This window comes from Amblyomma americanum, chromosome 1 (assembly GCF_052857255.1).
Source record: "Amblyomma americanum isolate KBUSLIRL-KWMA chromosome 1, ASM5285725v1, whole genome shotgun sequence".
NCBI lineage: Eukaryota > Metazoa > Arthropoda > Arachnida > Ixodida > Ixodidae > Amblyomma > Amblyomma americanum.
Genome location: NC_135497.1, coordinates 126,149,757 through 126,208,383, shown reverse-complemented (window position 1 = coordinate 126,208,383; position 58,627 = coordinate 126,149,757). Strand labels below are relative to the sequence as shown.

The following is a 58,627-nucleotide window of genomic DNA, read 5'->3' as shown; positions in this document are numbered from 1 at the left end:
GTTGCATATATTCTCGCCATTTCCGCGCGTCACCAGAAGTAGGGATGACCCACTGGGAAAGACCGCAGCGGTCGCTCCCGTCAAGATTACTTTGAGCAGTATATATAGCGAGCACAGTCGCTGTATGTCGTCTGTTACGACGGACATGGACATATACCTAACGACCTTTCCTTGAGGCCTTCAATCATTAAGTATACATACTCAACGCAGATGAAAGGCAGAGCACAGAATGAAATTATGCCAGTCACTCGTTGCTTTTGAGCAAAAACAGCGACTGTGCAGCTGACATTTGCTTCAGCAAGGACGCGCCCTTTAGCACTCAACATCTGCGCACAACGACGCAGTAGCAGAGGACTGTATTGATCGCAGTTGAAGCCATCGACGCGAGTTGAGAGGTGCATTCATGCTTGGAGGCCTATATGAACGGTATAGAAGCACGGGGCCTATATCTGCGTACGAGGAAGAATAAGCCCCCCTGCCAGCTTAGTTACCCGCCGGTGACTTTTCAATGTTCGTGGCGGTAGTGTGAGGTGCGTTGACCTAAACTGACCGATTCCCCATACGACTCCTGGCGCAGCGGTGCAGCAGTTAAGCGATGCGCCACTGCCCCTGCTGGTGGCCGTTTCAAACACGTCACGTCACGTGACCTAGGTGGCATGTGGGCCACCTGCTTCTCTGAGGATTTTTCGCTCACGACGCCGGGGATTCGCGTTAATAAAACGCGGAATGAAAATACCTCGACAGCTGTGGCCGAATCTCGCGTTACGCACTGGTAACCGTGGCATGAGGCAGTGCTCAGGCCCTATTTAAAAACAATAGGTATGTGTTATTTCCCGAACTGACAGATGCAAAGCTAACATGTTTACATAAGCTGAGAGACACGCTGACAAGATGGAAACAACGAAATCCCTTCCCCCCCCCCCCCCCCCCCCCCATTGTTCTTTTTATTCAGCTTTACGCTTGCCGACTCAACAATAGAATTCCCCGCTTACTAGCTTCTTGAACAAATTGAGTGTTAATGCCTTACTTCCATGCATACATTGACTCTTTCACGTGTCTTAACTGCTTGTTGTAAGTGTACAAGGCTCATTAAAAATGTTGCAACTAGACTGCTATTTGCCATCGCGGATCATTAAACCTTCAAGGTCTTCCGAGGACCTTATGTATAACCAGTAAATTTACCTGAAACATTTTTATTTATAGTGGGAACGCTGAGACACTTAAGCTGTTCAGAAGTTACCACGTCGCGTGATGAAGCGGCGGAGCATGACAACCGGAATCACACCTTCTCCTGGCCCCTAGCTCGTTGACGAGGTACTTCACCTACTTCCGTTATGAATACGAGATCAGTTTCGTTTTCGTCCAAAAGTAAGTCAGAAGGTCAAGGCGAGGCCTGCTGCATTTTTGGCGGCAGGCTAGCGACTTTCTCAAGGACACCCTTCACCATTCTCAGTTCTTTCCTGTAGGTGCCAAACGACTCGCTTTGTGCAACATGTCGAAATCTTGGCGCGTTGTGCGCACTACTGCCTTGACCGTGGCCCAGAAAGTCAGCGTCACTGAACAGTAGATCGTCTGCACCCTACTCCACAGTACACAATACTTCGAGAAATGTTGCTCGTATGTTTTTATTCACTCTGCGGCCTTTGCAAGTTACCTGTGAAAAAGAATGACGAGAAGGGACGCATTGTGCAAGAGCCCTGGCCCGCTTTTCGGAGGAACAGAGAAGTTTCATTTTATCCGTCACGAGTTGGTCGGTCAGCAGTCTCAATACTGCGAGGCCAGGGGTGTTGGAAATCGTCGCCGAGACACCGAAGGCACATTCCAGCGACAGGAGCCCCGAAATCTCTCAACTCCGCCGAGACATTTACGGAGATTGCGGATGCTGATTATATGTAGTATTGTAATGACTGGTTCTGTATTGCCAAAGACCTTAATTCGAATGCATTTTTTTTTTCAGCGCAAAATAGAACGGTCGTAGCAAAGAGACATATGCAGGACAAACGTTTTGTCCTGGGAGTGTCTCTGCTATGTCCTGTACATTTTGCTCTGAAAAAAAAATGCATTCGAATTTATAGCCCGTCTTTCAACTCTACCAAAGACCTTAACCACGCGATGGCTTCCATGTTAATGCAGCTCCGAGAGCGCTGCCGCTTACTCGCGCCGTTTATCTGTCACGAGCATCCGTTCTCGCAATTCTGCAGACCTCCATGCAGGCATATGAACGCTCCGTCGGAGCGGAAGGAGTGCGCATTAATCCAGTTCACGTCAACGCACCCCGAAAAAAGTGCCCTCTATCCTTGTTGAGAGGTCGTGTGTGTCTAGCTACCTTGTTCTCGCGGTAACCAGGGGCCCAAATACGAAACGATCAAATCACAAACCTGTCATCAACGGGTCCAGTAGCCCCGCTCCTGTTGGTCGATATGTCTGCCAGTTCGTGTCGACCAATTCCTAGGAGCGGGACTCTGTGACAGTCTTAACGCGACATCGTTAAGGGCCCCGTGTCGCAGAAAAGCCGCCGTCGTCATCGGCGTCAGCGAAGAATCCACGAAAAATCGTCAGAGGAGCAACCTATAGGAGGAAGGCGGGCTAACAAGGTCATGTGCCCTTAAGACGTCATCACAACCTGCCCACGGGATTGTGAGCAAACTGCCCACTGTGCCAGCTAAATTAAACACTGGTCACGAGCAGAGGTGGGCATTTGACCTCAAAAATCTGGACCGCACCTCAACCTCAAAAAGAATTTGCCGACCTCACTCAACCTCATCAGTTGAGGTTGAGGTCTCCTTAGATGCCCTCACCTCACTTTTCCTGAGGCCACTGCTGACCTCACTCAACCTCACCTCAACCTCAAATTGTGAGGTTGAGGTTGGCTGCTCGACCTCTGAAAACAAACGAAAAACAAAACAAAAGCGATTAAGGAGTTTTTCAGTTACATTTCTGAGAATCCTGCGAGACAGGAAAGCCAAAATGATGATGATGGTATTAGTTAATAATGTGTGTACAGACACTATTGATGTGCACGCAATAGAAGCTTATAATCTGAGATGAACGCTAAGAGAGTATCCCTTGTTGCGGTGTTTCGGCATAATAAGCGAATTTCCGAGAAGGAACAAGGAACCGTTGACCAAAAGAGAGGTTATTCGGAAGGATAAAAAAGTGAAATTATATTTTCATCTGCTTGCATTACGGAGCGGGAATATACAGAATTAGTGTGAGATTCGAAAGGAGAAGTCCCCGATCAAAAGCTTCGACGGTGTTATATAGGTTTTCATGCTTCGTGCTTTTTTAATCAAATCTGCAGGTGTCCTTGTTAGGAACCACTGAATCACATTCTCTCGCCTGTGCCGACTACTCCAGTTTCTGTTAAGTCAGCTTAATTGTAATGTACAGCAGGAGCTCCTTTAATCGACTGCAAGGCAGGAGCCATGACGTCAGCGCCGTCAATGAGCATGAACACGAAGCAGTCTTGCTTGGGGCCATCCGCGCGTCGACGAATTTATTGCGTGCTTGTTGGACTGAACTCATTTGTTTGCGGCATCAAACAAACCTACCGCGGTTAAACTTGGGTTACGTGCTTTGCGTGCTCCCGGGAGTTTGAGCCGACCGGCTGGCAGCCGGGTGCTGCGCCAGCGGGGCAAGGGGGAGGGAGAGTGGCACGCTGTAACAGTAACATTCCTTCCGGGAAGACCAGAGGGGTGCGTCTTCCTGTAGGCTCGGACTGAACGGACATTACGACACAGCATCGGAAGCTAAGAGGGAACTGTGGCATCCGGTTGTCCAAACAGGTTTTTATAATTGTTTTTTGGGGGGGAAAGGAAATTCGCAGTATCTGTCTCATATATCGTTGGACACTTGAACCTCGCCATAAGGGACGGGTAATGGATGGACTGATAGAAGAAAAGGAGGTGCCGTAGTGGAGGGCTCCGGAATAATTTCGACCACCTGGGGATCTTTAACGTGCACCGACTCTTCCCTTATTCTTTCACTCCCTCCTTTATCCCTTCCCTTACGGCGCGGTTCAGGTGTCCAACGATATATGAGACAGATACTGCGCATTTCCTTTCCACAAAAAGCAATTATAAATTATATAAACCGAACACCAAGCGTCATTGCATGAACACTGCGGTGGTAGCGGCACTCGTCGGAGTAAGACGTGGCAACTGCAGAGTCTCGACCTCAAAATTTAGACCTCACTGAATGACGACCTCACTCAACCTCAAACTCACGCATGAGGTTGAGGTCTGATTTGCTGACCTCACTCACAAAATTTCGAGCCGTCGCCGACCTCACCTCAACCTCACCTCACGATGTGAGGTTGGTCATTTTGAGGTTGAGGTCGACCCTCATGAGGTCAAAACCTCATGAGGTTGCCCACCTCTGGTCCCGAGAGGTTGCTAGCGAAGAGCAACCTGGGTCCCACACGCCCCAGCGGTGGCAGCACCTGTCATCGCGGGGTAGTGGCACATCGGTTAACCGCTGCGCCAGGAGTGGCGTGTGGGCTCCCAGGGATCTATGAATGCTCATCGCGTCATGACCTTAAGGCGGAGCTTGTGTCACTACGGTTTTGAATTGTGATCGTCCCGTAACTCGGCCCCTGGAGTGCACAGCTAGGCACCTTATTAACATACCCACCTAATGAGGGTGTGAAATTTCTCTCCACGACAGGTAACAGCGTTCAGTTCCAGACACCCGCTCTGCTTAACAATGCGCCATAAATACGCACTAAGCCATGTTAAAGAAAACATAGTACCGCCATGGGCACACACAAGTTCGTGAAAAACTTTGCACGCCTACCGGACTGCTTGCGCAGCTTCAGGTGCATAGACATGTTTGGAGCATGCTCGTGCGCTCCGCGTTTGGTAAGAGCTGCAAGACAGCCGCTGTATTCGTGTGCAATTTATTGGACCACATTTCAGGAGCCGATCACCTAAGCACGGCTGGCAAAGAAAGGTGCGGACACAACAGCAGCGCTCTCATCAGCCTGGCAGGCGCCTCAGGGTAAATGGAACGACTTTCGACTGTAAACACCGGCTGCGCCGCAAGGAGGTTGGAGTAACCCAGGGATACAAATCCCGGTTAAAGAACTGCGCCCACAGCCCCAGTTTTCACTCCTGCGGAATGTCGCGCTACCGCCAATGGCTGGGCGCAACAATGGCCACTCAGGGACTGCAAAACCTCGATTTGTTAGCTAAAGCATTGGCGGCGCTCTTGCACAAGCGCCGACACATTTCAGTGCGAGAGCATTACTTCGCTCATTGTGCGAAAACCTCGCCGTCATCAGAAACCCGTGGCAGAAATGCGGCACGCAAATGACGTCACCACCCCTCCTGAAGCAATTAGTGTTCCTGAATACATACAGGAACACTAGAAGCAATAGGCCGCCGGCGTCCCCACCACCACGCACCTCAAAGCGCAAGTGAGGTGTCCACTGACCCATGGAGCCAGCTATGGTCCTTTCCTTTCCTGAAAATCTAAGAAGCCTAACCCTTCCGCTGGTTTTCAGAAAAGGAAAGGAGCACAACTGGCGCAATTTGTAGGTGGACGCCACCGACTACTCACACAGAGATTGAGGTGTCCGCTGACCCCAGTGCGCCAGTTACACTTGGTTTCGCATTTACACATCATAAGAACTGCTTAGATGCCCCCATAAAGTTTGAACACGTAGGACCTAAACCACTCTTTTCAACTTCCTGCGTTTGTATCAACACCTGCCATCCTTCGCGGCATTAACTAACCGACAGTGCCTGTACCTCACGCTGATAAAATTTTGTACTGTTACTGTAGTGCTAATCTATTGGATTCGTGGCGTCATATGCAATGAGATGTCCCCATTGGGCGACTCCTAGTACAAGAACAGATCATACCTCAACAAAAAGGTACAAAAGACGCAGTACGGGACATCGGTAGCACTGCACGTGCCGCGCAGGCAGCGTTACAAGTGTTGCACCGGGTGTGCATTTGTAGCTTTCAGCAGTAAGAACACCGGGGAAGCCTAGAAAAAGAAGAAACGCAGCTCTGAAAACGCATTATTTCGGAGCCCTTTTAAGGGATCGCGTGGTGGCATGCACTCTGAGGCAGGTCAGTGCAATGCAGGCAGGTCAACCAGCACTTGGCTTTATTCGAATTACTGAAACGAGAAGCAACCAAAGGGCACTATATGTAGAGGCTCAACTATAGGAAATGGAAAGAAGTCTGGAGGAGGGGGCTACGGATGGAAGAGCCCAAAGCGAGCAGTTCAGCTTCATCTGGGCTGCTTCGGCGCTTGGCCTCGGCGGGAAAAGTTTGATCGTCAAGGCCAGGCGAAACACGGCGACTGCACTCCAATCTGCCACAGCAAAACTGCGCGCCGGTTTCAACAGAGCCACACACTCGTGCAAAGCACCTCTTGATTTTTATTCATTTTACGAGGCTTGGCGTCCGAAAGCGACCCAGGCTATGAGGCACGCAATAGTGGAGGGCTCCGGAGAATTTCGCCCACATGGGGTTCTTTAATGTGCACTGACATCGCAAAGTACCGCGGCCTCTAGCATTTCGCCTCCATCGAAATGCGACCGCCGCGGCAGGGATCGAACCCGCGTCTTTCGGGTCAGCAGCAGAGCACCTTAACCATTGACCTACCGCAATGCATCTGTGCCAAAATTCTTTCACGGATGCAACTATGTATCCATGGAATAGACGCGAAAGCTCCTACAAGACAGCTTCGGTGGTAGATAACGCAGGCAATCTAACCACCTGCGCAACTACACGTAGCGTCAGGATAGCGGAAGCGGAGGAGGTCGCTGTTGCGCTGGCAGCGGCTGAGGGCTATCGAAAAGACGAATCATTGGTCATCCTAACGGACTCAAGAGACATGCAGAAACTATACGAAAGGTAGAATCTGCAGGGCTGCCTCAGCTATCCTCCGCGAAGCAGTACACCTCAGAAAAACAGCAACCCACAAATTAATCTGGATTCCGGCACACACGGGGATAGAAGGAAACGGAAGGGCAGACAGCTTGGCTCGAGAGACCACGTACCGAGCCGAGCGGCCATGCGCCCTGGGACAGCACTTCCCCGTGGACATCGGATTTTCAGAATACCTAAACTATGAAAGAGGCAGGAGAATTAGATACTCCCCGCCACATAAGGGCCTAACACAACAGGAAGCAGCTAGTTGGCGGAGGCTGCAAACGCAAACATTCTTTAACCTACATATACTTAGCAAGATGTATCCTACACAGTATAGGAACACATGCCCGTGGTGCAGGGCAACCCCCACGCTTTACCATATAACCTGGGAGTGTAAGCAAAACTACACGTTCCACCAACACAAAACCCCGAGTGCGGAGCAGTGGGAGAGCCGGCTCACCAGCTGCGAGCTCGCAGCCCAAAGGGCAAGTGCAGCACGTAAGCGAAGCAGCGCGACTCAGTGGAGCCCTGAACTAGGGGCCCAACCCTGCTTTTGAAAGTCGAGTCTGCAGCGATAAAGACGAAGACCGAACGCTAAACCCTTAATGGACCAAATAAAGTTTCTCTCTCTCTCTCTGTGCCACTGCGGCGACCATGAGAAACGGTTAATTGCGAACAGTCTGTTTACTGTTTTTCGTATCCATCGAAATGGGGTCACTGAACCCGACAACTCATACCAGCAGCCGAATGCATAGCTGCCGAGCCACAGCGGCCAGTCAGACGGATGGGAAACGGGTAGCTGTACGGAAAACAACAAGTTTAGGGCGCGATGAAGCAGCTATCAAAATAAAGGAACAGCATCTCCCGTTTCCAACCATGCATTTTTTTTTTCTAAACGGTAAGGAAGTACGAAATATCGGCTTCCCTTCTGTAACCGTGCAACTGGCAGGTGGGCTCACTGAAAGCGCGAGGCGCCACTGGACACCAAGAAAAAAAATGGTGACGACATACCAACTAATCAAATCTGAGGTAACGTACGGAGATGGCCCGATCATCTCTAAATGCGGGTCACGTCCAAAAATACACACAAAAACGGATATAAAAAATCTTGAAGGCGTCCAGAGGAAAGCACTCCGGTTTATTTACCACGCTTATGGTCGGCAGGTCTCGGTGTCTGATTTGCTCAACAGATCTGGCTTCCCACTCTTGAATCCCGTCGCAAGCAGCACCGACTAAAAATGTTGTTCAATATCATACATAATAAAACAAAACTGAATTTTCAGAGTTACATGCAATACAACACAACACGCCCCACCCGTAACAAACACGAAAGGACTATCTTGATGCCACGATGCCGAACAAAAGCATATTCTTGTTCCTTCTTTCCACGCACCATTTCCGAGTGGAACCGACCTGCCAAGCGATATCACCAACCTGGTATCTTCAGAATCCTTCTTGTCTGCTGTTTCGGCTCATGTATCGCAGTAGCGTGTCTAGTACACAGTGTATTTCGGTTTCCTTGTTTTTATTCTGTTCACTTAGTCTGTTTGACGTCGGATGATTTGCCTGTACTTTTTTTTTTGCTTCCCGTTGGTCTTATTGAATTTTGTCCTCGTACTGTAATCGCCCTTTGTCGCTGTTATTTTGTTGTTACCACTTTGCAATTTTTTTCCTTTGTGCACTCCTGCCTTGACCGCCAAAGGGCAGTCGGCAGTATTTATGAAATAAATAAATAAAGGCACAGGTTAAACAGGAAAAAAAAACCATTCAGCGCTATCAGACTAAACTTGGGTTTTCTCAGCCTACGGCCTGAACTCAGCAGCCAAGGCCTACCACGTTACAACGCAGCACATACTTCCTCTTTCCCAGTGGCCTTAGAGATAGTACCGTTGCATTACCTCGCTCCGCATATGGCAGTTAGCTATATATATAACTGCACCACTTAATTGCTTACTGGTTGTGCATATGGCCAGAGATTCAACGATGCAGTGCCGGGCTAGGGAAAACAGCACAAATGTGTCTGCTATAAAGATGCAATGCAGCCGACAGATTTCTTGATCTTATGCCCATGACTAGAGTCACTTTCAAATCAAACATATCAACCACTCCCCAAGCGTGCCGCAAGAGGTCGCGTAAATTTACCCTCGTGCAAGCTTCAGCCCATGTTTAATTCACCGCAGCAGAACACATCGAAACAGACGGATACAATTAAGAGGCAGAAGCGCATTTCCGCCAAATGTTACGAGTTCATCGAGAGCAGCATGCGGCGGGAGAAGCGTGAAATTTGCAATTCCACAACAAGACTGCCGCACTCTGCGCGCCCCTCGCCTTCTGGCCGCTGCTGCTCTGCCCAGTGCCGTGCTGCGCCGCTCTCGAGCCTCCCCTGGTGACCTTTCCGTGCAGCGTCGTGGCCATGGCGGCGCCTTCAAGCCGTTTCTCGGTGCTCGGGTTTGCATCGCTCGGCCGTCGGTGCCTGCCATGCGCGCACGGGAACAACGACGCGCGGTGACCTTTCAGCGCCGCGCTCAGAGCTTGACGCAACGAGAATCGATCAAGGCTCGCATCATCTGTCAAGCGCGTCTCTAGCCAGGAACCGGACTGAACATTCCACACCGCGAAGGCTCCCGGGAGAGATTGGGCTGCAATCGCGGCCCGCGTGCAGCTTCGAGAGACACGAACGCCTTCGAAGACGTGCCGAGAGTAGCACAAAACATCGCCCCGACTCGCGGGACCCGAAGCGCTTGGGCGTCCCTGGTGCCTTCTCTGCGTGCTTCATCTTTCGCACCAAACACAAACCGCAACCACCTTGGCACGATGCTGGCGCCTAAGGGCTCTGGACACGATCATACTTTCGGAATCAATGCAGTGCCACAGAAGTGGCTCATGGCGATCAGTGCAAACTTTAAAGGGACACTGAGGTCTAATTGAAGTTCACCTAGATTGTTAAGTACATACCGCGCTCTAATGGCAAAGTTCTGACTACAAAAAGACCACTCATCAAAAATGGAGCTTTTGGAAGCTGAAAAAGACAGAACAATGTACTGGAGTCGCTATCACCGGCCGATATCGCAAAATGCTTGCGTCGTTGGCTTTTTTTTTTCTTCTGGCGCAGATTCCAGAGGTTTTCAGCACTACTAACCAGAGGCTACGCTGCACTGCCATTCACTTCAAAACGGCGGCAGCCCGTTCTTATCAGCACCGCTAACGCTGGCACATGCTGGTATGTATTGGTTTGCAAGCGATAAAATCTAATGGCAGAATCTGGATGGTTATTTACACGCCCGGCACAATCCGGATTGCGCGTAGGGGCTAACCACTGTCAGGAAATGGATCTTCTCGACCACTACCATAGCACTGCGCAGCAAGTCACGAGAACGTGCGTATCGATGCGTTCGCAGTTTCTCAACGGACCGCAGGCAGCCTATAGCTCGTCTGCGCACTTGACGCCTGGCGAACGCACCAGCACTCCAGAATGCCGTCAAACATTTCCCTCCGTATAAGCCGCAGAATGTTTCCGGACGCGATTCCAGCGTTTGGACTACCGCAGCCTGAAGCCAGCGCTCGCTCAACACGTTACCGAAACTAAGCTCGCCAGTTTAGCAAGATAATAGCGCTTGTAATCTGTCTCACTGTCCGGGTGGTAACCCAGGGCGGCAGCAAGATCATGGCTGCCGCCGTCACCGCCGCCGCGGTTATCTGCGCGCCGCGTCGGCCGGGCGTACAGCTGGCCACGGAGCGGATTCCCGCGCTCGCCGTCATCCATCACGTCGTCAGCCGGCGCGCACGCAACGGCCGCCGCCCGGGTGACCAGCGTGCCCTTGGCGCTGCGCGCACCTGCGACGCGCAGCCGCCGGGAATCGCGGAGACGACCCTTTGTTTCGCTACCCTATCCTCAGTTGTCGACCGCTTCGGAGAACGACCACAATCCGGCATTGTTGTCCGAGGGGAACGCACGTCACTCGCTGCCAGCGGCCTACGCGAAAGCCCACATGATTTATGGAAATCCGGAGAAACGCACAATGTTGATCGATGTCTCACGAACGGCGTCCACATAACTACCCGGCATGCAGGAACCATGCAGATATCAATGAGCTGCACAGAGCAATGTGCACTTGGCACAGTGCTTCCAGCATTAGGTGCAGCATCAACCAAGAACACATGTACAAAAAATCACAAACATTCAATGGCTTTACTCCACTTGAAAAGCGCAAACATCATTCAATACAATGTTTTATTAGACACAGTTAAATAACGTATAGTATAGCAACAATACATACTACTTTCAACTACTAGTGGGATTATGTAAAATGAAAGGTGATCACACAGATCAAACCTGTCAAAGCCTTGCAAGATATTGCAAAAAAAAAAAAAATCACACCAATAACTACTTTGAGAGCACACATTCCAACTGGAATCTGAAGTAGCGTAAATGAAGTAAATTTCTGTACACAGAGGGTAATACATCATAATAAGTACAGAGCATTTGCCACAAGCAATAAGGGTAACAAACTACAATGCCACCTAACACTGTCCTGCCACAACAGTGGCAGAGCACAACACAGGTGTGGCATTTGAAATCCCAGGTAAAAAGCAGAAATGTCCATGTAGAAGCATCACACTGCAACTAGTCGAAGAGAAGCACACCAAAAACCTACATTTCGCCTACACAGGAAACACTAAGGTCATACCTGCCAAGTAAGTGTGGCTGCCTATAGTTTGGGCAATGAAAAGAATATTGACTGTGGTGAATGGACACCCATGGGGCCAGCCTTTGCCACACTGGGATGCTGGTATGCAGGCTGCAAGCCAACAGCGCGTTTATGTACACTCTGCACATGGTGGTTTCCAAAATTTGTCCTGGCATGTAAGGCACGGAATGTATCCAAGTGGTTTTTGGGATTACGGGGGAGACTAATTTTCCAGCACTAGTGGACAACTCCGTTTTTGTTTTGGCACCTGCTACACAGAGCATATTTTGCACCTTTAAGTGTGTGTGCGTGCAGAAGATCAGCTTAACCAGGAAAGCATTAAACCTGATGACAGACAGGTAAATAAAACATCACCAAAATAGAACTGTTGTGGAGTGACACTACACCACTTCGTACTTCCTGATAGCTTTGGCCAAGCAGCAACCAAAGACAATGCCAACAACCTGTAAAAAAAAAAAAGCATTCATCAGTCCTGTAATGCTGACTTAGCATTTATGGAGGAGTCTCAGAACTCTCTTCAAACAGTGGAAGCACTGCCCCACACAAAACAGTGAATGAGCCACATTAAAATAGCTACAAGAATACTGCATTAAGAAAACCTCCCATATGTGATTAACGATTTCAAAAGAGCTTGGTCGAATAATTCAAGCGAAGGGCACAAGCGAAACCAGCACATACTGCTAGCAGAAACAACCAATATAAACCTAAGGTCTCTAACTTTCTGCAACGAAAAATTTTAAATTCCGTTTTAAATTGAGAACAAAGAGCCCGCAAAATTCCATAGAAGAAATCAAACAATCCTTCAGAATGCACCTCGCATTATACTCCGAAGCAAGGTATGGATATAGAGCAATATTTTTTTTCTCTGCTCCCCAAGCTTTTCAAGGTAGCTTAAAGCAACCCCCGCAATTAGGCCTGAGATCCACTAGAAGAAGCTAGTTTTTTCAAGGCCTTGGAGCGAAGCGTGCAAGTGCAAAGGAGAAGGTGACTATGGATACGAAAATAAGGTGGTTGGTTTATGGGGGTTTAACGTGCCAAAGCGCCCCAACTTCAACCACCTGGGGTTCTTTAACGTGCACTGACATCGCACAGCACATGGGCCTCTAGAATTTCTCCTCCATCAAAATTCGACCGTCGCAGCCGGAATCGAACCCGCGTCGTTCGGGTCAGCAGCCGAGCGCCATAACCACTCAGCCACTGCAGCGGCTGGAAATGGTTTATGGGGGTTTAACGTCCCAAAGCGACTCAGGCTATGAGGGACGCCGCAGTGAAGGGCACCGGAAATTTCGACCACCTGGGGTTCTTTAACATGCAAAGATATCGCACAGTACACGGGCCTCTAGAATTTCGCCTCCATCGAAATTCGACCGCCGCGGCCGGGATCGAACCCGCGTCTTTCGGGCCAGCAGCCGAGCACCATAGCCACTGAGCCACCGCGGCGGCCTGCAGCGACTGGAAATAAGGTGGTGCAAGTCTTTATGAGAAGGTGCTGAAAGAGTTGAATAGAGTAGGGAAAGCAAAGGAGGGCAAACTGGCACAGGATTACGCAGCCCGAAACACTGAGCAGCAGTGGCTCAGTGCAGTGACTGTGGAAGGCTGTAAATGTATCAGAGGCTTGGCTTTGTCAATTGTGACTCGTTCATCTGAAGCATTGCTTCTTAAATGTCGATGTATTTGCTGCTTCTGTATATAATGTGCCAACTATGTTTTTTACAGGGCCCTCTGCTATATCTGACCTGAACAGTCTTCTGAATGTTCTAAATATTTCTTTTGAAGTTCAGAGCTCAACTCTCCCTTTGCATAACATTACTGCAAATAAGGTACCAGTCATTTTTCAGTCACACTGTTGCTTCTGCTAGTGTCCGTAACAACAACAGCATTAGAAGAGGATGTGGTTGCTGACAATTTCACAAACCGATTCAATTCCAGGGGAAGCTAGTGGCCTTATACCACAACCAAACGTGGTGGTATAGGATTTATGTCATGCAGGAGCATTTTCAACCTCACAGAAACCAGTACATCCCTAAATTAGTATTAGTATGCTGTAGCCCACAGTGCACTTCAGCTCACTTGTACCAACCAAAAATTGTAGTTTTATACTATGCTACAACTCTAGACTGAAGCAATAAATGCCCCTCAATGGAGGCACTACAACCAATGGCATTGACCTAATGTCATGGCATCATGGCCAATCACTTTGCACCTGCTAGCTACTTGTGATGCCGCAATATACTAAGAGACAGTTTTTCTTGGTAATGAAGGGAAGACTACAGGTGCGGAGCATCCATAACTCATTCCCCCAAATAGTTCGGCCACACGACAATAGGCCTTCCAGCCTAGTGTGCTGCTCCCCCCGCAGTAACTTCATTCAGTCGCTCAAGCAGCTGGCCCCATCTATTCAGGCTTCTTGTTTGGTTTTGGTTTGGTTTTATGGGGGCTTAACGTTCCAAAGCCACTCTGGCTATGAGGGACGGCGTAGTGAAGGGCTCCGGAAATTTCGACCACCTGGGGTTCATTTACGTGCACTGACATCGCACAGCACACGGGCCTCTAGAATTTCGCCTCCATCGAAATTCGACCACCGCGGCCGGGATGGAACCTGCCTCTTTCGGGCCGGCACCCGAGCGCCATAACCACTCGGCCACCGCGGCGGCCCTGAGGCTTCTTGTAACTAGACTTGCCTAGCCAAGCTGTAATCAAGAAAACTTTTTCCTTGGCTTCAGACATTGAAAGTTGGCAGTTGTGCGAGAAATGTGCCTTAAAGGGACTATGCAATGAGTACAAAGTCGCTTGTAAATGTTTTCAATGCTTATAAATGATGCTAGGAAGCATTCACACCAAGTATGAGTCTTCGGAGCTGAGCCGGCAATTTATTATGAATTTTTAAAAACCGTGCTTTTTAAAATCCACGGGCCGACTGGTGTGCTCGTAGTGACCGATTTTGTAACTAAAATAGTGAAAAAAGACGTCACTGTACCCATGACGTCACCAGGCCATTCACTGGAGCCACGGCAGCCACGACGTCACGGGCACACTTCCGGTAACCGTGAAAATCGTCTGCTCGTGCCGCTGCGCGACCCTCTCGGGCGAGCGCGAGCCAGGTTATGGCCTTCGTGCGTATGGTTTCAATTTTCCTCTGCTGCCTCCTTCTGTCGGGAGTTCCAGAGCCACTCGCAGTGGCTCGCTGAGTCGCTACTGTCGTCGCTGGCGTTCAGCCGGTACAGCATGAACGCATAGGGCTCGATGCCCATCGCGGCCGTAAGAACAAGCAATCTCGCCTCGAGGTCCGGGTCCATTACTGCTAACTACGACAGACGACAAGCAAAGAAACCCGACGTGCGCCGCAATCACACCGCCGACACTGCTGCTGGGTGCTAGGAGCGACAAACGGAAGTTGCAAAAGGAACGTCAGCGGATGACGTATTCATGGGCGGGACCCAGTCCCAGAGCTGCTTTCTTTATTTTTGTCTGGTGCTCTGCGTGTACGAGTTGAGGGGGGAGAGGAGGAGCGTAGTTTTTAGCTTAAAAAATCTTGCGTTGGGGTGACTAGTGGTAAAAGGCCTATCTGTCGTCTGCTTTACGTAATCTCAATTAATTTATTGCATAGTCCCTTTAAAGGTGCACTGAAGCACCTTCAAAGGAGAGCACATCAATTTGCTCTATCAATGCATTCTCTCGTCATGAACACCTGAGCCAAATAATCTGTATATACTTGCGTAATGAACCCACTTTTTTTCCAGAAATGTTGACATCCGTTTGAGAGGAGGGTTCATTAAGCGGGAAAAAAGGTTAACAGATTTTCAATTCAATAAAGTTTCAACAGAAAAGTTTCACCAGTCAGTGAGCACATCAATGTGAAGAGACTGAATCACGGTGGAAGAAAAGAACTGATGATTGCCTAGCTCTGTTAGGCCAGGATATATGTAGCAAAAGAGCAGCGGCATCTGGTTGAGAAGTTAATACATGAAAGGCGCGCATTCACTACATGCGCAGTCGTGGCAGAGTGGTAGCGTCTCCACCTCAAATGCCAAAGGCCCTGGTTAGATTCCCAGCCTCGACACAGGTTTTTTTTATTCAGTGAGTGTGCGGGTGTTTCAGTGGCTCCCGCCCCGACCACGTGACCAGTCACGTGGTGTTGTGCGACCACAGTTGGAACGCGAGCACGGCGAAACTGCGAGTTAGTGGCCAATGTAGCTTTAACTACAAAAGGTGGTCCGATGGCGGCGTGAGGCTCAGCCAGTTAGTGAGACTTACACACGACACAGCCACAAGGGGCGGCACCAGTACAGGGGGCCTTATTTGTCCCTTGTTTTGCTGCTGCTTCTATGGGTGAGCCTGGCACAGACACTTGATTTTGATACATGCTTAACACTTGCCTGCTCGAAATGACTGAGTGGTTGGGGGGAAGTCCGTTTATATTTTTGCCCACATTCTGCCTATAATTCGACCCAGGGCCACACGGGTAACTGCGTAAATGATGGCGTTAGCAGATGCCTTCTCAGTACATGGCTGCATTTGCCCAACTATGAAGTTTAGGAGAAACATTAATTTAATACAGTCGAGCCCACATATAATGGCCCCACTTAAGACGAACTTTCGCTTATAACGTACAAGACTTGCGCGACAGTCAAAATATATTGTTTCAATGGCACAAAATCACACGCATAACGAACGTCATTAAGCCCTGCTGATAGGTTACAGCATACGGGCGGCGTAAACCCGACGCCGTAATGCGAGATAACCTGCCTCCGACCCCTTTGTGCGCCCGGCACACGGTATGTTTTCCCGAGCCTCATCGCAGGCGAACTGCCCACCCTGTTTCGTGCCGCTCTGAAGCGAGCTACCCTTTCCCCGGCGACGCGCCTTCCAAGATCGCCCTCCCGACCCTCCTCGAAACTCCGCTTCCTTCTCACTCTCTTGCAAATCCGCGCGTGACCTCCGTGATCAACCGCGCCACCGCCGGTGCCGATCGCGGAGGCCACGCTCCGTGAAGCAGGCCTTCCGTGGGAGCCAAGAGGTGGCTGCACTGATGCTCACGAACGCCCCTCATTGGTCTCTCAGTTGGTGCTGTGCATCTGTATCTTTAGCTTGATTGGCTTGATTGACGCCTGTATGCGTTGCACGTCTACCCTATTGCGCACTTTTGTCACTCTTGTTGCGGTGCAGACGTTTCGTTGGCTTCGTTCAAATCTCTGGCCCTGGTTGCCCTGGTTGTAATTCGGGATGGCGGACGGAAACACCGTGCCCATTTCCATTGCATTCAGCGGAAGAGATGAAGAAAGCGGCGTGGGCGGAGGTGACTGACACTGGCGAGCGGAACTGCTTCCGCAAGGCCGGCTTCATCGACACAGTGTCTGATGACCAGCCCGGCGGCGATTTGTGGCAGCGTGTCGTCGACTCCGACATGGGGGTAATGACATTGGTTGGAATGATTTTATTTCTGTCGATGACGACGCCGACACCATGGAACCGTGCACGGACGAGGGCATCGTTTCTGATGTGCGGGACGAGAGTGACGCGGAGGAATCTGATGAGGATGAAACTTCGGAGCCAGCACTCATAAGCGCGCCTGTAGCAATGGGCTACATAGACAGCCTCAGACAACTTGTCTATGCCAAGGGCCTCGACGAAGATCACGCTTCTGCTTTGAATAAACTGGAAACCTCCCTCATCGTATCTGCGCTGCAAAAACAGACATCCATCACGGACTTTTTCGCAAAGAAAAAATTTTGTGTTTTGACAAGCAACTACCTTTAAAGCTGTGGTCCACTTACTACGAACTTTGGGATATAACAAACGGACGCCGCATGATGCTGATGTTTGTTATAAGTGGGCTCGACTAGTATTTAATGAAAACGCCCAAGTGAGCACTATGTAACATGCACCCAGAAGGGTGCAAGAGCACCAGATCAATAAAACCCTACACAGCTGCCAACATGTGCAAGTTGTGCTCTGCTCCAGCAAGCTGTTAGCACAAGTTATAGGGAGCAATGATCGATTTCTGAATAGTATACATGATGTAATAACCGGAGCAGGTTACGGATCTCATTTAAGGAAACATATTGAAACTAAACTTCGAACAGAGAAAAGAAGCAAAACAAAGAAACACTGGATAAAACAGCGCAATGGAAGACGAGACAAGAGAAGGACAAGGTGTCTGTCCGCTGCTGCCTAGCAGACGGCGCGTCTCTCTGCGGTCTGAAAAGGAAGTATCTGGACAGTGAATGGTATGAAAGCTTTTACTTGACCACAATTAGGCAGTTGAAGAAAACAGGTTAGGGTGTCTGAATGCTGACAGAGGTCATTTCTGCGCGTGTACTGCTGCTCCATAGCAACGCCAGCAGAATATACGCAGAGGATAGCCCCCTGAACACGTGCTGCCCCTAGCAGCAGTGTTCACTTTAGATCGCACTAAGTGGCCTCCCCCTCGTCACAGTGTGGCCGTGCCATCGGAGCACCTTTCTTCCACCATGGACTGAATACATGCACAAAGGTAGGATGTGCAATGAGCAACGTGTGGACAAGTGTTTTTGTCTAACCCCCAAATAAACATTTGTTTCATTACAGTGACTTAACTTGCCCAGTGTAGCACAACACTACTACTGCTGCAACATTTACATTGCTGGCGAGACAGCTCTGTTAATTGAAACTCTACACAACCAAATGTTGGTGTTTAAAGGATCGCAGCAACTGTAGAAAAATGATAAAGGAAAGTCACCACTTTCTATACGAATAAGACAGGCACCATCCTGCCTGTCAACTACAGTAGCAAACAGATTTTTCAGACTAATAATATGGACTTGTGCGATATTTCAGACTTCACTGAGGAACCGTCAGGCAGCTCGTAGGAACCTGTACATTTTAAAAACTGATGGAGTCCGAAAGCTAATATTTTGGACAAAAATAGGTGCCAACAATACTGTGAAGATCACTTTTCAATTGAAAGTTTTTTTTGTTTTTTTACCTAACATAGATGCAAGCAGGCATCTCTGTACCAACCAACCCGTTCCCCACTGCCATGAAAGGGTTCAAATGGATTGGATTCAGAACGGATTGGATCTTTGATTCAAACAGATTCAGCAGGCAATGACAGGAGTGAATCGGACAGACTGGCTTATATAGGCTTGGCCACTGGTTCTGAATTGTTGCCATTCGAGATGCGCCATTCAAGAATGCCATTGAATTGTTGCCATTCTCAATTGTTGCCATTTGCGATTTTATCGAATGGCATGCTCTGCATTGCCACTGAGATGGCCAACAAAGAGCGCGCTATCACAATGAAAACGTGACAACGGGACAGCTGCAGCGTCCACCGCGGCTAGGACGACGCCACCTGCGGTGCGGGGCAACAGATGCGGGAGGAGGGATGGGAGGAGGGGCTGTGCACTCGGAGGCGCTTGAGTCTTCCCATGGGTTACCTCTCAGTTTTCGCGAGCATTGTTAGCCATGCAAACTCACTGTTCTTGCTTCACGCGACGTGTGCATTCGTTTGCGGAAGACCAGCAGCTGCGTCACACTGTCTGGTATATTGACACGAGATGGTGCAGACATGAAAGCGTGACTGTGGCTCAGATACAGTCCAATATCACTTGCAAGCAAGATATGGGGAGCAGCAAATTTCTCTACTTTTGAAGTCTGTTTTTTGCAGAAAAGTTTTCTTTAAAGTTCACGGATTTTTGGACTGTTCGATTATTGGGACCATTTTCCAGGTCCCATTCAGTCCGAAAAATTGGTCAGAGACTGTACTGAACGAATCAGAGGGCATGGATGACAATGGATAATTTTAGCCAGCTGTAGTAAGGTTGAGGTAACCAGCACGGTCTACCAAGCAGCGCAAGGTACTGCTTATAATGGGTAACTGCAGTACACACCGCAATGCATCAGGGCTTGAAATAAAGCAGGTGTAGTTCTGAAAAGGTTTTACTGAAAGCATAGATAGCAGCTAGAGCTTGCAACACTGGTCGGCCGCACCACTGCATTACATTTTGTAGGCAAAAAATCTAACAAGCCTTATTTGTTGCCTTGACGAAACAGTGGTTCACAACTACAAGGGAGTTTTCACACAATATTTCATGGCAAGACACCTCATTAGCCAGCATGTGGTGGAATGCAACAGAAGGATGCACAAGTCTTGGCCACATCGAGCTGCTTGCACTGACAGGCTGTAAATGTACGGTATTTTAAAATTAAATTCAAATACAAAACCACACTTAAGTGTAACCAACTGCCTTCAACCAGATATTCATTCTGCTCAGCAAGAAGTGCGGGACAATGTTCCGGTTCTCGGAAAGAATGAACCCCAGTTCCGCACAGAATAAAAAATTCAGAATTTACAGAGCCTAAGAAGGAGTAGATGCTCTTGTGCATTCATAAAGGATTATTAACAACCAGTGAAAAATGGGTCCTATTCTACACTATGCAGAATGTCCTAAACACACACAGTGCACAAACATCACGCATGCTTTCCTAAAGAGAGTGCCATTTTGCATGCATCACTGATTTGATTGTATCCAAATATGGTACAGTAAAAACTCGTTAATTCGAACTTCACGGGACCGGGAAAAAAGTTTGAATTATCGAATGGCCTCGAAAAACTAACAAGAACCATTTGCATTACGATATATGTACCGTATTTACTCGCGTAACGAACCCACTCGCATAATGAACCCACCCACCCCCGATTTTTGCCTACGAATTTGAAAAAAAAAAAGCGCCAGGCATTAACACTTCCCTCCATTTCGCACAGTCACGGTCCACAAAGCATTTCTTGGCAGTGCGCCAAGATGCAGGGCAGCGATAACATCACAGTGTGTTTACCTTTTGACCTTAGCTCTAGCAAGAGGGAGAAGAGAACTTTGCAGAGTGCCAGCGCTTGTCTGGTTGTGCAAGCCTCGTTTTCCGTACGTTTGCTTTAAGGGCGACACACATGGAGCGAACTTGCGCTGCAGATTTTGAGCGGCGCGGTGGAACGCCGACGCACGCACCGCAAGGGTGCCACACCACGAGTGGCAGAAAACGGCCAGCTGGCGCCAGGATTTAGAAACGGCGCGTTTCCATATGCTTAGTAAAATGCTGAACAGAACAGCTGTGCATTTACAAATAAGCTATTATTTATTCAATGACGACAAAGAGGACAAATTATTCTTAGTGACCCCTTTCTGAACCAAAACAGTTAACCTGTTTGAATCTCCCGCGCTTCCTGACGTCAACCGACGCGTAGTGGCTAAGACTAGCAGCTTTGAAAATCCAGAAGCATTCTGAAAATCTGGAGCGTTTCATCGCTAAAATTTTGTGCTGCAGCCATCTTCAGACAAAGCGAAAGCTTCGTGCGACTTTTGTTTGCCATGAACGTAAGGCACAGTGTAGTGGCAACAATGAGTTCGTGGTGAAGCGACAGGCCGCTTTGGCAGACGCGGCCATGTTGTAGAAGCGGGCGGAAGTCAGACGCGGTCGCGCCGATTGGTCCGCGCTGACAGCCCACGTCGGCTGCTTCCAGCCAGCAGCTGACTGAACGTTGGCAACATTGGCTGTCCGCCGGGCGATGCTAACACCCGGCGTCATGATCGCGGCTGAACGCGTGCTTCCGTTGACTGATGAGCGGAAGAATGGACGATACTCGCAAAGAAAAAAAAAAGTTTTTCGCACGCGATTTGTAGTGCCCACCTGAAGTCTGCCTTTTATGGGCGTTGGCTGAGACCGCGCCGACAGTACTTATCCGTATTTCCGAATTAACAGGGCTCGAATTAACGAGTATTTAGTTGCGAGTTTCGGAGGCTGCGCAGAAATGAGGGTAGGCAGCAACCACCGCGGCTGCCAACCCCTATCCGCCGCCGCGCCGGTGATGGCATCTTTTAGGCTTTACCCACTCTTCCACAGTTTTATCTGGTTCAATCTTCTGTCCCCGTTTAGGTCATGCGCAGCCTCTAACTATGCGGAGGTGCTTTTTTTTTTTTTTGGCCACGTGCTGTGTGCCAAGCTGCCCAGACACGGCGGCACGTAGTTCTAATTATCTGTAGCGGAACCAACTTGCTTTTGAATTAATGGGCTCTTTTATACACAGATCTCTATGGAGCTTGGCCGAACCAAGTAGTGTAGTTCGAATTATCCGAGAATTCAAATTATCGAGTTTCAATTAGCGAGCTTTCACTGTACCTACATTTGAAGTTACCACATGGCTATAACAAAAAAATTAGCCAAAGGACAAACCACACTGTAATATCTGGTAGTCACTAGCAAGCATAAAAGCTTCACTTTACGAAGACTATTCCCAGAGCTGCATCATATCTGAAGTGTTTCAAGGAGAACTGCAAAAAAAAAGCCACAGGAGAGCAAAACACACACAACCTCCTATGTCTTGCTTGCACTTGTCCATTTCTCTCCTATGACTGGTCAGTTTTCCTCAGTTTCTTTATAAATGATCACTCACCAATTGGTCCAACTAAATTGTTTTCATGGAAGTTCCACCTTAAGTTTGGAGGTTACACACCAGAAATTCTGAAGGCGATTACCCAGTTCTTACCTCAATAAAGCAAATGATAATGCCAGTCACCCCAACGTAGACAATCTTTTCATTGAACTTGTCCAGAAGCACGTCAACGCAATTCTGAAAAAAAGATTTCATCGTAAGAAAATGCCCACAAATTGTCAGTGCTACTTAGTTGCAGCAAAAAAAAAAATAACTACAAGCCATGTTTTCAATTAAACTGTTGTTCAAAGTTTATCTTTCCCTGTAACTATGAAATAATGAGAATGCACCTTGCAGCTAGCTGCATCTTTACTATCAGTGCCTAATTTCATATTTGAATATCCCCCTTCACTCAGCAGGCACCTGACTGTAGGACAATATATCTCTGATGCTAGGGGATCACATTAAAAAAATCAAAAGCAATAAGAGCATAGCAAAACTCCTTGGCTCCATGTTTACATGGCACTCCGGTTGCACCAGGTGGTGGAACAAAACCTCAATGAAGTAGCCAATGTAAAAAAATTTTATATTTCCTCTCAAAGTTACCGTAAAAACCGGAATATAGGTCGAACTTTTTTTCAAAAAACCATGGTGAAAAGTCGACCCCCGTCTTATATACCGGTCATTGGCGGAAAAAATACGGAAGTCTAGCAACAATGGGTGGCTGAAGTCAACAGCCTCCATCACCATTGCCATCAGCAGCAGTGCCGCCATTTTGCGTTTCAGTAGATGCAAAGCGGAAGCTAACGGCAATTTACCGTCGCCTTCAAGAAAAACACGATTGAGTACGAGGAAGCTCACGGGAACCTGGCGGCACAGCGCGAATTTGGAGTATCCGAAAAGAGCATTCAGTACTGGCGGAGGCAGAAGCTGCGTATTACAACTTGCAGCAACCAGAAGAAAACATTTCGTGGGCAGATTGTAGTGTATCGAGAATAGGAAGGAAACGTTGAGCTGCGAGCAAGATCGCTGCCTGTGACTGCCGAATGCATCCGCGTGAAAGCGGCAGAGATCGCGCGTGCTTCTAGACTCACGAGGGCGCAATTCAAAGGCTCGCCATCCTGGTTGCGGCGATTCATGAAGAGGAGGGCTTTGCTCTACGGCGCCGTACTTGCCTGTGCCAGAAACAAACACGCGGGCCGATTGGTGCGCGATATTGTTAAAAAATTTGCCGTGTGTACATACAAGCAGCATTTAAATGAAATTAAATACTGTCACCATTGTGCAACCTCTCGAGTCGCATTTGTTTCAAAGTAAGGATGTCTTTCGGTACTTCTCCCATTGAAAAAGATCTTTTTCATTTTTAGAATTGGTTAGTTAGGGGGTCGACCTATATTCCGGTCCGACCTATAGTCCGGTTTTTACGGTACTACAAGACCCTGAATATTCAGAGTTTGTTCTGAATTAATATATGACTACTTGGCTCAGGAAACAACTTTTAGAGAAAGTAAAAAAAATCTATGTGAACAGCATAGGAATTAGCAACTTCTTTCATGAAATGCAAAATGGCATTATCCCTGGCTCACAGTTTGGACACAGTAATCAAGAATACCTGACAAGTATATGCTTTCATGATGCTTAAGATATCCACCTAAACATGGCAACGCTATGTCTTCACTACAAGCTATGTCACATTGGAGGCCTCGAAATTAATTTCAACCACACAGGATTTTTTAACAGGCCTCAAAATTAGTACACGAGAGTATGTTTTGCCATGCAACAAAATGTGCCTGCCACAGCCAGGAACTGCACTCGCAACCTAGTGCTTATAGCCACAAAGCACAGCTGCTTGGCAAGCACTGCAGGTGTGCATGCCTGGCAAAACTACAGCCACTGTGGTTTTATGTTCCTTCAAGCTGAGCTCTTCACAGTGATCAGAAAACATTGTGGAATGTCAGTAAAGTCGAGAAATCGCGCTGCAGTCCGCTCTAAAATGTAGAGCATCCCACTTTAGTACAGAATATAAAGTTCAATTTCACAATGGGAATAGAACCCAAAGTAGAAAATGCTAACAGAAAACCTCTTCAAGTACTACTAAGTTACCACCAAAAAGACATATGGGCATGGAAAGCCTCCGATAACACCTTGCACAGCAAAAACAAAAAATGGCAACAGTCGCAGTCACATTTCTGTACAACCCTTTAGTAGCACATACAGGTACCACAGCCTTGCAATGACTACAACTATCATATAAAAGAGAATTTCTTTTCACTGGATATAAGCACAGCAGCCAGTGTTCGTGTTTAACCTTTGAACATGGGCCTGTTAAAACACACAAAGGGCACATCGAAAAACTTGCTTCTGATTGATGTATCAAATGTTTGGCAAAATATTGCCAAACTGCTCATTTCATTGCTCATTTCATTGCTCATTTCATTGCTCATTTCATTGCTCATTTCATTGCTCATTTCATTGCTCATTGAAATATTGCTCATTTCAACATTTCCTCACGACTCACATTACAAGGGCAAAAGATTTGTTAGTTCATCTGCTGTTGCAACGTCATCGCTGGAAGCACAAAATGGCAGCACTGAACACAGGTCATACCCAAAGCTGGCTTCATGACGTTTGAACTTGTGCATCAAGCAAAAGCCGCAGCAAGACAAGCAACCAGTTTCGTAGCCAGCTAATCCAGCCTTTTTCAGCTAAAATGGAACAATGTATAAGGAGCACCCTAGATGTATAAAATGTGGTTACCCCCTCCTGGAGGTAACCGCAGTTCTCGAAAAAGCACTAAGCACGAGCACGCTCTGTAGTCTTTTCCACTGAATCCTAAAATGTATATTTAATATCAGTTCAGTGTAATACTTAGCGTGATGGAATGTACAGGTGTTCAGTTTCGAACAAGCACCTATGCATTTACTGCCATGGCCCATGCAATGATAGTAAATGACACTGTACAATCATTAGGCTTGAATGCAGGAATTCCCGCAATTCTCTAGCTGCAGGTCACAACTGCCAATGAGGTGATTGTCCATGGTGAAATTGCACCCTTATTGCAGACCATGCTCAAAGTTTCCTCAAAAACTTCGGTTCACACCAAAACAATTATTACTAAGCATTATAAAAAAACTTCTGCAAATGCATGTGCACTGCAGTCAGCTTGTTCGCATGCTCGGTTAGGTGGTAAACACTGCAGATGAGATGGAGCTGGCAGTAATATGTGGCTGCTCCAGTATGGAATCTTTGGCTCATCCTTCAGCAAATATTTCAGCTTTTGAACACTGCCATACTGTTTTGAGATCAACACTGCAAGAACCAGACATGACTACCATTCTATGCATTTAATTGCATTTTATGGAATGGTAGGCAAAGCATGACAAAGCTTACCACTAGACATGCTGCCAGTTGAGTTTATGATTTGATCTTGAACACAACAAAAAATGGAAGCAGACATACTGGCCTAGTAATTTGAGCATCCACCTTACATGCAGGAGGTGCGGGGTTCGATCACCAGTGCCACCGGGTACCCACCGGTGATACAATTGGTTCAAGCTTTCCCCTGCCTGGTGCTCGGCTTCTTTAGGGTGAAATGCTTAGCAAATGGGTCTCTGAACCCACCTTGTGCAAATGAAAACTACCTTGTGCCATGGCGCTCTTTGGCTACAGATGCCCTTGCACCATAAAAATTTATCATCATTATCATCATGCAAACCACTACTGCTTGAGCGGTCAGACAGTTAAAAAATAAAGACAAAGTTGAGGATTCACTGCTCATTAATGCTGCTTTTAAAATCTAGCTGCTTTAAAGTTGAGGAAAACTGGTAGGAGGCCACTTTTCCAGAAAAAAACTGAGTACCAGAAACAAAAATCCGTTGCCTGCCTTAGGAAAGATGTTTTACTCTAAACAAACTGTTAAAACAGGTGAAGAAGAAGATTTATTCTTATTTTTTTCAAAATTAAACATACATCTGATGCCAGCAGTCATAACTTTAGTTCATCGCAAGTCAAATTGGTTTTGCTGTTATACAGCTAACGAGGAGCTGTGCCATGAACCAAAATAATTATGATACCATCAACTGTCATTGGGCAATACTGGAAGGATCAAAAGCAATGGTTTTCGTGTGGGCATCCTTTCAGAAAAAAATGCAGCAGTAAGGAAACAAATTGTAAGATTTTGCTCGTGGTTCAATACAGTCAGATATATAAAAAATAAATGCGTAATATTCCAATAAAAATTCTGTACAGGGATAAGATTAGGATTTCTTACGCAAGGAGGAATGGCAAAAAGTGAGCGTAGAGAAAAACAAAGAAAATTAAATAACTACAAATGCCAGAAACCAATGTCCAGGATGGTTAAATTCCACCATATTTGTAACTCTGCTCTTAACAGGCACGTATCCAAGGGGGGGCCTCACAACCAAAGCCCTTGAGCCGTATACTTCTGACGGGGGATGTACATGATTGGTTCGTAATGAAAGCCTACCAATTCAGTGTTGGTAACAGCTATTCATGCACTTTTATCAAGCAAAATAGTCCACCCTTGTTTACTGCACTGTATTTTCCTCATGCCAACTTCTCTGTCCAGCAGTAGCCAACAGTAGCAGTAGGGGCCAGCGCCCTGCGCTCATGCACAGTCAGCGTCAATACGGTGGTGATCACTTTTGTGCCGACCAACTGAGAAACGATTTTTTTCTGGCATGAAGATCTTATGCTCTCCAATAAAGGTGGCAGTGAAGGATGAAGAGGTCCCATTGATTCCGACTGCACGAAAAGCAACGCAGGTATGCAAGACACGCAACTTGTTGGGCAGGCAGACCGTGCGAACTCCGTAAGTGGACCAGAAACGCCAATAGTTGTGCCAAGCAATTTTTCAGAGGTACAAAGAAAAAAAAGTGCCACTCAACGCAGGCTACTGTCAATGCGACGTTACAAGCTCTGCAATTTTAAATTCAGTACTGTTGGTTGCTGAACAGTTAGCTGCACTAACACAGCCTCAGAGTTTGAATTTTGAAAATGCGAACATTACATTGTATATTAAAAATCATTCGAATAAAATTACTCAACTGAACATGATGAATGAAAGCACAAAAAATTATAGGGTATGGAGTTATGAAAAAGGAATGACACATTTTAGGTCCAAAGCCTTTTTCTGAGGCATCAACTTCAATACACAACTCCAGTTCCAAAAAAGCCAAGAAAAATTACCCACACTAGACTTCTTGATTTTTGGTATAATGTTTAGCAGGTTGAGGAAAATTTAAATTTATCATGAACTTTCAAAGCAGATCTCACAAGAAAACACTTCACATCAAAATTAACAGCATACCTGGCATAAAAATGCATTTATTTCTTGTTCCAGGATGCTCGCTCAGTTACATACAGTATTTACTCGAATCTAGGCCGACCCCCTAAAGTCCGAAGCCAACAAAAAATATATATATTACCTCGAATGTAGACCGAACAAAAAAGAGGACAGCGTTCACAAAATGCAAACAGCATTTATTAAATCTGAACGTGCAGAGCTCATTCAACGTCGTCGTCGCTGCTAGACTAATCGCTGTGTTCCTTGTCACTGTCGCCTTCAAACAGTGCACTATCTTCGGTACTGTCGAGCGCATTAGATATGCTGCACTGTTTAAAGGCGCGTACGATCAAAGTGCCTGGGATGTCGTCCCATGCGGCGGCTACCCAGCCTGCCAGCTGCGATAGCGATGCACGTTTGATGCGGCCCGTTGCCGTTAGCATGTGGTGTTAGGCAGTCAACCAGTCCGTGTAATATTTCCGCAGATGATCCTTAAAAGGTTCGTTGACGGAGACATCAAGTGGCTGCAACTGGCCAGTCATGCAGCCCGGTATGACAGAGAGCTCCATGTTCGCTTGGGCAAGCGCAGCCTTCACGTTGTCGGTCAAGTGCCCACGGTAAGAGTCGACGACAAGGAGAGAGTTCTTTGTCAAAAGGACTCCTGGACGCCGTCTCCACACAATCCTAACCCACTCTTCCACCATCGCACCCGTCAACCACCCATTCTCATTTGCCGCACAATGACATTTCTTGGGAAAGTTTCTCGAGCAGGCACTGTCTTCCTTTTAAATACCATAAGGAGGGAGTTCATGTCCATCAGCTGTGCAGCACAGCATCACAGTTGCGCGCTGCTTCTCGTAGCCCGCAGAGTGCACCTTCACCTCCTTGGCACCCTTTTCATTCATGGTATACGCCACTGGCATATCAAAATACACAGCCGTCTGGTCGGGATTGCCGATTTGCCCAAGGTTGTAGCCTGCCGCTTCTCTCTTTCGCAGCACGTCGCGTTGAAAAGCTATCAGCTTTTCTTCGAAATGGCTTGGCAGCTTCTGGGTGATTGAAGAGCGACGTCGGAGGCTGAAGCTGAAGCGCTTCATGAATATCTGAAGCCAGCCCCAGCTGGCTTTGAAATCCTTTGGCGTTAGGCCTCCCTCCCTCGAAACTTACCTAGCTTTCGCTTGGAGCACTTCTGTTGTCACTGGAAGGGCAGCTGATCTCTGCGTCCAAACAAAGTCGGCCAAAACTGTCTCCACTTCGTGGTGACGGCCTTTCTTTGGTCCGCTAAATGCCATCCTCGTTGCGGCGCACGCAAAAAGCTGCTGTCGCTGTTCCTCCAACGACGGACGTTTTTGTCGTCGATGTCGAAGTCCCGACCGGCTTGAAGGTCCCGACCGACTTTTCACTTGAAAGCGGCACTGTAGTGGCATGTCCTGCTTGGTGCCATCGCGATAACGCCACGCCGCACACCGACACGGCCGACACGACACAGGTCAAAATGGCGACCTCGCTTGTGTACAGTTGGCTACTGCCACGGCTAGTAGCGGCTGCGATACTGCATTTTCTAGATGGCGCTAGCTTTGCACCATATTTAGCAGTATCAATGAAAACCTGGCTCGTTTTTTACAATCCTCGAATCTAAGCCGACCCAAGAGTTTGGAATATGATTATTTTAAAAAACTATCGGCCTAGATTCGAATAAATACGGTATGTGCACCATAGAAAAGCCACTCTGGCAGCCTACTGCCACTGCTGTTCATTCCATTTGCTCCCAGATTTGGGCCGCTCATATGCTCGCACATCGTCGTTTTGGATGCTTCGCCCTCATTGCACTTACACACTGCGGAGAAGCTGCCTTAGCTGTTCACTGCCGCTGTGCTTCAAATTATGTCGCAAGTCCGCAGGCTCAGCCCACTCGCATGTTAATGCACTTTCTACTGGCGCTAAAATATAAGGTCAAAATATGACAAAATTATGAACATAACTGAAATAGAGTATTACCCAGGAACATATTAACCAGAAGACTAACTGTGGGACACTTTTACTGCTCTATATTTTTAGTGCATGAACCAAGAAATTGTAGAAGCCAGGAACGCGTCAATGAGGTTCTACTGCACATAGTAGCAAGGTTTGTTTCGAACTGAACCTTCACTGGCGAAACAAACCTTCAGACTAACATTCACTCCCCACCTAAAACCATCACTTAAAGGGATTAGGAAAAGAGTTCGAAGATTGCTGGTAAATGACTTGAGTGTGTAACGTGAATACTTTTGACTCAAGCATTCGCACTAAGTATGAGTCCTTGGAACACAGCTGGCAATTTATTAATTTTTAGAAACTGTTTTTAAAATTTGCATGCTGATTGGTTTGCGCGTAGTGACGGTTTGTGGAACTATTTTCCCAAGACTTCTACATCAACAGTACAGTGATGCCACTGTGATCAACAGGCCACTAAATGCTGCCACTTCCTGCAGCAACAACAGACACGACATCACGGGTACACTTCCAGTAGCTGCGAAAGTTGTCTGCTTGTCTTGCTGCGTGAACTCCTCAGGTGTACACGAGAAAGGTCAACAACGCCTTCATGCACATGGTTCCGATTTGCCACTGCCTTATCTCTGCTGATAGCTGCAAAGTCATCCACCACGTCTTTTGCGCCAGCTCCAGGTCCATTATTGCTGACAACAGATGAGAGAGAAATAAGCAATGACCGAAGTATGTGTGGGAAGACCAGGAAGACGAAGACCCACGAGGAGGGGAAATTGGTGCGATCAGAAGTCAGTAAACCAAAGCGTCAACTGATGTTTTCATCGGTGAGGGCAGCAGGGAGAGGAGGTGCGCCATTTTTAATCACCGGTACTTCAGTTTTGGTGAAGCTAGCTCAATATTCCTTGCGGTGGGTTAACGCGTGATGGAATGCCTATCGCTCACTTGCTTTACTTAATCTCTGAAAATATAATTTCCTAGTCAGTTTAATGAACGTGGCTGTTATGTACAGGCAAGAAACTGCAGTAAGAGTCTTGAACTAGTTCACGTACCCTTTCGTAAGCCTTGGCCGGTGTGCAGTCCTGTGGCTTCTCAGGGCAGCAGGATGGTGGCAGGACATCATAGTCTGCAGTGCTGTTGGCACCACAGCAATGCAGCTGAAAAAAGCAGCACGCAATAACATCACTTCAAATGAACATTTATTTCGCAACAACCAGTTCACTGCAAAGCCTGGCAGCATGAGAGGACACATGTTTCTGGCGCTGAAACAAATAGCAAAATTTTTGCTCCCAGCTAAACAAGCCCAAAGCAAGCGCTGTACACTTCAGCAACAGAAACAACACTACAAAAGACATGGATACACATTAAGGGTTGCAGACTACACAGCCGTCATTTTTTCAGCCACAAAACTAACACCATTGTTGACCAACAAATTGTAAATTATAAATTATTGTAAATTACAAAAGCAACACAAGGGTTATCAGGAATACCATAGCAAAGGGCTCCGGATTAATTTACATCACCTGGGGTTCTTTAATGTGCATTAACATCACACAACACAGGGGCATTTTTGTATTTCGCCTCCATCGAAATATGGCCACCACGGTTGGGATCAAACCCGCAACCTTGGGATCAGCAGCCAAACATCAAAGGCACTGAGCCACCGCGGTAGGTAATGTTGACTAACAGTTCAGCCATGCACAAAAAACTGCAGACCTGCTTTTAAGCACACCAAGAGAGGGAAAAAAAAACATGTTCTATTTAGTGCCTCAGTGTCTCAGTTTTTCGAACGAGAACTTGGGCAACCGTTCACTGTTCTAAGTGTAGCACACAACTTGCCAGGTAAAGTTACGCTGCAAGCATTAATTCACAAACCATTTCCAAGACATGCTTTAACTTGCAATTCTGCTGATATTTTCAGCTAAATAAACAACATAAAAGTTGTTATGATTGCTTTCAACCTGTATAGAACTTGTTTCTTAAATCTAGTAAAATATGCTAAAGCATCTGAACTGGAACTGGTGGCCAAATGCACAGTGAGAAGCAACAAGGTGACTACACTACTCACATTAAATCGCCACTAAAGGAGAATTACAGTAAAAACTCATTAACTCGGACTTCAAAGGAGAGGGAAAACATCCAAATTATACGAATGTCAAACTATGGAATAGCCCCCAAAAAACTGCCAAAAACAGTTCGTGTGAAAGTAACCTTTATGTTAAAACCTGGGAAATGGTCACTTCCTTTTATGATTAAAACAGCGTGACAGCAGTGATTTCTCGTAGCTCCGTCAAATGCTTTATTTGTGCATGCTATCGTGAGTGCTGGATGCAGAACTGCTGCATAACAGCAAGGTTATCGATTGCTTCTTTCAGTGTATGATGCGCTACAGTCTGGCACAACTTAAGAACAAAACGGCTTTTCTCCAACAAAGGACCCCCTTCCAGCCAATGGCGTCAGCCATGAGACTGCTAGCATGACAATGCAGGAAGTGGACTATCCCCTCTCATCTGCAACTCTCTGCATTGTCACACTAGCAGGGTCATGAGAATCGGCCGACGCCGTTGGCTGAAAGGGGGTCCTTTGAGGGGGAAAAGCCATTACGTTCTTGAGTTGTATCCAACTACAGTGCTGGAGCTCCTCTGCATATGGTGTTGCACTTAAGGAGGCTTCACCGCACGAATGAACAACAGCTCGTGACGAGCAGTGTTTCGGCACCTTCCAGAACGGAAATACCACATGGATGGAAGCATGGCAAGCGCAAATTGACGCTGGAGCGGCCAGACCCCTTCAAAAACCAAAAAAAAAAAAATTCTGACAGGACAGTGGTCTACAGCCATAGGCTAAGCTAGCTGGCATGTGCAGTAGTCACAGTGAAGCTCAAAACAAAACTACGCGGCCAGACTGCCGATCAACGGTGGCCTACATATCGCCAACATGCCTGCCTTTGCGCGCACATAAGAGGGGCGTGGGAAACAATGCAATATGCAGTTCAGGCCTGACGAATATTTGGACAATCACTTGCAGTGGCAGTCATACGTTGACACTGTGCCACTTCGAGAGTGGCCCATTCAAATTAATAGATGCCAACACCGAGCTGTTCTAATAAACGAGCTCCCGACACCATAGGCTTGCATGGTTGTTCCGCTAGACTGACAGCAGTCCCAATTATCCGAATTTCTGAATTAACAAGGTTTTACTGTACCAAGCCAAACTAGATTGAAAGTCTGAAGTCACAAGATAAAAGACTTCATTTTTATTGAGAACAGAGCATCGATAGACCAAAAAATCACATTAAAGCAAAAGGAACTATAGTTAGATACAAGTCAAGAAAAAAGTGGCTCTTCCCCATCAGAGAATCCCATTCCAGCCAATGGTTACGGCCAATTCTCATGAACTTGCTAGTGTGACAATGCAGGAAGTGGCAGATAAAAGGCGATAGTCACCTCCCTGCATTGTAGGGGATAGCCTCCTTCCTACATTGTAAGGCCACTCCCTGCATTGCCACGCAACTCAGGCTAACGGGTTCATGAGCACTGGCCGACGCCATTGGCTGGAAGGGGGTTCTCCTATGGGTAAAAGCCACTTTTTTCGTGACTTGCATTCGACTGTAGCAACACCCGTAACAACTGCACTAACTGTGTCCAGTCAAGTGAATTCTTTGGCAGCTGCAACTGGATCATCACATTTACACCCAACACTATTATGGCAGGGAAAGGGAAGTACCGCCAAAATAGGAGGGCAGCATGGCGAACTCCACCACGATAAGAATTCAGAACAACGCTCACATCACATGCTGCCCAGTCAGCCTGCATGAGGCCACTGTGCACACAGACTTCAGAAGTGCAAGCCAAGCTCGACCTCTCAGGGTCATTTGTGCTGTTGCCAAATGCTGAGGCTACCATTTTTCAAGAGGACAGCATACTGTATAGTGTGTAGTATGGTGATGCCATCTCTTGAAAAATGCTAGAATTAAGAGCCATCTGGCTGGTGAAACAAGCGGTTTCATTTGCGTTCATTTTCTCTAATTTGCTCAGCAAGTTGCACAGCTCTGCTCACAATGCAAACTGGTGTAAATAGAGTTGATATCTCAGACTTTTTACATTAACACAAGCCTTTCCACGCAGACATAATCCTGGTAGTTTTCCTCAAGTGTTAGTTATCAGCCTAGTGCAGTTTGTCTCAATATTTCTTTTTAGTGTGCCTTCTTCGCTGCCATAAATGTGCTTATTGGTTATAACTGCTGATCACACAAATTCCTAGAATAAAGAGTGAAGCTTCTTCAACTCACTACAGTTTTTTTTTAGCAACAACTTCTCGAACAGCATGCTCCCCCAATACCCCATGAACAAAATGCCACAGAACAGCCCCCACAAAGGGGCCTCTCTGCTACTGAACAAATGGTATTCAAGTGAAATTTGTGATGACTTGTTAAAGATTACCCTTAAAAGTAGCAACAAACCATTTTGGCCTCTGCATCACTGGTAATGACCTCTGATGGCACAAAATACCCATCTCAAATGCCCACTGACACAGATAACATTGCTAATTTCTCCCTGTAGGCAACTCCACAAGTCTCCCTTCATACAGAGCACTTGCTCTGATAAAACATGTTTCAGGACCTCTGAATACGTATGTTAAATATGTCAAACTGGCCCAGGAAGTCCTACAAAACTTCAATGAAAATTTTTACCGTACTTATCAAATACAGCAATGAATACAGGCTCCTATATGACTAGCCAATGTTTTATAATCAAGTACACGCAAATAATGCAGCTTGAAAGAACCAAGCCTTACACTGCTTTGGATGTCATCCCACAGGCGCTGTACATCAGTGTTGTTATGGTAGTTATGGATGGACTTGGTGGCCTCTTCTCGGATGGCATGTGCAATCTGAAACAGACCAGTTTCATGATTACATCACGAACTAACTGGTCCCAATAGTGACTTAGCATCTGGCTTCAGCAACAATCAACTTCCCCGCACAGTGCACATTTTTCATTAGAACAATGCACGTCCACTATCCTGCAAAAATTGACCAGTGCACAAAACATCTTAGGCAAAGCAATCTTTGCACATTACAGAGCGCAAAATTTAAAAGCAGCTTCCAGAACAGCTCTACATTTTAAATACTTGAACACTTGAGACCACTCTGCAATTTGTTTTTTGTTTTTTCCAGGTGAGAATATAAAGCCTGATGCTCCCATTAGCTGCAGCTTTGCCTACATATCAGGCTAGGGTCACGTCCACTGCATGACAGAGGCTCCCAGAATCACCAGTCCATGCTGTCTTGTGCCAGCTGCAGCAAACTTATTGAATCTCTGCAAATTTAATAACCTCACCCCTCCATCTATTCTTTACCACAACTCCACATGTGCAATGCAGATATGTACAACAGTCAGAAAATATACACGGCTTCACTAGTACCAAAGGAGTTGACTTTCCTTTTTAAACAGTGCAGAACTCAAAAGATGCGGAATAGCTCAAGTGTTTAATAGCTTTGACCTTCGGACCAGAATGAAAGATTGTTAACAGCAAATTTGCAACTCCTTAGCAAGCCAATTCAAAAAGTGCCCATAAAGTTTGGATTTTCAATGCCAGGCCTTCCAGAAAGCCACTGAACCTTTTGGCTCCGTTTCCATACCAATCCAGCCAGTTCCCATTTGTTTGTTGGAACCAAAATCGTAACACGAGATAATTCAGTTATGAATTATTTAACAGGTGTGGGCAACTTCAAAATAGCTACGAGTGTTTACTAGTCTCCTGCATATCATACACACACAAAAATTTAGCCTCTGTACTGCAAGTGCCACAGCAAACCATTTACACATTTAGCAGAATGCATGCCACAAAAACAAACTGTTCCAAATTTCATTTTAGTATACACTATACATGGAAATTCTCCCAGTATGAAAGGTGCCCCTAAAGGACGGATGTGCAGAACACAACTTTCACCATCACTCAATATTACCATTTTTACAGCCTTTAAATATTTTAAAGGCGTATAGACACCTAATTTTGGTGGCATGTTTTCTTCTCTACAATGATGCAGAAAACACTACTATGCATGAATCACCATGTGATATTCGCCTGTGACTGCTAAATAATTTATAATCAAATTTTTTCTGTCATGCTGTTTCGGTTTCAACAGCCAAACATGACTCTGACGTCAAAGAGTGCTTTTGTTTCATGTGAGGCATGAAAACAACGTCCATATAATCACTGCTTCATCGTTTTAATTTACTGCAGTGTTGAACCCAGCCTTCCTCATGAGCCGGAAGGCTGGAAGCAGCGATCGTGGAAGCAGCGATCATATTGCAGTTTTTTCATATCTCAAGTAACCTATAAGCACATGTTGACGTCCCAGTCCTTATTCGGCTGTTGAAACCGAAACAGCGCGCGAAAAATGCAATTATAAATTATTTAGCGGTCCTAGGAGAGTACCAGGTGGTAATCCATGTATAATAATGCCTTACACATCATTACAAACAAGAAAGCATGCACCAAAAAGTTAGGAGTCTATACTCCTTTAAGCACCATTAATTTCTCTTAGGCACTGCTACTAAGCAAGTGGAAGGGTTTTATAAGCTGCAGAACCTCTACTCTGCCCTATTACCACAACTAATTGTGGTCAGGCTACATTAAAGGAATATAGGCACAAAATATTTGGTTGAGTTTTCTTTGTAATGATGCACAAGACACTAGTATAGATGGATCACCACGTTAATTTTCACCTATGACCATTGAATAATTTATGACCAATATTTCTTATCTTGCTTTTCGGTTTCAAAAACCAAACAATGGTTGACGTCAAAGGTTAAAATAGATCACGAGGAGTGAAAAAAATCTGCAGTATAATCGCTGCTTCTTCACTCAAGACTCCAGCTCTTGAGGCAGGCTGACTTTAGCACTGTAGAGAATTAAGATGACAAAGCAGAAATTATATGAATTTTTTTCATGCCTCGCGTGACCTACACTGACCTTCAACAGCGTAGCCACCGCTCAAGCCCTTTGAGCTATAACTGAAATAGGCTTAGAGGAAGGAGTATAGATTTTGGTCGCATGTTTTCTCTACAATGATGCGGAAGACACTACTATGCATGAATCGCCATGTGGTATGTTGTAATCACTATGTGGTACTCCTCTGGTAATACTATACACCCCATGGGCATTTTAGGCATTAAAAATTACAATCTCTTCAGAATAACCTTTTTGACAAAACAACTATGCCACACGTGTTAAAACAACAAAGAACACAACAGTCATACCTTTGATCGGTAAGCATAGGCAGCAATGGCAGCTCCCAGCTCGCAGATCAGAATGATAGTCAGCAGAACACTGAACTGAAATTTAAAAGAAAATCATCAAAAAACTGATTATGGATGCCAGTAGCCAGCAAAATAAGTGACAAACTGCCAAGGTGCACTTTTTGGATTCAAGCATGACATTAATTATAGCATATGCTTTTATCGCACCTTCCCTCCCTTTAAGCTGCGCCAACATTTAGCACACAAAAGCAAGAAGGAAACGAAAGTAATCAGACGTCTATGCCAACAGGAACTCCTATATAACATACTATAATGGCAGCAGGCTAAAAGATTTTGTGTAACTGGATGCTTCTATTCATTGGCTCCTACAAAGGGCAGGAATCAGTATGCTAAAATGAATCTGCTATCAGCACAATCCAAATGAAAAACCAGCTGGTGTGCTTCCTTGGCATAACTCTAGCTGGCCCAGCTAGCACACTTGCTTAGACAACACTGGAAGCTCTGCAAATCAGCAGAGGAAAACAGTGAGCAAAGAAAAAATTTCTCATGCCTATGCAGCATGCCCGACTGATATCTGAAGCTATGTTACAACCATGACATGCAGTAGATGCACGAGTGGAAGCATGTATATCGCAGCATCCACATGTCCCCAAGCGAAGCACACATCCCTTAAAGCAAGTACAAAGCAACACAAAATTATGCACAGACCAAAGCAAATTTGTACCAGAGACTGGAGAGCTGAACAAACTATGTAGAAGAGCCTGTGATGCAGTTCCAAAATAAGCAAAACAGCTTTCTGTGGCACTCATGTATTGTGTTCATAACGGGCACACGTTTAAAAGGGAGATTACTAAACACACATGCCACCTATAAAAACAAGTACGGTCACAATCAATATGGAGTGCAATGTGCCAGTAGTCACTGCAATTTATTGTGCCACGACAAACGACCAAAAATAGGGGTAACTGCAGGCAAGCCTGTTCCTTTGATTGGCAGTAGAATGCTAAGCTCTCAAAATCACTGCCACCGGGACCCCATACTGCATTTCACAATGAGACAGCAAGCTTCAGTAGGGTGTGGGAAACACCTTTTACCTGTACTTTCACTAGGTTGTATAAAAGAAGATAACAGAAATAAGCTTGAAAAACAAAACTGGCTCATTAATTCATTACTTGAATACAATAATATAATCAATTTAATTGGTGCACCACACAACTACAACAAAAGGTGCCCTCTTGTCTTGCAAGTTTCCTACTCAATGATTTGTACCCTGCCTACATTATAGAAATATAAATTACTTTTGGAACCCTGCCAGAGCTCAGATGAAACTTATAAACGGCTCAAAGAGCACTATAAAACAGCTCACAAGCAAGGTTGAACTTTCTGAAGCCATGGTCACACTATACTCAGATTCATACAAGTTATGATCTCCACCATTCCTGCGTTCCATTTAAACCTAGGACATCAAATGCACAATAAAAGTGCTGGGAAAAATCGAAAGCAGAATCAGCAACTTTCTCACCACATCTTTACCCCCGAATATTTGTTTTTGAAAATGGTACCAAAATGCTGGTTTAGTACTCATGCTGCCATCTGTTGCCAAACCAAGTGTACTATGGACAAACCCTACTTTCCTTAAATGGGACAGAGTGTCAGAAAGCATACAAGCTGAACCAGTCATGAGCCAGAAATGACAGTTGGCTTATGACAAGTCTGGCTCATTGAAGTGCGCTAAGGTGGTTAATGTTTGAACCGCGGTACCGCAGTCCCAAGGCACCAACTGCAGCATGCTATACCTAAAAAATGAGGCCTCAAATTTGAAATACAGGCTTAATGGCTTCAGGCAATAATTTACAGGCTTCCACTGCTTTTTAAGTAGTTAAAGTTCACTTTGAACCGAACATGATGTCAAGCTAGCTGGTCCTCAGTACAAAGCAGTGCAAAATTCAGCTTCAACTTCTACAAATGCAGGGAACCTGCTGAAACAAACCACAGCTTAGCAGCTATCCAATTTCCAGTATACAGGGGAATGCATATCACTGACGCGAGAAGTTGGGAAAGAAAATGACTACAAGGATTGGACCCATGGGCTCCACAATGACGTACCGCCATGATCATGTGGTAGTTCTCCCGAATGGCACCACAGCATCCCAGGAAGGCCAGCACGAAGACAAACACCCCCAAGACCACAATGGCCACGGGTGCACCCAGGTAACCCTCATAGAAGGGCTTCTGTGGGTTCAGGGCTGACAGCACCACTGCACCAACAGCTATCAAGGCAATGCCACACAGCTGCCGGAGCAAGAAAAACAATATTAGGCAAATATGTATGCAAACATCTCATACCAAAAAGTTTTGAACAAGGCCCCCGTGCTGGGAGCTGAAACGTCAATACAAATCTATTTTTTCACTGGTCGGCGTCCCATGTTTCGTCAAAATGTGCCCCCGCGGCCAAACGGGATTCCATCACATTCTCAATTTCATACCAAAATGTTATTCCCAAGTAAAATTTGCAGCCAGACAAGCATACCCAAGCAGTGCTTAGCTAGCAACTATGTACACTCACAATACTCTATACAAGACTACAATGCATCGAGACTCCTCAACATCGATGTACTAAGCTCTCACCTTTTAGTGAAGATTAAAGACTGCAGGCAAACAGCAACTAAAAAGCAGCTTACCTGTCATTATTCCCAAAGACAATAATAAAATTTTTAAAACCTGAAATGTGTTTGCTGAAAAAGCAACTGTAGTATATGTATATCAGTTTAGACAGTTTAGATAGCTGAAGAAGATTGTTGACATCTCAGTGCACAAGCGCTCCCATGCTGCTTCAGCAAGTAAACTATATAGTAGGCAAGCCGCTATAAACAATGCCACTGCTTTTGTCAACAATCTTGCATGCACACTTCTTAAGAAATGTATATTAACAGCATAAGAAACTAAAAAAAATATTGTGCAATATGCTCAAGCCCCTCAAGACCACATCTGACAATCAGCTGATATACTGCCCTTAACTAACACGGATACGACAACGGCACACAGAAAGTTATCTGTAGTCACCCTCGTGGGTCATGAGATGCTTTAGAAATAGTAATTTAGTCCACAGTGGACAAAAAAAATGTCAAGCTTTCTTCACCATTTTCGCTTTTTCCTTAAATTTAAACACTTCTCAATTTTAGCAAGGGCAATGTTCCAATACACTCCTATATACACGATACTAATCTCTTAGGCATCAGTAACAAATGAAAGCTTTTTGTGCCCTCTTAAAGTGCTTACCTTGAAACATCCACCTACAAAAAAAATTGTCAAGAACTGAGCTTGCCCACACTATAAGGCATAAGCTAACTTGGTGACTGAAAAAAATATCTGTTTAGCTTTTGGATGTCTTTTCAACTTTATCTAGCATGCCGGTTGCCATTCTTTCCAATGTATTTCTTACCTTGGCACCCCTTTCACACAATGGCCTATACAAGTCCTGTAAGGTATCTTGTTGGATGCTTTGTTATGTAGCACAAATGGAGTTTTGGACAGCACAGATGCTCATGCATCTGTTTTCTTCCCCAAACAGTACTCATCAGGAACACAAAGCTTTTATTGCTTTGAAAATGTAGGAGACTGCAGCAACTCAGTGTTTTCATGAATGAAAAATTTATCAATGGGGTGCATATGTAGAACTTCTGGTTAGGACAATTGTACGGAGTGACTGCAGCAAATATACACGTTGATACGAATAGTTACAGAAGCATTGAGTACTTGCAAAGAGCTAGTTGCCACTGAGCAACAATTTCATCATAAATAGCCAAAAAAAAAAGCAAAGGCAGCAGAAGTCCTGTTTTGGGCATTTCCTTTTTGCACCGACCATTCAATGGCTCAGCGCCCAACAAAGTTAGCCACGATAATTCAAATGAAACAGCCAGGCAGTTTGTGCACAAATAACTGCCTTGGTAACATTATGAATTACTGCAATCAAACTACTTGCAGGAAGTAATGCAACCTGGAATATTTATGAATTTCGCAAACCACACTTAATTTAAAATAAACGCTTCAACACCTCACAAAACCAGTTATTTTTAGTAGGCTGTGAAAAGCCCGTTAAAAGTACACTGCAATATCAACGCATGATGTATTTATTTCAAGTGGCTCAACAAGCTACGTAGAGTCTTTGAATAGCCTGAAATTAGCATGAAGTCATGCTCGTTTTGCACGAATAAACTTCTGGCACTCTATCAATGCGCCAGCCATGCTTTGAACAAATGCGGCTGCAGTGCAATGTCAGACGATTATGTAAAGCCGCACGACTTCAAAGCTTGGGTGCCACCAAAGAACCTGGCTGCACACACCCCACACAGAATTGCCGCGACGGAATATACGCATAGTTATGCTCCTTTTAACCACAGGTGAAACTGGGTGGAACATACAAAAATATCGGCCAGTTTTATTTTTTTTTCTTCCAGGTGAACTGTACGCCGTGCCAGGCGAAATAGTACAATAGGCTAGCGCGTCACACAAGCGAAGAACACAAGTACGATTAATGGACGGCGCGATGCAAAAGCGAAAATACTGCGACGGCCATAATACGCATGCGCCAAGCGAAAGTCGAGACTAAAATGGAGTGCTCAGCCGTCGACTTATCCCTGCTGTGCCCAGTTTTGGCTTTCTCCGTCAGTCCAAATGCAACGCCACTGGATGTGACAGACGTCGAACGCCATTTCAACCTATTGCAACATTTCCCACAGCATGTGACGGAGGCAATACGCCCCTATAATGGCGTCCTTGACCGTTGCTTGTGACAAAGTGACACACACACACACACTTAACTGGGCAGTATCACTGGACGGCACAGAGGTGAACAGTAGAACAGCGGTTACATGAAAGCCACTAATTAGCTCTTCTGACATGATATACCTCTGACAGTCGCCGTCAGTGTTTACGGATTAATAATGCGCGCGCTCAATCATCTTATAAACACGTACGAGCGCGCAACGTCATGGCCTTGCATGAATAAGTAATATTATTCTAAACGCGCAGTTCTACGGAAACCGGATAGACCGAACAGGCAGCTCGAGATGCGTACGAACTTTTAACTGGGAGAACGTCCTTGAACGTGCAGAAAACACCACGCACGGAAACAGTTTTATTAAATGCACGAATGCAGTGCAATGCAGAAAGTTCGCACTTTCGGTCACCTGTCAAGTGAAGTCACGAAACCTTAGCAGGCCGCACTTCGGTCTCCAAGGCGCTCCCTACCACTGAAGCAACGCAAGAAAATGGCACACAAAACGCTAGAGAATTGTACTTACGACAAATATGGCATTAAAAGCGAAGAGAAGGTACTTGACAAATCCCATCTTCGATGAATTCACCATGGTGAAGCCAAGTCGTTAAGCGAAGCCGCAGCGGAAACAAAAACAGAACGACAAAAGTTGCCACCCAACTTGAAGCCTACTGCGGACGGAGCGTTAATGGCCTTTGCCTCCGCGCGCGAGTTGCGTTTGTGTTCCTCCGCGCGGCGCAGCTGCAGCGGGCGGAAAATAGGGCGCAATGATCGATAAACACTGGAAAATAAGTGCAGTGCCTGTTCGTGCTTTTATTTTTATTTCAGATACGTAATATTGGCTACAATTATTTCAGGATGAAGTAGTGAAGATATAATTTGTAGTGCTTGAACGAGAAAAACGAAACGCAACAACCCTACGAACTATTTTCTGTGACGTGTGACCAGAAGCCGGGGAGGTTCGCGTACCCGCCTCACGCTCTCTGACGTAGACTGCGCGAAAAGTTTCAAGCCAGCGCTGATTCACTCCGCGCTTTTATCTCCTATTGCAGCTCCACGTGGGTATGAAGTGTCGCGGAGGCGTCGCCAGTTCCGCAAAGAGACGGATTTTCTACTCGTTACACCCGTAGTTTTCGGTGGATATTTGGTACAACTTCATTACAATGTTTACTTTTTTTTTTTTGCTTACTTCTGAAGTAAACCGGTTACGACTTAATATGAGAGTAGTGAACGTTTGGTGCACGCCTATATAACGAAAGACGATAGTGCTGCGATCAGATCGTACCTAAAATTGTCTTCTCGGCACGGAATCAGGGAAATTGATTGGAAATAATGACTGTGGCTTGCGGAGGTTTAACGTCCCAAAGCTACTTGGGCTGTGAGGGACGCCGTAGTGAAGGGCTCCGGAAATTTCGACCACCTGGGGCTCTTTAACGTGCACTGACATCGCACAGTACACGGGCCTCTAGAATTTCGCCTCCATTGAAATTTGACCGCCGCGGCCGGGATCGAGCCCGCGTCTTTCGGGTCAGCAGCCGAGAGCCATAACCACTAAGCCACCGCGACGGCTGACTGGAAATAATGAGTACTGCCTGACTGTGACTGCTGGGATTATTATATTCCGCTCGCTTTTGAACACTGTAAGCCAGTGCCCAAGAGGGGCACATTTCAATGCGGAATCACTTGTAAGGACTGTGTCGACACGTTCCGACAGGTTTGCCGCTATTGTTGTATTCCAGGATATTGTGATGAGCACTGCGCGGCAGGTGTTTGATGTGCGTTGTCCACATGAGTCGATGATTAAGAGGTTGCAGTAATCATGTGGCGTCAATTTGTTGCACCTGTCTCGACTGTCTGTCCCGCTTGGAAGCTTGTTTAATTGCTAACGTAACTGAATAAATGACTCCCTCCTTTTTCACTTTTAATCGTTTAGTCCGGTGTACGTTTGGTGGGCTCTTTTCTAGCGAACTCACTGAGCATCAAGCATTTACAAGAAAAGGTTACCAAAAGCTGAGTGTTGTATATATATTTGCTCGAAAAAAATGGTTTACGTCGAGACGCGAACTTGAGCTTAGTCGAGCACGGAAGCAAAAATACAGCTTTGGTTTTGTTTTGTTCTCAAACTCGAAAAAGGCATCAACGAGCTAAAGGGGGAGAGTGAAACGACATAAATATGATGTATGCAGTTTACCAACACTCAGCCAGCTCAGGAGTTTATATAATTCTTTGTTGTGTTAAGATACCAAGCTCTTTAATCTTTTCTTCACCGGGGCCAGTTTAACACAAGCGTAAATTGCACTGTTCTGGATCCGCAGTCAAGAAACGCGCTTAGCTTCTTTGTTTTGCTATTTTTCCATTTCGTTTTCTATATTGCATAACGTATGTATGACTTCTCAGAATTCTGTACCATCTCCATGCAATCACTTCCCTGGGGTACCCAAGAATAGGTATCCGCGGTCAATTAATCAATCTCCATCGAGCAAGCCTTCGCAGATAAACCAATTAATTTATCTGTGCTCTGTCTCTTGCCCCGACCATTACTTAGCCAGAGGACTTAGCAGACACAGAACGCGGTGACCGGCTGTTCCGGAGCCCCTGGATTTATTGATGACACACAGCACATTCTTTGGACGTCTCCAGCTTCAGACACCGCCTACAGCGCGCGTCACGACCTGCATGGTTTGTTCAGAGGATCTTGAAACATGGCTCCACGAATTGGCACACAGCAACCTTAATTGTAGCCATGAGCAAGTGCGGCTGGACCAACCCCCATCCTACTGGCATTGGGACACTGACATCACTTCTCCTGTCTCGACCCCCCCCCCCCCCCCCCCCCCCCTCGAAGGCACTGTGGCCATCATTAAAAATAAACGCTTCACACATAGCCAACCATGAATCGCTCAGTGTGCATGCTTTCCAAGTATGGCGTTCTGTTGCCTGAAACTCAACAGCGCTACAGTGGCTCGCTGCCTCTGCAAATTCGAGGCGTATACGTCCCCCTTCGCTCGAAGTGTGGCCTCGTGCACGGCGCGCGGTCGCAATGAGTGGCCCTTTTACTGGCCCGCCTTTTATCAACCTTCCCTCCCGGCACGCTGTTCTCGCGCGAGCGATAAACCCTGTCGGAGGCGGCGCTGTTCGCTGCACACACTTCGCAGGATGGCCGTTCGCAGACAACACCAGCGGCACAGGGCAAGCTCTCCTGCGTGCGGCAGGCGAGACGGAAATCCGCTCCGGATTTTATTTATTGTCATGGCGCTCGCTTCGCGGTGGCGCGTTTCTTTTATCTTCCGTTCCTCTTCCCTCTTTGTTGCTCCTTTCATTCTTTCTTTCCTTTTTCCACCGACGTACAGACGATAGCTCGAAAAGGACAGGATAAGGTGGCGCTGAAAAGAAAAGTGAGCGGCTTTCCGAGAGAGCTGCTGTAGGGAGCGCATTGAACCACTTTTTTTCCCATGCGAGCGTGCTCGTAGCACAGGGTGACCTTGTTTCACCTCTATTTTGTCCCTTTTGTCATCTTTCTGGGAGGGCGTGTATCGCCTGCAGCATGCGACCGGACACAGACAGCAGCCCCGGACGACCTATAGACACAACAATAATGGGCCGGCAAAAAAGGGGGGAGTGGTGGCAGGATCTTCTACTTCTGTTGGGCGTTTCCCTCTTCTCCTCGAAGCACAGTACGTTCTGTCCTCTTCCCGCTACCCTGTAGACGCACGCACAGTCGCCCAAGAAGCGTGCCGGTCAGAGTTCAGCTCTTGCTCGCACGCACTGTACACGGCGTTACGCGAAACTTTTTATGCGATAGAGCCCGCATCCTAAGGGCTTGCCCCAGAGCTGCAACTCAGTATTTTTTTAGCAGTGGGAGGCTTCGCTGCTCAACTTGGACCTGGCTGTCCAACGTAGAACTCTCGAGCACCTCGAGCGAACCACCGAGGTCATCACGAAGCAACGTCTAATTCTGATCACCTAACGTCGACCTCAAGTTCCGTTTTTATTTTTGCATCTAAAGCTTTTCCTCCTCCTCCTATACGGGTAGTCTATCGCGAGAGAGGTGAGGATGCCTTTCTGCTCGGCTATTTTTCCCTACTTCCAGAAGAAGTACGCACTTCTAGCGCCCTCGCACACTGCGCTCCATTCGTTATCGAGAACACGTATGAGTTCGCACGCACAATACCGACTGCCTCCCTCGTCAGAGCTGCGTATATTCACGTGTTTTATGTTGCAATGAACAGCATTTGCGCGCAGTCAAGGCTGTGCATGTTCCCATCTCTTACGTTGTGATAACCTCGGTAGCACCTAACATTAGAATGATGTTATATAAATGTTGTGCACGTTGCAGCCACGTCATACGTTACATTTGACCGTTGCATTAGCGTTAAAAATTATTATATGACGTTATATGCAAACATTATTCTAATGCTGACTTTTAAATGCCATTATAATGTTAAAACTTAACAAGTGCTACATGTTGTAACAGAAACATTCGTTTAACGTTCAAAATAAACATCAGTTTAATATAGTCTCCAATTATTAAAATGTTTCAATAATAACTATAAAACAGCATTACAAGTATATATCAGGCGCTGGTCCCAGAACTTTTCCCGCTGTTCTTACAGCAAAGATGTTTTTTCTACTAGCGGTACTTTGCAACGGTATCTCTCAGCTTATTTTGTTAGAAAACTTTGCTTATTACCTGTTCGCCACTATCACTCTTGGAACATCCCTCAGTAATGGGTATATAAACTTTACTGCACGGTATCCTTTCGGAGGGGAGTGTACTATACGAGTTGCATGTTGTACTGTATAGCGGAGCTCAAGTGTCGCCCACGTTCTTGGTTCTTACAAAGCGTTGTAAGTTGTGTATACCGTCACAAACGGCGGGCCTGCATGATCGTGCAGGATTGCTTCACTATTTTCGAGAATGTTACAGTTATATTGCTTAAATGTTTAATTAATGTTAGGAAAAGGTGATTCGAGCGTTTATAGGCAACATTTCAAAAACGCTGGGAAAAAGGACATCAAGCACATTGAATTAACGTTTGACCGAAATAAGAATGCAACATTGCAATGTTTCGGTGCTACCTGCAGGGGAGCCGCATCTGCGCCTGTGCGTGCGTGGGTTCTGCCGACTTGCAGGCTCATGCACCAATACTTGCGTATGTGTGCGTGGTCGTGTTGCGAAAATCGAAAGGTGACGCCCCGCTTCGCAAGCTTGCTTCTGATCTTCTGATTGGGCTTTGATGTGGGGTCTGTACCGCCTTCGAAACAACCCTTTGCGTGTCTTTTATTTTTCGAGACAGTTACTGCACCTTTAATTTCCTCAAAGCCAGAACATATATATATATATATATATATATATATATATATATATATATATATATATATATATATATATATATATATCGTCTTCTCGTTAACAAGCCCAGATGGGGCATTGGTTATGCAAATTGTTTGCAGTAGTGGTGTCGTGAGCGTGCTTGCGCGTGTATAACAAGTTTGCCCTGCGTTATGCTGTCAAATTATTCAAATTTGTGCACAAGGCAAAAAGCGCATCTCCAGCTATCATCGAAGAGTACCTCAATATTGAATTAAAAGCACATTTTGCGTGCCGGTGCATACGTGGAAATGTTCGACTGAGAACTAAGCATGTTGCTTCGAAACGTTGGATTTTAAAGTTTCTGCTTGGAGATGTGTCAGAGTTTATTATAAGTGGAAATGTTAGCATGAACGTTCGTCTCGAGCGTGCTTATATTTGTTTGCTTTCTTGCGGCTTCATGAACCCTCAAATAAAGCACCTGGATCCCTGGAACGTGGTTGGCTACGACGCGCCTCGTTCTCGGCTGAACCTGCAAAAGAGTTCACCGCATCTACTAAGACCTCAAAAAAAAAACAAACTTGGTGAAGTAATTCCTTCTAATTAATCATCTTCTCGCATTCAGCTGCTCTCCGAACTGACCTGACAACAACAATGCGGATTTTCCAGTAAGCTTAAAAAGGAACCTCGGAGCGCCAGCAGAAAAGCAACAATCTACTCTCGTCATTCTGAACTTTCATTGTTCTTCCTTGAAAACGCAGCGTCCTCGAAACACTGCGCATTGCGCCTGCTGTGATAAACTTGTATGCCATGTCACCATCAAATCTCTCGTCTTCCGGGGTGTCTGCCGATATGCATAAAAAACAACAACATTACTTGCTGTCTTACAGCGGTTATCTTACAATATCCATTCCCGTCCCAATACAGAATAGATCAGTAAACCAGCCAGGACGTAACCTGCACCCTCTAAAAAAAAATTAAGTCTAGTACAATTCAATTCAATTTCAATTCAATTTATTTTTCCATGTACACCTGATGAGGGTCCAGGGAAAAAAGCGAGAAATTCTGGCTTGACCAGAAAGTGTAACCGGCTGTAGGTAATAATTTTTCACGGATGTTACTACAAGTTGTCACGAGCTGAATATTACAAAGAAAGTAGGAAAGTACGTACTAAAGGCTTTCGTGTCTCGGCAGAAGGCCTCTGCTTATAGTTACTGCTACAGGTTGGACATTAATGTATTTTTATGCATGTTAGACGCTTCAAAGCTGGCGTTAACGCGTTACAGATGGACAGTACCCTGACAGCACTGCTGGGGTCACCCATAGCATTTTTGCTGACCATAACTTATGGTACAAACAAATAATCAGTTAGGACTGGAATCGTGCCTGATTACAAGATTTAATTTAGAGTGTATGGGAGCAGGTAATTTTCGAAGATAAGTATAGTTACGTTGAAAAATTGAGAAAGGCCCCTGGAATGCACTCTTATGAAAAGGCAGCAACACTTAGTACCTGTAGCTGTTTGCTGTCTGAGACCTTGTAACTAGCTTGTTAGGAACTCTTAGAGCCACGATTAAAAATATTGTAAAACGTTGCCGTCACCAATTTTATAGTGTGAAATAATGTTTTTGAGTGTATTCGCAGCTTGAGGTATGTACATTTATTTAACGCTCATGCCATCACAGATTACAATTAAATGAAATAGCCACGCGAACGAGAAAGCACACCTAGCTCTGAGGGAACTCACATACTTGAGGCGTATGAACTCGTATAGAAAGTGTGCGCCTTGTGGATGCATGCTGAGTGAACTGGTGCTGGCTTCGGTTGATGTGATGTATTTTTTATTTTGTAGCGTTAATGCGGCTTTGCATGCATTGCAGAGGCTTTGTGTGCACTTCTGTCTGGCTAGGATTGTTCGCGGTTTGCTCACCTCGGTGGTGTAGCTTTTGATATTTTGGACATCCGAAAAAGGATACACCATGGCCATCTTGCGGACAGAGAAAATGTGTGTGCCCCTCTACACGAAGAACCGTTTAAAGACTCCGCGAGTCGGCTAGAAATGGTATTTAGCTTAATGCAGCGTTATAACGCAACCAAGGTGCGGCAATTTGTAATTGTGCCGTTAACTAAAGCTTCTTCAGCAAGAAACCACTCCTAAGTAAAATTTTACAATCTACAGGCACAAAGATTCCAAGGCAGCCTTCGTGACAACTAAATGCTTAGCTGTTAGTAACCGCGGCAACCTTTGTTAATTTTTTTGAGTTAAGCATAACATTTTTAAACTGAATTGCGAGTAAGAGACGAGGTCGACTGCACATCTTCGATATATATGGCGTACCGATTTATTGGAATGATTCTCTTCTAAGCTCCTCTAGGCAAGGGGTTACAGCACGGAGAGTAGGTTGTTTAAAAGCGCGGAAAGTTGGAGAGTAGCTTGTGCTAACATTCCGAGACGCCTTCATGGAACTGGCAAGGGTGCTTACACAAAAGTGGGCACAGACTCATTAACTCACTGCGTCAACAAGAGTTGAAGTACGTTTAAAGAGAATATTTCAGTGCTTGTGGACACCCTGATCGTCAAAAATTTTGCACAAGCCGCGACCTCGAAAGATCGCTGTTGCCAGACTAGTGTTCCCTTTGTGAGCAGAGTAAACGTCTTGCTATCAAGAGGAGTTGCCATAAAGGCTGCCTCGACGGTATAAGCAAGCATGTGAACAAGGTGTGCTTGGGAGTGCGGCCGTATGCGCGTTTGCCCTGCCCTTCACGTCCCGCCAAAGCATCAGACTCGCACACGCTGCAGTGCCCACATCCCTTTGGCGGCTCGCGACCCCCCGCCAGCGTGATCGATGGGCCGCGCGGCGCCTTTGCGCGCTATTTGGCTACTGACCCGAAGTTCCCGGCTTCAGCTACAAACCAGGGCGGCCGCAATTCGCTGACACGCTGCTAAGCACGCTTGCATCGGTTCAACAAAACGACCTCGCGGAAAATCGTAAATTGAACGGTACTTACGGCTTGCATGTTTCGTATGGTTTAAATATTTCGAGGCTCAATCCGAGCTTTTTTTTTTCTTTTCTAGTGCAAGTACGCGCAGAGTTTTCTCGGTGGCTAAGCATGTACGGCATTCTGTTGCTGTTTACGAAGATAAGGGTCTGCTGCCGTGACGGCCGTGCCTCGGTGTAGGGGAAATGCAAAGACACCCGTATGTACGCTGAATGGCCCAAGGTGGTCAAAACTAAAGGGCCTCAGGTGCACTCTATTACGACGTTCTTCATAACCTAAGTGCTCTCGTGAAGCACAATAGCGCTCTCCTTTATTATTGGGCAGTTTTCTCTGTCAATGGGCATAGCGTCTCATTCAACTCGTTATACTGGCCATCACTCAATACTATGAGAGAACAAATATGGTAAGGTACCTTATTCGACCGTTCCTGCCGAAGCTACACCCTGGAAATGAGGAGCGGAAATGAGGAGGTGTGAGTCGGCTTTTGCCGCCTCGTGGTCTTTAACGAGCACAGAAAAGCTCGATGCAGGGGCGTTTTCGCCATTCGCCTCCATCGAAAGGCGGCCGGCCGGGGGACGAACCCCGCGACTTCAGGCAGCTGAGCGACGCTCGGGCCTCCGCGCTAAGGCAGCGACCGGTCTCGGCGAGCAATATGCGCGAGAAAGTCAACATCGAATTCCAGACTCTAAATGCAACAAGAACAAAATAGCGCGCAAGTTCGGAAGACTTTAACCTGCCTGTCCATGTCCACACTCGGATGCCAGTTTTGCTTAATTAATAATTGGTTTTGGGGGAAAGGAAATGTCGCAGTATCTGTCTCATATATCGTTGGACACCTGAATCGCGCCGTAAGGGAAGGGTAAAGGAGGGAGTGAAAGAAGAAAGGAAGAGAGAGGTGCCGTAGTGGAGGGCTCCGGAATAATATCGACCACCTGGGGATCTTTAACGTGCACCGACATCGCACAGCACACGGGCGCCTTAGCGTTTTTCCTCCATAAAAACGCAGCCGCCGCGGTAGGGTTCGAACCCGGGAACTCCGGACCAGTAGCCGAGCACCCTAACCACTGAGCCACCGCGGCGGGTCAATTTTTTTTTTTTTGCTTTCCCCGTTTTGTATTTTCCCCGCTTATACATGCACCGTTCTCTCTCTTCAAAATGATGTGAGGCTGAGGACGGCTGAACACTCAGTATGGCAGCCTTAATGCGCAATTAATTTAGTCATCTAAGTATGAAGGTTGCCACCTTTTCTTTTTTTTTTTATCCTGCGAAGACAAAATGTCTTTCTGCGGTTTGCGGATCCTCATTACCGTAGAGCTCGTTCCAAAGCGTGTCGCGTTCTCACATTTTTGTGAAGTTCATGCATGTGCACAATATTCTAGTCTGGCTGCCCGCAAAGTTGGCTTATTTAAGTGACATGGTATGTGCTTTTGCTTTAATTTCAGGGGCTTTTTTTTACTACTCATCAAAATAAAATAACGAACGGTTAAAAGGGGGAGCGCGGTAGTTGCTGTTGCGAGCCTTGTGTATCGTCAGACGCATTCCGCTGAGTTGCGTCTGGCGCCGGCCGCACGGGTTGTTGCGCAAAGCTAAACGCGAGCAGCCATTCTTTAAACCACCCACTCACTCAGCAGTTTCGTCGGCTCGAAGCTTGGTTACGGACTGGCTGCTGAACGATTCTTTATGTACTACAGAGCAAACTTCACTGCGGAAAGCGCGGATACCAAGAGTTAGGTTTGAAGCGAGAAACCAGCGGGGGAAGCAGTCTAAAAAAGAAAGAGAACACATTAAAAAAAAGTGGAAGGGGGTGGGGGGCACATGGTGGCTCTTGGAAACAGCATGCAGCGTACATACGCGGACGAATGCTGAGAACGACGCAACCAGAAGCGCTTGTGGTTGCGTCCCTTTTTTAACCATGCCAGTGTGCGTATACGTGCGCTGCTTTCAAGTGTGACGAGCGAGCTATGCCTGCGAGTATGTGTTAAACGGTGTTGTCCAAACAGAGTCAAAATACCACTAGGGCCAGTAGTTTCGTTGTAAAATAAATTCGGAAACGAATGCCTTCCTAAAAAGAAAACGTATTCATTGGAGTCTTTAGTGATGCTATAGCCTGCTAGTATGTGTTAAACGGTGTTGTCCAAACAGAGTCAAAATACCACTAGGGCCAGTAGTTTCGTTGTAAAATAAATTCGGCAACGAATGCCTTCCTAAAAAGAAAACGTATTCATTGGAGTCTTTAGTGATGCTGTTGAGCGCCATCGATACAAAATATGACGTGCAGTTCTTATTTTGTTGATTTTTGTTTTTTGCTACCCTCCGGGTAGAAACATCACAGAAGGGAGTGAGTTTAATGCAAAAATACAAATATGCGCACCAAGAATTTAATCATACAAGTATTATCTAATTAACAGGTGAGGTCAGCATTATACAGTGCAAAACTTGTTATTCTGTACGTATGAATTCATGAAACAAAATATAACAAGATATGCAGACGCTAAATTCACGGTAAGATTTCGCAGAGCGATATGCATGTCCAAAATTCTTGGAAAAAATTTTGAATACTGGAAAACTCTAAGCTACTGTTATGGAAAAATTAAAGGTAATGGTCCATTCTTCAGAGGCGTACCAAATTTTTTCTTTTAAAGTTTTTCCATCGCTCGCATCGAGCAGTCGACTGCCGTAGAAAACCAATGGGGAACGTTTTTGACGACAGCAAAAACGGGAATAGTGACCAAAAAAAAAAAGGCAAGTCCGCTCACGGGAGATCTGCGAATATATTGATTCTTATAGTGAAATCTTACAATAAATGAAGCATTTGCGTTAATAAACTCTTTCCCATGGAATATTTATTTGATCAGAATTGATGGGTATGTGGCTACGTGAGGTTTTAGCAATTAGGTATAAGCGTTACTTCCGCTCGGATAAGCGCCCTGTGTACGAGCTGTGCTATGGTTCCTTTGGATTAAACGATATATTTTGGATAGGAATAAAACGGTTAGTAAGCTCTATAACCTTATTCTTGAATAATGTCCAGTTATTTTCAACGGAGCGCAGCACGAAACTTTAACGATGAGAACGCTACGTATAGCTAGCGCTCGTGATGTCATTTTTTCTTTCTAACTCCAGTACGTGCTGCATTGACATTTAAGGACTTCCGGACATAACTTACCGCAAACAAAGATGAGCACATAGGAGGCAACAACACACCTCCCTATGCACTCGACGTAGTTCGCGGTAAAATATGTGCCCAATAGTAAACAGCGACCAGAACAGCAGCTAGTTCGTTTTATTGGAGAACTATTTCTTGAATATACAAAGAGAGTACGAAAACCTAACACTATTTTTAGTCACTTTGGAAAGTTCTCACTATTTGTATCCTCTGACAAAGGGTTGTTAGGAATTGGTTGGATGCAGCTGCAAGGATATTTAAGGGGCGTTAAGATACAGCGAGAAGAAACTTCACAATGAGTGAGGTATAACCTTTACTCCGGAAACCTGTGTGATGCCCCCCGTAAATAAGGCTTGTTTGTCATCCCACAATGAAGTTGGAAATCTTCACCTGTTCCAGGTAACATGGGCCTCCCTTTGTCCATAAACTTCCTATCTGATCATCCCACAACGATTAACCAACTAGCCTCAACGGAACTTTTGTTGCGACGAGTGGTCGATGTGCCTAGACTTTCCCAACAAGTCGATCATCGAAGCGGCAAGATGTGGAGCTCGCGATCTCTGACGGCGACTCAAGAAAAAAAAAAAAACTGGAGAGTTGTCGGTCCGCATTTGCTACGGCAAATTATGTTTGCGTTGTACTCGAGGGAAGAAACCTCGACTCAATGTTGCCATGAAAGCGCGACAAATTCAAGAAATGTGAAAGACAGGTTGAGCGGTATTTGTAAAGGACGAGTTGGACACCGCGGGCACGCACATAAAATGCAAGCAGTCGAATTGCCAACTCTTACTGTCACTCAAGCGATGTTGTGGGAAGAAAATGGCCTCAATCCTGGACACATATTGGACACCAAGACCGTCACAAAGCTCCCAATGTTTAAAGAAAATTGTCAGGTTCCAGCCTTTTCCCGTCACAAGTGAAAAAAAAAGGCAGTGCAATTTATTGCGCCTACCTCACCGCCATCTGTACAGGCCAGTCCCGCCCGCTGTAACGACTCCATTAGTGAGTGTTCCTTGTTTCATACATGTCCTTTCGTGTTCAGCAGTGGCGGACGATTTAACGTACCTATCATTTAAACGAACGATTCGGACTTTTTCAACAGGTCACCTAAATGTAGATGATATATCATACTGACAGACAAGAGGGTTGAAACGGTCTCCTGTGCGCCCGAGAACTACGGGCCAAATTGGGACATATCGGAACCCTTGCCATCTCGAACGGTTTCCAGCAGAGTAAGGTGCGCCCCTCTTATCTCTTGCAGCACGCGTCAGGATAATATAATAGTAATAATAACTGGTTTTTGGTGGAATGGAAATGGCGCAGTATCTGTCTCATATATCGTTGGACACCTGAACCGCGCCGTAAGGGAAGGGATAAAGGAGGGAGTGAAAGAAGATAGGAACGAATAGGTCCGTAGTGGAGAGCTCCGGAATAATTTCGACCACCTGGGGATCTTTAACGTGCACTGACATCGCACAGCACACGGGCGCCTTAGCGTTTTTTCTCAGGATCGTCCGATTGCGAGTTCTCTGCCAACGAAACTGCTTCTATTCCTTTCCTCCGTCGGACTGGACGCGCTCTCTCACAGGCGAATCGTTTATAATAATAATAATTGGTTTTTGGGGGGGAAAGGAAATGGCGCAGTATCTGTCTCATATATCGTTGGACACCTGAACCGCGCCGTAAGGGAAGGGATAAAGGAGGGCGTGAAAGAAGAAAGGAAGAATAGGTGCCGTAGTGGAGGGCTCCGGAATAATTTCGACCACCTGGGGTTCTTTAACGTGCACTGGCATTGCACAGCACACGGGCGCCTTAGCGTTTACGCCACTTTCGTTTTCGCGTGCCGCGTGAAGCTGCGCTGCTGCGCGCGAAGTCAACCGTCGATTCGTTACTTCTCTGAGGGGAGAAGCACTAAAAGAAAACGGGAGACGGCGAACGCGGCCGCGAAGAATGTGGCGGGCAGTGACGCGCCGCGGTGCGCGCAGTGCGCTTCCGATCAACACCCTCTCAATGCAGTATTTAGAGGGTGTTGTTCCGATGTGCCCCGCGCTGCAACAGCTGCGCTCCCTTCGGCCTCGCTCTGGTTTACTGGGGGGGAGGGCAGGCGGGTGGCGGCAGTGCGCGCGGCCATTATTATTCGCGACGACCGTCGCGCTGGTGCAGAAAGAACGCACAAATTGAACGCCGTGTTGCCCCGGCGCCTGAATTTGGGTTAACAAAAGCAAAACTGCGAGCAAGACTGGGCCAGCTGAAAGCGCGCACGGGCCACGGGGTGACACGCAATCTCGCTGATCTGTTCGGCCTGTGGCGGCCGCGCTGGCGAGTTTCGAGAACGCCCGACGCCCCTAAACAAAAACGTGTCACGCCGCCAGTAGCTAGACGTAAAAGCGCGCGCTCTCGTTAATGGTGCGAATATCGATCCTGGGCGTTCTGCTTATTGTTTATCTTTTTGCTCCCGGCAATTAAATTGCTATTAATGTGACAGGCTACAGGTTGTTGTCTAAAAAAAAAAATTGCCGGCTTATCTGTTACGAAACTCCCTGATTGGTCGAGAGAGGTCACGTGACATTATGACGTTGCGCCAACCGGCTCACCGTTGTGTTGCGCATGAGCCTCGGGAAGAGCAACCTGGGTCTCACAAGCAGCACTGGTGGCTGTGTTTGAAACGGCCGTCTGCCAGGGCAGTGGCACATAGCTTAACCGCTGCGCCAGTAGTCGTATGAGGATTCCTGTGATGTGCGAATGAGGTTGAGAGGTCTGACATCAACATCACGTGACCATCAGTGGTCCAGTCATAGGGCGCCGCCAAATTTGAATACCTGAGAACCCCCAAAATTTGAAAGTTGGCCCGCCGTCAAAAATTCTAAAAAACCCCAAAATTTAGAAAGTGGGCCCAGCCCAGGAAATGAATTAAGGTGGATTAGTGAATATTAGTGGGTGCAGTAAGGTGGATTAGTTGGCCGGATTAATTAATCCCATACGATAATCATTTAATGGAAGGTACTTGAACATTCTAGAAAGTGATGACTCAAGTATACCATATAAGGGCACTAGAACCGGTTCCGACCAGAGTTTTGGCGGGAAAATCGCAAGAACATTAGGCGGTGATTGCAGACGCCATAGCATGCAACCTAAATGCTGTCGCATTTTCCATGTTTAAGGGGGTGGGGGGGGGGGGGGGGGGTTAAGAAGACCCTCCCGTTTTTTCTCCAAAGTGGACTCGTTTGTTGTTGCGTGCGCTCCGAACTGCGCTTTGTAGATGCCGCCCGTCGATGCGCCGAGAAGTGAGGCATGAGCTTTCCCGATGTTTTTTTGCCGCTGTAGACGTTTCGTTTGTGTAACTTGGAACTAGCACAGTCGAAGAGCCGCACTAGGTGTTTTCAGAATGCCACTGTCACGACGCGCAGAGGTACGGGCATCAGCCGCTACGACGTTTTTCTTGCGTTCCTGGAAGAAAAAAAAAGTAGAGCACTGATTGCAAGAATTGGAACAGGTGGGTAAGCGAGAAAGTCCTGTATTAAAACTCCAAAGTGCGGCGCATAGGCATACAGTCGAACCTCGTTATAACGAAATAATGGATATAACGAAGGAATGACCATTCCCCTTGGAAGCTCGGTCAGCACGGGCTATAGCGAACCCGAGCTTCCGCTCCCGAGTAGGCCTACAACTTACATACATCCTACCGAAGAACTCACTGCGCAGAAATGAAGCTTGCGGGGGGCTATTGTTTTCGCACTGCTCGGGAACAGCTACCTGGGTGTCATAAGCCCCACCGGTGGCTGTGTTTGAAATAGCCACCTCCGAGAGCTGTGGCGCATCGCTTAACCGCTGCACCACTGCGCCAATAGTGGTATGAGCACTCGCCGCGATCTTACAAAGTGGCACATTTTTGCGTAGCTGCGTACTCGGAATTGGAATAGAACCGGAACTGGAATAGAGTTGGCGAGTGAAAGAAGCATGCTATCGCATTTCCTCTGCATCAAACTGATCGCTCCTCATTTATTTATTTTTGTTTGTGTACAGTTATTCTCGTATGTATACCGCATCAAGGAAAAAATCGCCTTGAAACACTGAAGGGGGAGCCGCCAATCTTCGGCCTGCCTCACTCGAGGGTTCCAATGTTCGAGCGACCACGAACCGGGGATACGAACGGAACGAAGCATGGAATAGGTGCCGCCGGAAACGGGAGGGTTCGAGAGTCGAGCAACGCCAACGGGGCAGACGAACGACAGACGACAACGGGAACGAGACGCGCCAGCAACGTCCTCCCACGCTCTGCCGAACACCGTTACCGCTTAAAAAGCCAGTGTGTTTTAATCGAGTATGCGGTCTGCCTCGCTGTCACACGCAAGCATCGACGAAAGGAATCTAGGCGCCTGCTTGCCGTTAAAAGTTGTCCTCCTTTATTCTCGTCCTCACTTCGTTCCAATGGCTGCCCTGTATGGTTCCCAAGACGCGTATAAACTGTGTCCCGCACCCACTAGATCGTTATTTTTGAGCCCCGTGATGCGACGAGATTTCAGCACTGATTTTATTCGCCTCTCTGGGTTTAGTCAAAGCGGGCAGATGTTACCTGTCAGCTTCTCTGGGATGTAGCAAGGATATGCGCTGAAGGGCTTATACAGAAAATAGGAAACAAAAGAAAACGAAATGAAACACAGAGAAAAAGAAAAATGCGCTCATTTGACTTGTGTCAGTGTTTCTTGTCCAGCGCTATGCAAGCAGCAACTCTTGATGTGGACAAGGCATTATACGGAGGCGGACTCATCGACGCCGATGACTCAGTAACGTCGCCTGAAGGACCATGGCCTTTCAGAACAGGTGTTGAAAAACACCTCGCTCTAATGCTGCAGGCTCCTTGTAAAAAACGGAAAATACACTGGACCAGCTGGACGTTCGCTCAGCCTTTGATAAGACCCATCCATTATGACACGACACAAGAGCAGAGAAGAATATATATATATATATATATATATATATATATATATATATATATATGTGTGTGTGTGTGTGTGTGAGTGTGTGTGTGTGTGTGTGTGTGTGTGTGTGTGTGTGTATTCCTTCATGTATTCCTTCCGCGTGCGTCTACTTTTAGTTTCTCTTTTTTTTTTTTCGATCCAGCTTTCGTTTCTGGAGGCTGCGCTGGCAAGCAATGCGGAGAGAAAAAAAAAATTATTGAGATCTAAGATTTGGGCCAAGTTTCTCCTCGGCGGAACGCGGCAGGTGCTGTGCAGCAGCAGTAGAGAATTTGAGCCGCGTGGTTTTACGCCCTCTGCCACAGAGTCAGAAGCCGACGCCAACGACGTTTTTTTCTAAACGGCACTGTCACGGATAATTTCCCAATAAAAAACAGGACGCTACAGTGCGCAGAGGAAGTAACGGAAAGCAACTAGGAAAAATAAAAGCTACATTACTGGACTGAAGCCTCCTTCAAGTGAGCAGGGGCGGCACGGACTTTGCCACATTCCCGAGATTTCTCCGCGGGTAATTTTATTGGGGAAAACAAGATCTATCGCACCCTTTCGCTCGTTTTCATTGCTGGTCGGCGAACGTGCCGCTCTAGCCACCGACACAGCGGTCCGACTTGCGTGCTCCGCGAAAACCAGTGCTCGGCGCGCCTCGTGTGGCGTCGTTCGCTCGAGTCCCCAGGAGGTTGGGGGGGGGGGGGGGGGGGGGGGGGGGGGGGCTGTTTGAAGACTGTTGCGGCCGCCTCGGCAGCTGCCGGGCAGGAAGCCGCTCTGTTGCACTGCGACTCCACGAAGTGACCGAGCAGCGGCTGCGGCGTGGCGACGTAGTGACGTGGCATTCCCTTATC

The 58,627-nt window shown here is 46.5% G+C and overlaps 1 protein-coding gene across 1 annotated transcript; it reads right to left on the bottom strand.

Annotated features, from left to right (window-relative positions):
- Positions 1–11,058: 11,058 nt before the first annotated feature.
- LOC144113627 (CD63 antigen-like) lies at positions 11,059–42,052 on the bottom strand. Its single transcript, XM_077646795.1, has 7 exons — positions 41,862–42,052; positions 38,665–38,850; positions 36,559–36,633; positions 34,088–34,183; positions 30,343–30,447; positions 22,117–22,200; positions 11,059–12,040 (listed from the first exon to the last, which is right to left on the bottom strand). Exons 1-7 carry the CDS (start codon positions 41,925–41,927, stop codon positions 11,978–11,980), a joined length of 675 nt encoding a protein of 224 aa, XP_077502921.1. The 5' UTR covers positions 41,928–42,052; the 3' UTR covers positions 11,059–11,977.
- Between the last annotated feature and the right edge of the window lie 16,575 nt (positions 42,053–58,627).

Bases quoted from the DNA above. Each gene is read 5' to 3' on its own strand.
- LOC144113627 (XM_077646795.1), bottom strand. From the start codon at position 41,927: ATGGTGAATTCATCGAAGATGGGATTTGTCAAGTACCTTCTCTTCGCT. The intron at 36,634-38,664 runs GTACGTCATTGT...TTTAAATTTCAG, and splicing joins ACTACCACATGATCATGGCG to TTCAGTGTTCTGCTGACTAT. The intron at 12,041-22,116 runs GTAAGAACTGGG...TTTTTTTTACAG, and splicing joins TTATCATTTGCTTTATTGAG to GTTGTTGGCATTGTCTTTGG.